This window comes from Dendrobates tinctorius, unplaced genomic scaffold, assembly GCF_039654945.1.
Source record: "Dendrobates tinctorius isolate UK_male_01 unplaced genomic scaffold, ASM3965494v1 ptg000300l, whole genome shotgun sequence".
NCBI classification, from domain to species: domain Eukaryota; kingdom Metazoa; phylum Chordata; class Amphibia; order Anura; family Dendrobatidae; genus Dendrobates; species Dendrobates tinctorius.
This window is the reverse complement of record NW_027361967.1, coordinates 720450-775621: the sequence shown is the minus strand read 5'-3', so window position 1 is coordinate 775621 and position 55172 is coordinate 720450. Positions and strand designations below refer to the sequence as shown.

The following is a 55172-nucleotide window of genomic DNA, read 5'->3' as shown; positions in this document are numbered from 1 at the left end:
TGTCAGAAGTGGGATTTGAACCCACATCTTCAGTGTAGACTGCGACCTGAACACAGCACCTTAGACCGCTCGGCCATCCTGACTTCGATATGCAATTGGAACTTAACTCCTTCCATGCTAGTCAGCAGAAATGTTACCATTTCTTGTGATTAAAAACTTGTCACACCACCCCAAAAAAGTCAATAAATAACATTTTTTATATGCGTTCTTTTCGTCTGCATTAATTTTTAAACCTCCATTTATTTTGTTTGGATATTAGAAATGTTAGATTTCTCACAAATGCGGTGATGCACCACATTTCTTCAGAAACTACTGTTTGGCCACACAGCAGGGCTTTGAAAGGAAGAGCCCTATTTGGGTTTTGCAATGCAGATTTTGCAGGAATACCTTGCAGATGAAATTTGCAGAGTACCAAAACAGCAGAAAACCTCCCAAAGTGACCACATTTTAGAAATTATTTTGCACAATAAGTTAATCAACACCTGCAATTACTATTGTCAGCCTATAGGTGTTTTCACTCTGAACCATCCAGCATTGCAAGTATGCCAGTTTAGTGCCCAGCTTTTGCTTGCAGAGACAAGCAACCCATACATTTTTAAGTGGGCTCTACTCACTGGAGCATTGTCAAATATGTAGATGCTTTGTCTCACCATTAAAGTAGAAACCTCCTATATTTCAAATTAAAGATGACGGACCTGTGTGGAGCTTGTGTTTTTTGCCTTTTTGACTTTGTCCACAGCATATTTTTTAAGGACATTTGTCTCAGTAATGCCTCAGTGTTTCAAAGTCAAACAAGCTGACTATAATCATTCAGCTAGTGTCTGATAAGTGCTGACTGTTTCAGCTATCAGGTTACCTTTTAATCCTCTTACAGCTAAGTCAATCTGAAATAAAACAAAATAGAGGAAAAATTACTAAAAAACATTCATGTGTTCAAAAGGAAAAAGTTACCGTTTCTCAAATTTTTAACATTTTGTTTTCTGTAGATAGTTAAGATTTTTAGGCCTTTTGATCATGATCAGTCCATGTGCTTTGTTTAATATCTCCTTAAAATGTAAACGGTGAAGAAAAAGCATTTTGCCGAAACCAGGGATCTTTAGATCTTCAGTCTAACGCTCTCCCAACTGAGCTATTTCGGCCATATCTATACATTTTCTGGTGGGTTTGACACTCTGCAAATGTCAAGTGTCACACCTGGAGGGATATATTATAATTTTTCATTTGACTGTTTTTTGAAGCATGATTTCTATTTGAAACGCCTTCCATTTTGCTGCACATATTTAATAACATTCATTAACTATTTGTGAATGAGTAGAAAAAGACAGCAATTTTGCCATTGAATTTTTACATTTTCAGTTTGTCTCCATGCACCAGTATAATTCTGAACCCGTGCTTCTAGAATAGGTCATGGTCCCACATAAAACACAATTTGCATGCATAATGTTACATCAAGTTTTATTTTTTATGAGATGCAAACAATTGGAGCAAAAAAGAGACAAAAATTTAGAGAAAATATTTTATTGATTGTTAATGTTAAAAGTGAGACCATTTGTCCCAAAATGTGCTGAAACATGTCAGAATGACATGGGCATTTCACATTTTTTAAACTATGATTAGCTACTTGTTACGTTTTTGTTTATTAAGTATCGTTATGGTCTATTGATGTATGAGGTGAAAACTATGAAAGTAGACTTACCAGCAAATCCGTTTCTAGATATATTTCATGACAGCACTGTAGAAGGTTGATTCCCTACCCTAATAGGGACAGAGAACACAAAGAGGTGAAATAGTCCCTCCTCATTGACTGTCCAAAGGATTTTTCTAGTGCCAAAAGAACAACAGACATACGCACAAAAAATCTGTTTGATGTTCATAGAGTTCTTTTTTGAGAGGATAAATTCAGATTCACTCCAAAGACTCTCAGGAAATTTTTCAAAACCACATTACTAAGTTTTGTTTGACCTCATCTAATCAATAAATGAAGAAAAAAGTTTCTTGAAATTAAAAGTTGATGTCAGAGGTGGGATTTGAACCACTTGTAAACGGTGAAGAAAAAGCATTTTGCCGAAACCCGGGATTGGACCAGGGACCTTTAGATCTTCAGTCTAACGCTCTCCCAACTGCGCTATTTCGGCCATATCTATACATTTTCTGGGGGGTTTGACACTCTGCAAATGTCAAGTGTCACACCTGGAGGGATATATTATAATTTTTCATTTGACTGTTTTTTGAAGCATGATTTCTATTTGAAACACCTTCCATTTTGCTGTACATATTTAATAACATTCATTAACTATTTGTGAATGAGTAGAAAAAGACAGCAATTTTGCCATTGAATTTTTACATTTTCAGTTTGTCTCCATGCACCAGTATAATTCTGACCCTGTGCTTCTAGAATAGGTCATGGTCGCACATAAAACACAATTTGCATGCATAATGTTACATCAAGTTTTATTTTTTATGAGATGCAAACAATTGGAGCAAAATAGAGACAAAAATTTAGAGAAAATATTTTATTGATTGTTAATGTTAAAAGTGAGACCATTTGTCCCAAAATGTGCTGAAACATGTCAGAATGACATGGGCATTTCACATTTTTTAAACTATGATTACCTACTTGTTAAGTTTTTGTTTATTAAGTATCGTTATGGTCTATTGATGTATGAGGTGAAAACTATGAAAGTAGACTTACCAGCAAATCCGTTTCTAGATATATTTCATGACAGCACTGTAGAAGGTTGATTCCCTACCCTAATAGGGACAGAGAACACAAAGAGGTGAAATAGTCCCTCCTCATTGACTGTCCAAAGGATTTTTCTAGTGCCAAAAGAACAACAGACATATGCACAAAAAATCTGTTTGATGTTCCTAGAGTTCTTTTTTGAGAGGACAAATTCAGATTCACTCCAAAGACTCTCAGGAAATTTTTCAAAACCACATTACTAAGTTTTGTTTGACCTCATCTAATCAATAAATGAAGAAAAAAGTTTCTTGAAATTAAAAGTTGATGTCAGAGGTGGGATTTGAACCACTTGTAAACGGTGAAGAAAAAGCATTTTGCCGAAACCCGGGATTGGACCAGGGACCTTTAGATCTTCAGTCTAACGCTCTCCCAACTGAGCTATTTCGTCCATATCTATACATTTTCTGGGGGGTTTGACACTCTGCAAATGTCAAGTGTCACACCTGGAGGGATATATTATAATTTTTCATTTGACTGTTTTTTGAAGCATGATTTCTATTTGAAACGCCTTCCATTTTGCTGTACATATTTAATAACATTCATTAACTATTTGTGAATTAGTAGAAAAAGACAGCAATTTTGCCATTGAAGTTTTACATTTTCAGTTTGTCTCCATGCACCAGTATAATTCTGACCATGTGCTTCTAGAATAGGTCATGGTCGTACATAAAACACAATTTGCATGCATAATGTTACATCAAGATTTATTTTTTATGAGATGCAAACAATTGGAGCAAAATAGAGACAAAAATTTAGAGAAAATATTTTATTGATTGTTAATGTTAAAAGTGAGACCATTTGTCCCAAAATGTGCTGAAACATGTCAGAATGACATGGGCATTTCACATTTTTTAAACTATGATTAACTACTTGTTAAGTTTTTGTTTATTAAGTATCGTTATGGTCTATTGATGTATGAGGTGAAAACTATGAAAGTAGACTTACCAGCAAATCCGTTTCTAGATATATTTCATGACAGCACTGTAGAAGGTTGATTCCCTACCCTAATAGGGACAGAGAACACAAAGAGGTGAAATAGTCTCTCCTCATTGACTGTCCAAAGGATTTTTCTAGTGCCAAAAGAACAACAGACATATGCACAAAAAATCTGTTTGATGTTCCTAGAGTTCTTTTTTGAGAGGACAAATTCAGATTCACTCCAAAGACTCTGAGGAAATTTTTCAAAACCACATTACTAAGTTTTGTTTGACCTCATCTAATCAATAAATGAAGATAAAGTTTCTTGAAATTAAATGTTGATGTCAGAAGTGGGAGAAGTAGGAGTCTGCGACATGAACGCAGCGCCTTAGACCGCTCGGCCATCCTGACTTAGATATGCAATTGGAACTTAACTCCTTCCATGCTAGTCAGCAGAAATGTTACCATTTCTTGTGATTAAAAACTTGTCACACCACCCCAAAAAAGTCAATAAATAACATTTTTTATATGCGTACTTTTCGTCTGCATTAATTTTTAAACCTCCATTTATTTTGTTTGGATATAGAAATGTTAGATTTCTCACAAATGCGGTGATGCACCACATTTCTTCAGAAACTACTGTTTGGCCACACAGCAGGGCTTTGAAAGGAAGAGCCCTATTTGGGTTTTGCAATGCAGATTTTGCAGGAATACCTTGCAGATGAAATTTGCAGAGTACCAAAACAGCAGAAAACCTCCCAAAGTGACCACATTTTAGAAATTATTTTGCACAATGAGTTAATCAACACCTGCAATTACTATTGTCAGCCTATAGGTGTTTTCACTCTGAACCATCCAGCATTGCAAGTATGCCAGTTTAGTGCCCAGCTTTTGCTTGCAGAGACAAGCAACCCATACATTTTTAAGTGGGCTCTACTCACTGGAGCAATGTCAAATATGTAGATGCTTTGTCTCACCATTAAAGTAGAAACCTCCTATATTTCAAATTAAAGATGACGGACCTTTGTGGAGCTTGTGTTTTTTGCCTTTTTGACTTTGTCCACAGCATATTTTTTAAGGACATTTGTCTCAGTAATGCCTCAGTGTTTCAAAGTCAAACAAGCTGACTATAATCATTCAGCTAGTGTTTGATAAGTGCTGACTGTTTCAACTATCAGGTTACCTTTTAATCCTCTTACAGCTAAGTCAATCTGAAATAAAACAAAATAGAGGAAAAATTACTAAAAAACATTCATGTGTTCAAAAGGAAAAAGTTACCGTTTCTCAAATTTTTAACATTTTGTTTTCTGTAGATAGTTAAGATTTTTAGGCCTTTTGATCATGATCAGTCCATGTGCTTTGTTTAATATCTCCTTAAAATGTAAACGGTGAAGAAAAAGCATTTTGCCGAAACCCGGGATTGGACCAGGGACCTTTAGATCTTCAGTCTAACGCTCTCACAACTGAGCTATTTCGGCCATATCTATACATTTTCTGGTGGGTTTGACACTCTGCAAATGTCAAGTGTCACACCTGGAGGGATATATTATAATTTTTCATTTGACTGTTTTTTGAAGCATGATTTCTATTTGAAACGCCTTCCATTTTGCTGCACATATTTAATAACATTCATTAACTATTTGTGAATGAGTAGAAAAAGACAGCAATTTTGCCATTGAATTTTTACATTTTCAGTTTGTCTCCATGCACCAGTATAATTCTGACCCCGTGCTTCTAGAATAGGTCATGGTCGCACATAAAACACAATTTGCATGCATAATGTTACATCAAGTTTTATTTTTTATGAGATGCAAACAATTGGAGCAAAAAAGAGACAAAAATTTAGAGAAAATATTTTATTGATTGTTAATGTTAAAAGTGAGACGATTTGTCCCAAAATGTGCTGAAACATGTCAGAATGACATGGGCATTTCACATTTTTTAAACTATGATTAGCTACTTGTTACGTTTTTGTTTATTAAGTATCGTTATGGTCTATTGATGTATGAGGTGAAAACTATGAAAGTAGACTTACCAGCAAATCCGTTTCTAGATATATTTCATGACAGCACTGTAGAAGGTTGATTTCCTACCCTAATAGGGACAGAGAACACAAAGAGGTGAAATAGTCCCTCCTCATTTACTGTCCAAAGGATTTTTCTAGTGCCAAAAGAACAACAGACATATGCACAAAAAATCTGTTTGATGTTCCTAGAGTTCTTTTTTGAGAGGACAAATTCAGATTCACTCCAAAGACTCTCAGGAAATTTTTCAAAACCACATTACTAAGTTTTGTTTGACCTCATCTAATCAATAAATGAAGATAAAGTTTCTTGAAATTAAATGTTGATGTCAGAAGTGGGATTTGAACCCACATCTTCAGGGGAGACTGCGACCTGAACGCAGCACCTTAGACCGCTCAGCCATCCTGACTTCGATATGCAATTGGAACTTAACTCCTTCCATGCTAGTCAGCAGAAATGTTACCATTCCTTGTGATTAAAAACTTGTCACACCACCCCAAAAAAGTCAATAAATAACATTTTTTATATGCGTACTTTTCGTCTGCATTAATTTTTAAACCTCCATTTATTTTGTTTGGATATTAGAAATGTTAGATTTCTCACAAATGCGGTGATGCACCACATTTCTTCAGAAACTACTGTTTGGCCACACAGCAGGGCTTTGAAAGGAAGAGCCCTATTTGGGTTTTGCAATGCAGATTTTGCAGGAATACCTTGCAGATGAAATTTGCAGAGTACCAAAACAGCAGAAAACCTCCCAAAGTGACCACATTTTAGAAATTATTTTGCACAATGAGTTAATCAACACCTGCAATTACTATTGTCAGCCTATAGGTGTTTTCACTCTGAACCATCCAGCATTGCAAGTATGCCAGTTTAGTGCCCAGCTTTTGCTTGCAGAGACAAGCAACCCATACATTTTTAAGTGGGCTCTACTCACTGGAGCAATGTCAAATATGTAGATGCTTTGTCTCACCATTAAAGTAGAAACCTCCTATATTTCAAATTAAAGATGACGGACCTGTGTGGAGCTTGTGTTTTTTGCCTTTTTGACTTTGTCCACAGCATATTTTTTAAGGACATTTGTCTCAGTAATGCCTCAGTGTTTCAAAGTCAAACAAGCTGACTATAATCATTCAGCTAGTGTCTGATAAGTGCTGTCTGTTTCAGCTATCAGGTTACCTTTTAATCCTCTTACAGCTAAGTCAATCTGAAATAAAACAAAATAGAGGAAAAATTACTAAAAAACATTCATGTGTTCAAAAGGAAAAAGTTACAGTTTCTCAAATTTTTAACATTTTGTTTTCTGTAGATAGTTAAGATTTTTAGGCCTTTTGATCATGATCAGTCCATGTGCTTTGTTTAATATCTCCTTAAAATGTAAACGGTGAAGAAAAAGCATTTTGCCGAAACCCGGGACCTTTAGATGTTCAGTCTAACGCTCTCCCAACTGAGCTATTTCAGCCATATCTATACATTTTCTGGGGGGTTTGACACTCTGCAAATGTCAAGTGTCACACCTGGAGGGATATATTATAATTTTTCATTTGACTGTTTTTTGAAGCATGATTTCTATTTGAAACGCCTTCCATTTTGTTGTACATATTTAATAACATTCATTAACTATTTGTGAATGAGTAGAAAAAGACAGCAATTTTGCCATTGAATTTTTACATTTTCAGTTTGTCTCCATGCACCAGTATAATTCTGACCCTGTGCTTCTAGAATAGGTCATGGTCGCACATAAAACACAATTTGCATGCATAATGTTACATCAAGTTTTATTTTTTATGAGATGCAAACAATTGGAGCAAAAAAGAGACAAAAATTTAGAGAAAATATTTTATTGATTGTTAAAAGTGAGACCATTTGTCCCAAAATGTGATGAAACATGTCAGAAGGACATGGGCATTTCACATTTTTTAAACTATGATTACCTACTTGTTAAGTTTTTGTTAATTAAGTATCGTTATGGTCTATTGATGTATGAGGTGAAAACTATGAAAGTAGACTTACCAGCAAATCCGTTTCTAGATATATTTCATGATAGCACTGTAGAAGGTTGATTCCCTACCCTAATAGGGACAGAGAACACAAAGAGGTGAAATAGTCCCTCCTCATTGACTGTCCAAAGGATTTTTCTAGTGCCAAAAGACATATGCACAAAAAATCTGTTTGATGTTCCTAGAGTTCTTTTTTGAGAGGACAAATTCAGATTCACTCCAAAGACTCTCAGGAAATTTTTCAAAACCACATTACTAAGTTTTGTTTGACCTCATCTAATCAATAAATGAAGATAAAGTTTCTTGAAATTAAATGTTGATGTCAGAAGTTGGATTTGAACCCACACCTCCAGGGGAGACTGCGACCTGAACGCAGCGCCTTAGACCGCTCGGCCACCCTGACTTGGATATGCAATTGGAACTTAACTCCTTCCATGCTAGTCAGCAGAAATGTTACCATTCCTTGTGATTAAAAACTTGTCACACCACCCCAAAAAAGTCAATAAATAACATTTTTTATATGCGTACTTTTCGTCTGCATTAATTTTTAAACCTCCATTTATTTTGTTTGGATATTAGAAATGTTAGATTTCTCACAAATGCAGTGATGCACCACATTTCTTCAGAAACTACTGTTTGGCCACACAGCAGGGCTTTGAAAGGAAGAGCCCTATTTGGGTTTTGCAATGCAGATTTTGCAGGAATACCTTGCAGATGAAATTTGCAGAGTACCAAAACAGCAGAAAACCTCCCAAAGTGACCACATTTTAGAAATTATTTTGCACAATGAGTTAATCAACACCTGCAATTACTATTGTCAGCCTATAGGTGTTTTCACTCTGAACCATCCAGCATTGCAAGTATGCCAGTTTAGTGCCCAGCTTTTGCTTGCAGAGACAAGCAACCCATACATTTTTAAGTGGGCTCTACTCACTGGAGCAATGTCAAATATGTAGATGCTTTGTCTCACCATTAAAGTAGAAACCTCCTATATTTCAAATTAAAGATGACGGACCTGTGTGGAGCTTGTGTTTTTTGCCTTTTTGACTTTGTCCACAGCATATTTTTTAAGGACATTTGTCTCAGTAATGCCTCAGTGTTTCAAAGTCAAACAAGCTGACTATAATCATTCAGCTAGTGTCTAATAAGTGCTGTCTGTTTCAGCTATCAGGTTACCTTTTAATCCTCTTACAGCTAAGTCAATCTGAAATAAAACAAAATAGAGGAAAAATTACTAAAAAACATTCATGTGTTCAAAAGGAAAAAGTTACCGTTTCTCAAATTTTTAACATTTTGTTTTCTGTAGATAGTTAAGATTTTTAGGCCTTTTGATCATGATCATTCCATGTGCTTTGTTTAATATCTCCTTAAAATGTAAACGGTGAAGAAAAAGCATTTTGCCGAAACCCGGGATTGGACCAGGGACCTTTAGATCTGTCAGTCTAACGCTCTCCCAACTGAGATATTTTGGCCATATCTATACATTTTCTGGGGGGTTTGACACTTTGCAAATGTCAAGTGTCACACCTGGAGGGATATATTATAATTTTTCATTTGACTGTTTTTTGAAGCATGATTTCTATTTGAAACGCCTTCCATTTTGCTGTACATATTTAATAACATTCATTAACTATTTGTGAATGAGTAGAAAAAGACAGCAATTTTGCCATTGAATTTTTACATTTTCAGTTTGTCTCCATGCACCAGTATAATTCTGACCCTGTGCTTCTAGAATAGGTCATGGTCGCACATAAAACACAATTTGCATGCATAATGTTACATCAAGTTTTATTTTTAATGAGATGCAAACAATTGGAGCAAAAAAGAGACAAAAATTTAGAGAAAATATTTTATTGATTGTTATAAGTGAGACCATTTGTCCCAAAATGTGCTGAAACATGTCAGAATGACATGGGCATTTCACATTTTTTAAACTATGATTACCTACTTGTTAAGTTTTTGTTTATTAAGTATCGTTATGGTCTATTGATGTATGAGGTGAAAACTATGAAAGTAGACTTACCAGCAAATCCGTTTCTAGATATATTTCATGACAGCACTGTAGAAGGTTGATTCCCTACCCTAATAGGGACAGAGAACACAAAGAGGTGAAATAGTCCCTCCTCATTGACTGTCCAAAGGATTTTTCTAGTGCCAAAAGACATATGCACAAAAAATCTGTTTGATGTTCCTAGAATTCTTTTTTGAGAGGACAAATTCAGATTCACTCCAAAGACTCTCAGGAAATTTTTCAAAACCACATTACTAAGTTTTGTTTGACCTCATCTAATCAATAAATTTCAAGATAAAGTTTCTTGAAATTAAATGTTGATGTCAGAAGTGGGATTTGAACCCACACCTCCAGGGGAGACTGCGACCTGAACGCAGCGCCTTAGACCGCTCGGCCATCCTGACTTGGATATGCAATTGGAACTTAACTCCTTCCATGCTAGTCAGCAGAAATGTTACCATTCCTTGTGATTAAAAACTTGTCACACCACCCCAAAAAAGTCAATAAATAACATTTTTTATATGCGTACTTTTCGTCTGCATTAATTTTTAAACCTCCATTTATTTTGTTTGGATATTAGAAATGTTAGATTTCTCACAAATGCAGTGATGCACCACATTTCTTCAGAAACTACTGTTTGGCCACACAGCAGGGCTTTGAAAGGAAGAGTCCTATTTGGGTTTTGCAATGCAGATTTTGCAGGAATACCTTGCAGATGAAATTTGCAGAGTACCAAAACAGCAGAAAACCTCCCAAAGTGACCACATTTTAGAAATTATTTTGCCCAATGAGTTAATCAACACCTGCAATTACTATTGTCAGCCTATAGGTGTTTTCACTCTGAACAATCCAGCATTGCAAGTATGCCAGTTTAGTGCCCAGCTTTTGCTTGCAGAGACAAGCAACCCATACATTTTTAAGTGGGCTCTATTCACTGGAGCAATGTCAAATATGTAGATGCTTTGTCTCACCATTAAAGTAGAAACCTCCTATATTTCAAATTAAAGATGACGGACCTGTGTGGAGCTTGTGTTTTTTGCCTTTTTGACTTTGTCCACAGCATATTTTTTAAGGACATTTGTCTCAGTAATGCCTCAGTGTTTCAAAGTCAAACAAGCTGACTATAATCATTCAGCTAGTGTCTAATAAGTGCTGTCTTTTTCAGCTATCAGGTTACCTTTTAATCCTCTTACAGCTAAGTCAATCTGAAATAAAACAAAATAGAGGAAAAATTACTAAAAAACATTCATGTGTTCAAAAGGAAAAAGTTACCGTTTCTCAAATTTTTAACATTTTGTTTTCTGTAGATAGTTAAGATTTTTAGGCCTTTTGATCATGATCAGTCCATGTGCTTTGTTTAATATCTCCTTAAAATGTAAACGGTGAAGAAAAAGCATTTTGCCGAAACCCGGGACCTTTAGATATTCAGTCTAACGCTCTCCCAACTGAGCTATTTCGGCCATATCTATACATTTTCTGGGGGGTTTGACAATCTGCAAATGTCAAGTGTCACACCTGGAGGGATATATTATAATTTTTCATTTGACTGTTTTTTGAAGCATGATTTCTATTTGAAACGCCTTCCATTTTGCTGTACATATTTAATAACATTCATTAACTATTTGTGAATGAGTAGAAAAAGACAGCAATTTTGCCATTGAATTTTTACATTTTCAGTTTGTCTCCATGCACCAGTATAATTCTGACCCTGTGCTTCTAGAATAGGTCATGGTCGCACATAAAACACAATTTGCATGCATAATGTTACATCAAGTTTTATTTTTTATGAGATGCAAACAATTGGAGCAAAAAAGAGACAAAAATTTAGAGAAAATATTATATTGATTGTTAATGTTAAAAGTGAGACCATTTGTCCCAAAATGTGCTGAAACATGTCAGAATGACATGGGCATTTCACATTTTTTAAACTATGATTACCTACTTGTTAAATTTTTGTTTATTAAGTATCGTTATGGTCTATTGATGTATGAGGTGAAAACTATGAAAGTAGACTTACCAGCAAATCCGTTTCTAGATATATTTTATGACAGCACTGTAGAAGGTTGATTCCCTACCCTAATAGGGACAGAGAACACAAAGAGGTGAAATAGTCCCTCCTCATTGACTGTCCAAAGGATTTTTCTAGTGCCAAAAGAACAACAGACATATGCACAAAAAATCTGTTTGATGTTCCTAGAGTTCTTTTTTGAGAGGACAAATTCAGATTCACTCCAAAGACTCTCAGGAAATTTTTCAAAACCACATTACTAAGTTTTGTTTGACCTCATCTAATCAATAAATGAAGATAAAGTTTCTTGAAATTAAATGTTGATGTCACCTCCAGGGGAGACTGCGACCTGAACGCAGCGCCTTAGACCGCTCGGCCATCCTGACTTGGATATGCAATTGGAACTTAACTCCTTCCATGCTAGTCAGCAGAAATGTTACCATTCCTTGTGATTAAAAACTTGTCACACCACCCCAAAAAAGTCAATAAATAACATTTTTTATATGCGTACTTTTCGTCTGCATTAATTTTTAAACCTCCATTTATTTTGTTTGGATATTAGAAATGTTATATTTCTCACAAATGCAGTGATGCACCACATTTCTTCAGAAACTACTGTTTGGCCACACAGCAGGGCTTTGAAAGGAAGAGCCCTATTTGGGTTTTGCAATGCAGATTTTGCAGGAATACCTTGCAGATGAAATTTGCAGAGTACCAAAACAGCAGAAAACCTCCCAAAGTGACCACATTTTAGAAATTATTTTGCCCAATGAGTTAATCAACACCTGCAATTACTATTGTCAGCCTATAGGTGTTTTCACTCTGAACCATCCAGCATTGCAAGTATGCCAGTTTAGTGCCCAGCTTTTGCTTGCAGAGACAAGCAACCCATACATTTTTAAGTGGGCTCTACTCACTGGAGCAATGTCAAATATGTAGATGCTTTGTCTCACCATTAAAGTAGAAACCTCCTATATTTCAAATTAAAGATGACGGACCTGTGTGGAGCTTGTGTTTTTTGCCTTTTTGACTTTGTCCACAGCATATTTTTTAAGGACATTTGTCTCAGTAATGCCTCAGTGTTTCAAAGTCAAACAAGCTGACTATAATCATTCAGCTAGTGTCTAATAAGTGCTGTCTGTTTCAGCTATCAGGTTACCTTTTAATCCTCTTACAGCTAAGTCAATCTGAAATAAAACAAAATAGAGGAAAAATTACTAAAAAACATTCATGTGTTCAAAAGGAAAAAGTTACCGTTTCTCAAATTTTTAACATTTTGTTTTCTGTAGATAGTTAAGATTTTTAGGCCTTTTGATCATGATCAGTCCATGTGCTTTGTTTAATATCTCCTTAAAATGTAAACGGTGAAGAAAAAGCATTTTGCCGAAACCCGGGACCTTTAGATATTCAGTCTAACGCTCTCCCAACTGAGCTATTTCGGCCATATCTATACATTTTCTGGGGGGTTTGACACTCTGCAAATGTCAAGTGTCACACCTGGAGGGATATATTATAATTTTTCATTTGACTGTTTTTTGAAGCATGATTTCTATTTGAAACGCCTTCCATTTTGCTGTACATATTTAATAACATTCATTAACTATTTGTGAATGAGTAGAAAAAGACAGCAATTTTGCCATTGAATTTTTACATTTTCAGTTTGTCTCCATGCACCAGTATAATTCTGACCCTGTGCTTCTAGAATAGGTCATGGTCGCACATAAAACACAATTTGCATGCATAATGTTACATCAAGTTTTATTTTTTATGAGATGCAAACAATTGGAGCAAAAAAGAGACAAAAATTTAGAGAAAATATTATATTGATTGTTAATGTTAAAAGTGAGACCATTTGTCCCAAAATGTGCTGAAACATGTCAGAATGACATGGGCATTTCACATTTTTTAAACTATGATTAGCTACTTGTTACGTTTTTGTTTATTAAGTATCGTTATGGTCTATTGATGTATGAGGTGAAAACTATGAAAGTAGACTTACCAGCAAATCCGTTTCTAGATATATTTCATGACAGCACCGTAGAAGGTTGATTCCCTACCCTAATAGGGACAGAGAACACAAAGAGGTGAAATAGTCCCTCCTCATTGACTGTCCAAAGGATTTTTCTAGTGCCAAAAGAACAACAGACATATGCACAAAAAATCTGTTTGATGTTCCTAGAGTTCTTTTTTGAGAGGACAAATTCAGATTCACTCCAAAGACTCTCAGGAAATTTTTCAAAACCACATTACTAAGTTTTGTTTGACCTCATCTAATCAATAAATGAAGAAAAAAGTTTCTTGAAATTAAAAGTTGATGTCAGAGGTGGGATTTGAACCACTTGTAAACGGTGAAGAAAAAGCATTTTGCCAAAACCCGGGATTGGACCAGGGACCTTTAGATCTTCAGTCTAACGCTCTCCCAACTGAGCTATTTCGGCCATATCCATACATTTTCTGGGGGGTTTGACACTCTGCAAATGTCAAGTGTCACACCTGGAGGGATATATTATAATTTTTCATTTGACTGTTTTTTGAAGCATGATTTCTATTTGAAACGCCTTCCATTTTGCTGTACATATTTAATAACATTCATTAACTATTTGTGAATGAGTAGAAAAAGACAGCAATTTTGCCATTGAATTTTTACATTTTCAGTTTGTCTCCATGCACCAGTATAATTCTGACCCTGTGCTTCTAGAATAGGTCATGGTCGCACATAAAACACAATTTGCATGCATAATGTTACATCAAGTTTTATTTTTTATGAGATGCAAACAATTGGAGCAAAAAAGAGACAAAAATTTAGAGAAAATATTATATTGATTGTTAATGTTAAAAGTGAGACCATTTGTCCCAAAATGTGCTGAAACATGTCAGAATGACATGGGCATTTCACATTTTTTAAACTATGATTACCTACTTGTTAAATTTTTGTTTATTAAGTATCGTTATGGTCTATTGATGTATGAGGTGAAAACTATGAAAGTAGACTTACCAGCAAATCCGTTTCTAGATATATTTCATGACAGCACTGTAGAAGGTTGATTCCCTACCCTAATAGGGACAGAGAACACAAAGAGGTGAAATAGTCCCTCCTCATTGACTGTCCAAAGGATTTTTCTAGTGCCAAAAGAACAACAGACATATGCACAAAAAATCTGTTTGATGTTCCTAGAGTTCTTTTTTGAGAGGACAAATTCAGATTCACTCCAAAGACTCTCAGGAAATTTTTCAAAACCAAATTACTAAGTTTTGTTTGACCTCATCTAATCAATAAATGAAGATAAAGTTTCTTGAAATTAAATGTTGATGTCAGAAGTGGGATTTGAGCCCACACCTCAAGGGAAGACTGCGACTTAAAGGCAGCGCCTAAAGGCCCTTTTACATTTAGCGATGCACCAGCGATCCGACCAGCGATCCGACCCGGTCAGGATCGCTGGTGCATCGCTAAATGATCGCTAGTGAGCTTTCATACAGAAAGATCTCACAGCGATGCAGCAGCGACGCAGCGCACGATACTTACCATTCACACACAGCGATCCTGCGTCCTCCCGCCCGCGTCCAGCGTCGCTCGTCGTCACAGCAGGAAGTCTCAGCAGGAAGCGCCCGACGAGAAATGGAGCCGGACATTCTCGCGCGATCAGCGATGGACAGCGGGGGAGCCGGTCGCTGGTAAGTATCACACATAGCGATATCACTAGCAATATCGCTATAACGTCACAAAACCAGTGACGTTTTAGCGATATTGCTAGCGATATCGCTTAGTGTAAAACCCCCTTTAGACCGCTCGGCCATCCTGACTTCGATATGCAAATGGAACTTAACTACTTCCATGGTAGTCAGCAGAAATGTTATCATTTCTTGTGATTAAAAACTTGTCACACCACCCTAAAAAAGTTAATAAACAACATTTTTTATATGCGTACTTTTCGTCTGCATTAATTTTTAAACCTCCATTTATTTTGTTTTGATATTAGAAATGTTAGATTTCTCACAAATGCGGTGATGCACCACATTTCTTCAGAAACTACTGTTTGGCCACACAGCAGGGCTTTGAAAGGAAGAGCCCTATTTGGGTTTTGCAATGCAGATTTTGCAGGAATACCTTGCAGATGAAATTTGCAGAGTACCAAAACAGCAGAAAACCTCCCAAAGTGACCACATTTTAGAAATTATTTTGCACAATGAGTTAATCAACACCTGCAATTACTATTGTCAGCCTATAGGTGTTTTCACTCTGAACCATCCAGCATTGCAAGTATGCCAGTTTAGTGCCCAGCTTTTGCTTGCAGAGACAAGCAACCTATACAGTTTTAAGTGGGCTCTACTCACTGGAGCAATGTCAAATATGTAGATGCTTTGTCTCACCATTAAAGTAGAAACCTCCTATATTTCAAATTAAAGATGACGGTCCTGCGTGGAGCTTGTGTTTTTTGCCTTTTTGACTTTGTCCACAGCATATTTTTTTAAGGACATTTGTCTCAGTAATGCCTCAGTGTTTCAAAGTCAAACAAGCTGACTATAATCATTCAGCTAGTGTCTGATAAGTGCTGTCTGTTTCAGCTATCAGGTTACCTTTTAATCCTCTTACAGCTAAGTCAATCTGAAATAAAACAAAATAGAGGAAAAATTACTAAAAAACATTCATGTGTTCAAAAGGAAAAAGTTACCGTTTCTCAAATTTTTAACATTTTGTTTTCTGTAGATAGTTAAGATTTTTAGGCCTTTTGATCATGATCAGTCCATGTGCTTTGTTTAATATCTCCTTAAAATGTAAACGGTGAAGAAAAAGCATTTTGCCGAAACCCGGGACCTTTAGATATTCAGTCTAACGCTCTCCCAACTGAGCTATTTCGGCCATATCTATACATTTTCTGGGGGGTTTGACACTCTGCAAATGTCAAGTGTCACACCTGGAGGGATATATTATAATTTTTCATTTGACTGTTTTTTGAAGCATGATTTCTATTTGAAACGCCTTCCATTTTGCTGTACATATTTAATAACATTCATTAACTATTTGTGAATGAGTAGAAAAAGACAGCAATTTTGCCATTGAATTTTTACATTTTCAGTTTGTCTCCATGCACCAGTATAATTCTGACCCTGTGCTTCTAGAATAGGTCATGGTCGCACATAAAACACAATTTGCATGCATAATGTTACATCAAGTTTTATTTTTTATGAGATGCAAACAATTGGAGCAAAAAAGAGACAAAAATTTAGAGAAAATATTATATTGATTGTTAATGTTAAAAGTGAGACCATTTGTCCCAAAATGTGCTGAAACATGTCAGAATGACATGGGCATTTCACATTTTTTAAACTATGATTAGCTACTTGTTACGTTTTTGTTTATTAAGTATCGTTATGGTCTATTGATGTATGAGGTGAAAACTATGAAAGTAGACTTACCAGCAAATCCGTTTCTAGATATATTTCATGACAGCACTGTAGAAGGTTGATTCCCTACCCTAATAGGGACAGAGAACACAAAGAGGTGAAATAGTCCCTCCTCATTGACTGTCCAAAGGATTTTTCTAGTGCCAAAAGAACAACAGACATATGCACAAAAAATCTGTTTGATGTTCCTAGAGTTCTTTTTTGAGAGGACAAATTCAGATTCACTCCAAAGACTCTCAGGAAATTTTTCAAAACCACATTACTAAGTTTTGTTTGACCTCATCTAATCAATAAATGAAGAAAAAAGTTTCTTGAAATTAAAAGTCGATGTCAGAGGTGGGATTTGAACCACTTGTAAACGGTGAAGAAAAAGCATTTTGCCAAAACCCGGGATTGGACCAGGGACCTTTAGATCTTCAGTCTAACGCTCTCCCAACTGAGCTATTTCGGCCATATCTATACATTTTCTGGGGGGTTTGACACTCTGCAAATGTCAAGTGTCACACCTGGAGGGATATATTATAATTTTTCATTTGACTGTTTTTTGAAGCATGATTTCTATTTGAAACGCCTTCCATTTTGCTGTACATATTTAATAACATTCATTAACTATTTGTGAATGAGTAGAAAAAGACAGCAATTTTGCCATTGAATTTTTACATTTTCAGTTTGTCTCCATGCACCAGTATAATTCTGACCCTGTGCTTCTAGAATAGGTCATGGTCGCACATAAAACACAATTTGCATGCATAATGTTACATCAAGTTTTATTTTTTATGAGATGCAAACAATTGGAGCAAAAAAGAGACAAAAATTTAGAGAAAATATTATATTGATTGTTAATGTTAAAAGTGAGACCATTTGTCCCAAAATGTGCTGAAACATGTCAGAATGACATGGGCATTTCACATTTTTTAAACTATGATTACCTACTTGTTAAATTTTTGTTTATTAAGTATCGTTATGGTCTATTGATGTATGAGGTGAAAACTATGAAAGTAGACTTACCAGCAAATCCGTTTCTAGATATATTTCATGACAGCACTGTAGAAGGTTGATTCCCTACCCTAATAGGGACAGAGAACACAAAGAGGTGAAATAGTCCCTCCTCATTGACTGTCCAAAGGATTTTTCTAGTGCCAAAAGAACAACAGACATATGCACAAAAAATCTGTTTGATGTTCCTAGAGTTCTTTTTTGAGAGGACAAATTCAGATTCACTCCAAAGACTCTCAGGAAATTTTTCAAAACCACATTACTAAGTTTTGTTTGACCTCATCTAATCAATAAATGAAGATAAAGTTTCTTGAAATTAAATGTTGATGTCACCTCCAGGGGAGACTGCGACCTGAACGCAGCGCCTTAGACCGCTCGGCCATCCTGACTTGGATATGCAATTGGAACTTAACTCCTTCCATGCTAGTCAGCAGAAATGTTACCATTCCTTGTGATTAAAAACTTGTCACACCACCCCAAAAAAGTCAATAAATAACATTTTTTATATGCGTACTTTTCGTCTGCATTAATTTTTAAACCTCCATTTATTTTGTTTGGATATTAGAAATGTTATATTTCTCACAAATGCAGTGATGCACCACATTTCTTCAGAAACTACTGTTTGGCCACACAGCAGGGCTTTGAAAGGAAGAGCCCTATTTGGGTTTTGCAATGCAGATTTTGCAGGAATACCTTGCAGATGAAATTTGCAGAGTACCAAAACAGCAGAAAACCTCCCAAAGTGACCACATTTTAGAAATTATTTTGCCCAATGAGTTAATCAACACCTGCAATTACTATTGTCAGCCTATAGGTGTTTTCACTCTGAACCATCCAGCATTGCAAGTATGCCAGTTTAGTGCCCAGCTTTTGCTTGCAGAGACAAGCAACCCATACATTTTTAAGTGGGCTCTACTCACTGGAGCAATGTCAAATATGTAGATGCTTTGTCTCACCATTAAAGTAGAAACCTCCTTTATTTCAAATTAAAGATGACGGACCTGTGTGGAGCTTGTGTTTTTTGCCTTTTTGACTTTGTCCACAGCATATTTTTTAAGGACATTTGTCTCAGTAATGCCTCAGTGTTTCAAAGTCAAACAAGCTGACTATAATCATTCAGCTAGTGTCTAATAAGTGCTGTCTGTTTCAGCTATCAGGTTACCTTTTAATCCTCTTACAGCTAAGTCAATCTGAAATAAAACAAAATAGAGGAAAAATTACTAAAAAACATTCATGTGTTCAAAAGGAAAAAGTTACCGTTTCTCAAATTTTTAACATTTTGTTTTCTGTAGATAGTTAAGATTTTTAGGCCTTTTGATCATGATCAGTCCATGTGCTTTGTTTAATATCTCCTTAAAATGTAAACGGTGAAGAAAAAGCATTTTGCCGAAACCCGGGACCTTTAGATATTCAGTCTAACGCTCTCCCAACTGAGCTATTTCGGCCATATCTATACATTTTCTGGGGGGTTTGACACTCTGCAAATGTCAAGTGTCACACCTGGAGGGATATATTATAATTTTTCATTTGACTGTTTTTTGAAGCATGATTTCTATTTGAAACGCCTTCCATTTTGCTGTACATATTTAATAACATTCATTAACTATTTGTGAATGAGTAGAAAAAGACAGCAATTTTGCCATTGAATTTTTACATTTTCAGTTTGTCTCCATGCACCAGTATAATTCTGACCCTGTGCTTCTAGAATAGGTCATGGTCGCACATAAAACACAATTTGCATGCATAATGTTACATCAAGTTTTATTTTTTATGAGATGCAAACAATTGGAGCAAAAAAGAGACAAAAATTTAGAGAAAATATTATATTGATTGTTAATGTTAAAAGTGAGACCATTTGTCCCAAAATGTGCTGAAACATGTCAGAATGACATGGGCATTTCACATTTTTTAAACTATGATTACCTACTTGTTAAATTTTTGTTTATTAAGTATCGTTATGGTCTATTGATGTATGAGGTGAAAACTATGAAAGTAGACTTACCAGCAAATCCGTTTCTAGATATATTTCATGACAGCAATGTAGAAGGTTGATTCCCTACCCTAATAGGGACAGAGAACACAAAGAGGTGAAATAGTCCCTCCTCATTGACTGTCCAAAGGATTTTTCTAGTGCCAAAAGAACAACAGACATATGCACAAAAAATCTGTTTGATGTTCCTAGAGTTCTTTTTTGAGAGGACAAATTCAGATTCACTCCAAAGACTCTCAGGAAATTTTTCAAAACCACATTACTAAGTTTTGTTTGACCTCATCTAATCAATAAATGAAGATAAAGTTTCTTGAAATTAAATGTTGATGTCAGAAGTGGGATTTGAGCCCACACCTCAAGGGAAGACTGCGACCTGAAGGCAGCACCTTAGACCACTCGGCCATCCTGACTTCGATATGCAAATGGAACTTAACTACTTCCATGGTAGTCAGCAGAAATGTTATCATTTCTTGTGATTAAAAACTTGTCACACCACCCTAAAAAAGTTAATAAACAACATTTTTTATATGCGTACTTTTCGTCTGCATTAATTTTTAAACCTCCATTTATTTTGTTTTGATATTAGAAATGTTAGATTTCTCACAAATGCGGTGATGCACCACATTTCTTCAGAAACTACTGTTTGGCCACACAGCAGGGCTTTGAAAGGAAGAGCCCTATTTGGGTTTTGCAATGCAGATTTTGCAGGAATACCTTGCAGATGAAATTTGCAGAGTACCAAAACAGCAGAAAACCTCCCAAAGTGACCACATTTTAGAAATTATTTTGCACAATGAGTTAATCAACACCTGCAATTACTATTGTCAGCCTATAGGTGTTTTCACTCTGAACCATCCAGCATTGCAAGTATGCCAGTTTAGTGCCCAGCTTTTGCTTGCAGAGACAAGCAACCCATACAGTTTTAAGTGGGCTCTACTCACTGGAGCAATGTCAAATATGTAGATGCTTTGTCTCACCATTAAAGTAGAAACCTCCTATATTTCAAATTAAAGATGACGGTCCTGCGTGGAGCTTGTGTTTTTTGCCTTTTTGACTTTGTCCACAGCATATTTTTTTAAGGACATTTGTCTCAGTAATGCCTCAGTGTTTCAAAGTCAAACAAGCTGACTATAATCATTCAGCTAGTGTCTGATAAGTGCTGTCTGTTTCAGCTATCAGGTTACCTTTTAATCCTCTTACAGCTAAGTCAATCTGAAATAAAACAAAATAGAGGAAAAATTACTAAAAAACATTCATGTGTTCAAAAGGAAAAAGTTACCGTTTCTCAAATTTTTAACATTTTGTTTTCTGTAGATAGTTAAGATTTTTAGGCCTTTTGATCATGATCAGTCCATGTGCTTTGTTTAATATCTCCTTAAAATGTAAACGGTGAAGAAAAAGCATTTTGCCGAAACCCGGGACCTTTAGATCTTCAGTCTAACGCTCTCACAACTGAGCTATTTCGGCCATATCTATACATTTTCTGGTGGGTTTGACACTCTGCAAATGTCAAGTGTCACACGTGGAGGGATATATTATAATTTTTCATTTGACTGTTTTTTGAAGCATGATTTCTATTTGAAACGCCTTCCATTTTGCTGTACATATTTAATAACATTCATTAACTATTTGTGAATGAGTAGAAAAAGACAGCAATTTTGCCATTGAATTTTTACATTTTCAGTTTGTCTCCATGCACCAGTATAATTCTGACCCTGTGCTTCTAGAATAGGTCATGGTCGCACATAAAACACAATTTGCATGCATAATGTTACATCAAGTTTTATTTTTTATGAGATGCAAACAATTGGAGCAAAAAAGAGACAAAAATTTAGAGAAAATATTATATTGATTGTTAATGTTAAAAGTGAGACCATTTGTCCCAAAATGTGCTGAAACATGTCAGAATGACATGGGCATTTCACATTTTTTAAACTATGATTAGCTACTTGTTACGTTTTTGTTTATTAAGTATCGTTATGGTCTATTGATGTATGAGGTGAAAACTATGAAAGTAGACTTACCAGCAAATCCGTTTCTAGATATATTTCATGACAGCACTGTAGAAGGTTGATTCCCTACCCTAATAGGGACAGAGAACACAAAGAGGTGAAATAGTCCCTCCTCATTGACTGTCCAAAGGATTTTTCTAGTGCCAAAAGAACAACAGACATATGCACAAAAAATCTGTTTGATGTTCCTAGAGTTCTTTTTTGAGAGGACAAATTCAGATTCACTCCAAAGACTCTCAGGAAATTTTTCAAAACCACATTACTAAGTTTTGTTTGACCTCATCTAATCAATAAATGAAGAAAAAAGTTTCTTGAAATTAAAAGTCGATGTCAGAGGTGGGATTTGAACCACTTGTAAACGGTGAAGAAAAAGCATTTTGCCAAAACCCGGGATTGGACCAGGGACCTTTAGATCTTCAGTCTAACGCTCTCCCAACTGAGCTATTTCGGCCATATCTATACATTTTCTGGGGGGTTTGACACTCTGCAAATGTCAAGTGTCACACCTGGAGGGATATATTATAATTTTTCATTTGACTGTTTTTTGAAGCATGATTTCTATTTGAAACGCCTTCCATTTTGCTGTACATATTTAATAACATTCATTAACTATTTGTGAATGAGTAGAAAAAGACAGCAATTTTGCCATTGAATTTTTACATTTTCAGTTTGTCTCCATGCACCAGTATAATTCTGACCCTGTGCTTCTAGAATAGGTCATGGTCGCACATAAAACACAATTTGCATGCATAATGTTACATCAAGTTTTATTTTTTATGAGATGCAAACAATTGGAGCAAAAAAGAGACAAAAATTTAGAGAAAATATTATATTGATTGTTAATGTTAAAAGTGAGACCATTTGTCCCAAAATGTGCTGAAACATGTCAGAATGACATGGGCATTTCACATTTTTTAAACTATGATTACCTACTTGTTAAATTTTTGTTTATTAAGTATCGTTATGGTCTATTGATGTATGAGGTGAAAACTATGAAAGTAGACTTACCAGCAAATCCGTTTCTAGATATATTTCATGACAGCACTGTAGAAGGTTGATTCCCTACCCTAATAGGGACAGAGAACACAAAGAGGTGAAATAGTCCCTCCTCATTGACTGTCCAAAGGATTTTTCTAGTGCCAAAAGAACAACAGACATATGCACAAAAAATCTGTTTGATGTTCCTAGAGTTCTTTTTTGAGAGGACAAATTCAGATTCACTCCAAAGACTCTCAGGAAATTTTTCAAAACCACATTACTAAGTTTTGTTTGACCTCATCTAATCAATAAATGAAGATAAAGTTTCTTGAAATTAAATGTTGATGTCACCTCCAGGGGAGACTGCGACCTGAACGCAGCGCCTTAGACCGCTCGGCCATCCTGACTTGGATATGCAATTGGAACTTAACTCCTTCCATGCTAGTCAGCAGAAATGTTACCATTCCTTGTGATTAAAAACTTGTCACACCACCCCAAAAAAGTCAATAAATAACATTTTTTATATGCGTACTTTTCGTCTGCATTAATTTTTAAACCTCCATTTATTTTGTTTGGATATTAGAAATGTTATATTTCTCACAAATGCAGTGATGCACCACATTTCTTCAGAAACTACTGTTTGGCCACACAGCAGGGCTTTGAAAGGAAGAGCCCTATTTGGGTTTTGCAATGCAGATTTTGCAGGAATACCTTGCAGATGAAATTTGCAGAGTACCAAAACAGCAGAAAACCTCCCAAAGTGACCACATTTTAGAAATTATTTTGCCCAATGAGTTAATCAACACCTGCAATTACTATTGTCAGCCTATAGGTGTTTTCACTCTGAACCATCCAGCATTGCAAGTATGCCAGTTTAGTGCCCAGCTTTTGCTTGCAGAGACAAGCAACCCATACATTTTTAAGTGGGCTCTACTCACTGGAGCAATGTCAAATATGTAGATGCTTTGTCTCACCATTAAAGTAGAAACCTCCTTTATTTCAAATTAAAGATGACGGACCTGTGTGGAGCTTGTGTTTTTTGCCTTTTTGACTTTGTCCACAGCATATTTTTTAAGGACATTTGTCTCAGTAATGCCTCAGTGTTTCAAAGTCAAACAAGCTGACTATAATCATTCAGCTAGTGTCTAATAAGTGCTGTCTGTTTCAGCTATCAGGTTACCTTTTAATCCTCTTACAGCTAAGTCAATCTGAAATAAAACAAAATAGAGGAAAAATTACTAAAAAACATTCATGTGTTCAAAAGGAAAAAGTTACCGTTTCTCAAATTTTTAACATTTTGTTTTCTGTAGATAGTTAAGATTTTTAGGCCTTTTGATCATGATCAGTCCATGTGCTTTGTTTAATATCTCCTTAAAATGTAAACGGTGAAGAAAAAGCATTTTGCCGAAACCCGGGACCTTTAGATATTCAGTCTAACGCTCTCCCAACTGAGCTATTTCGGCCATATCTATACATTTTCTGGGGGGTTTGACACTCTGCAAATGTCAAGTGTCACACCTGGAGGGATATATTATAATTTTTCATTTGACTGTTTTTTGAAGCATGATTTCTATTTGAAACGCCTTCCATTTTGCTGTACATATTTAATAACATTCATTAACTATTTGTGAATGAGTAGAAAAAGACAGCAATTTTGCCATTGAATTTTTACATTTTCAGTTTGTCTCCATGCACCAGTATAATTCTGACCCTGTGCTTCTAGAATAGGTCATGGTCGCACATAAAACACAATTTGCATGCATAATGTTACATCAAGTTTTATTTTTTATGAGATGCAAACAATTGGAGCAAAAAAGAGACAAAAATTTAGAGAAAATATTATATTGATTGTTAATGTTAAAAGTGAGACCATTTGTCCCAAAATGTGCTGAAACATGTCAGAATGACATGGGCATTTCACATTTTTTAAACTATGATTACCTACTTGTTAAATTTTTGTTTATTAAGTATCGTTATGGTCTATTGATGTATGAGGTGAAAACTATGAAAGTAGACTTACCAGCAAATCCGTTTCTAGATATATTTCATGACAGCAATGTAGAAGGTTGATTCCCTACCCTAATAGGGACAGAGAACACAAAGAGGTGAAATAGTCCCTCCTCATTGACTGTCCAAAGGATTTTTCTAGTGCCAAAAGAACAACAGACATATGCACAAAAAATCTGTTTGATGTTCCTAGAGTTCTTTTTTGAGAGGACAAATTCAGATTCACTCCAAAGACTCTCAGGAAATTTTTCAAAACCACATTACTAAGTTTTGTTTGACCTCATCTAATCAATAAATGAAGATAAAGTTTCTTGAAATTAAATGTTGATGTCAGAAGTGGGATTTGAGCCCACACCTCAAGGGAAGACTGCGACCTGAAGGCAGCACCTTAGACCACTCGGCCATCCTGACTTCGATATGCAAATGGAACTTAACTACTTCCATGGTAGTCAGCAGAAATGTTATCATTTCTTGTGATTAAAAACTTGTCACACCACCCTAAAAAAGTTAATAAACAACATTTTTTATATGCGTACTTTTCGTCTGCATTAATTTTTAAACCTCCATTTATTTTGTTTTGATATTAGAAATGTTAGATTTCTCACAAATGCGGTGATGCACCACATTTCTTCAGAAACTACTGTTTGGCCACACAGCAGGGCTTTGAAAGGAAGAGCCCTATTTGGGTTTTGCAATGCAGATTTTGCAGGAATACCTTGCAGATGAAATTTGCAGAGTACCAAAACAGCAGAAAACCTCCCAAAGTGACCACATTTTAGAAATTATTTTGCACAATGAGTTAATCAACACCTGCAATTACTATTGTCAGCCTATAGGTGTTTTCACTCTGAACCATCCAGCATTGCAAGTATGCCAGTTTAGTGCCCAGCTTTTGCTTGCAGAGACAAGCAACCCATACAGTTTTAAGTGGGCTCTACTCACTGGAGCAATGTCAAATATGTAGATGCTTTGTCTCACCATTAAAGTAGAAACCTCCTATATTTCAAATTAAAGATGACGGTCCTGCGTGGAGCTTGTGTTTTTTGCCTTTTTGACTTTGTCCACAGCATATTTTTTTAAGGACATTTGTCTCAGTAATGCCTCAGTGTTTCAAAGTCAAACAAGCTGACTATAATCATTCAGCTAGTGTCTGATAAGTGCTGTCTGTTTCAGCTATCAGGTTACCTTTTAATCCTCTTACAGCTAAGTCAATCTGAAATAAAACAAAATAGAGGAAAAATTACTAAAAAACATTCATGTGTTCAAAAGGAAAAAGTTACCGTTTCTCAAATTTTTAACATTTTGTTTTCTGTAGATAGTTAAGATTTTTAGGCCTTTTGATCATGATCAGTCCATGTGCTTTGTTTAATATCTCCTTAAAATGTAAACGGTGAAGAAAAAGCATTTTGCCGAAACCCGGGACCTTTAGATCTTCAGTCTAACGCTCTCACAACTGAGCTATTTCGGCCATATCTATACATTTTCTGGTGGGTTTGACACTCTGCAAATGTCAAGTGTCACACGTGGAGGGATATATTATAATTTTTCATTTGACTGTTTTTTGAAGCATGATTTCTATTTGAAACGCCTTCCATTTTGCTGCACATATTTAATAACATTCATTAACTATTTGTGAATGAGTAGAAAAAGACAGCAATTTTGCCATTGAATTTTTACATTTTCAGTTTGTCTCCATGCACCAGTATAATTCTGACCCCGTGCTTCTAGAATAGGTCATGGTCGCACATAAAACACAATTTGCATGCATAATGTTACATCAAGTTTTATTTTTTATGAGATGCAAACAATTGGAGCAAAAAAGAGACAAAAATTTAGAGAAAATATTTTATTGATTGTTAATGTTAAAAGTGAGACGATTTGTCCCAAAATGTGCTGAAACATGTCAGAATGACATGGGCATTTCACATTTTTTAAACTATGATTAGCTACTTGTTACGTTTTTGTTTATTAAGTATCGTTATGGTCTATTGATGTATGAGGTGAAAACTATGAAAGTAGACTTACCAGCAAATCCGTTTCTAGATATATTTCATGACAGCACTGTAGAAGGTTGATTCCCTACCCTAATAGGGACAGAGAACACAAAGAGGTGAAATAGTCCCTCCTCATTGACTGTCCAAAGGATTTTTCTAGTGCCAAAAGAACAACAGACATATGCACAAAAAATCTGTTTGATGTTCCTAGAGTTCTTTTTTGAGAGGACAAATTCAGATTCACTCCAAAGACTCTCAGGAAATTTTTCAAAACCACATTACTAAGTTTTGTTTGACCTCATCTAATCAATAAATGAAGAAAAAAGTTTCTTGAAATTAAAAGTTGATGTCAGAGGTGGGATTTGAACCACTTGTAAACGGTGAAGAAAAAGCATTTTGCCGAAACCCGGGATTGGACCAGGGACCTTTAGATCTTCAGTCTAACGCTCTCCCAACTGAGATATTTCGGCCATATCTATACATTTTCTGGTGGGTTTGACACTCTGCAAATGTCAAGTGTCACACCTGGAGGGATATATTATAATTTTTCATTTGACTGGTTTTTGAAGCATGATTTCTATTTGAAACACCTTCCATTTTGCTGTACATATTTAATAACATTCATTAACTATTTGTGAATGAGTAGAAAAAGACAGCAATTTTGCCATTGAATTTTTACATTTTCAGTTTGTCTCCATGCACCAGTATAATTCTGACCCTGTGCTTCTAGAATAGGTCATGGTCGCTCATAAAACAAAATTTGCATGCATAATGTTACATCAAGTTTTATTTTTTATGAGATGCAAACAATTGGAGCAAAAAAGAGACAAAAATTTAGAGAAAATATTTTATTGATTTTTAATGTTAAAAGTGAGACCATTTGTCCCAAAATGTGCTGAAACATGTCAGAATGACATGGGCATTTCACATTTTTTAAACTATGATTACCTACTTGTTACGTTTTTGTTTATTAAGTATCGTTATGGTCTATTGATGTATGAGGTGAAAACTATGAAAGTAGACTTACCAGCAAATCCGTTTCTAGATATATTTCATGACAGCACTGTAGAAGGTTGATTCCCTACCCTAATAGGGACAGAGAACACAAAGAGGTGAAATAGTCCTCATTGACTGTCCAAAGGATTTTTCTAGTGCCAAAAGAACAACAGACATATGCACAAAAAATCTGTTTGATGTTCCTAGAGTTCTTTTTTGAGAGGACAAATTCAGATTCACTCCAAAGACTCTCAGGAAATTTTTCAAAACCACATTACTAAGTTTTGTTTGACCTCATCTAATCAATAAATGAAAATAAAGTTTGTTTAAATTAAATATTGATGTCAGAAGTGGGATTTGAACCCACGTCTCCAGGGGAGACTGCGACCTGTACGCAGCGCCTTAGACTGCTCCGCCATCCTGACTTCGACATGCAATTGGAACTTAACTCCTTCCATGCTAGTCAGCAGAAATGTTACCATTCCTTGTGATTAAAAACTTGTCACACCACCCCAAAAAAGTCAACAAATAACATTTTTTATATGCGTACTTTTCGTCTGCATTAATTTTTAAACCTCCATTTATTTTGTTTGGATATTAGAAATGTTAGATTTCTCACAAATGCGGTGATGCACCACATTTCTTAAGAAACTACTGTTTGGCCACACAGAAGGGCTTTGAAAGGAAGAGCCCTATTTGGGTTTTGCAATGCAGATTTTGCAGGAATACCTTGCAGATGAAATTTGCAGAGTACCAAAACAGCAGAAAACCTCCCAAAGTGACCACATTTTAGAAATTATTTTGCACAATGAGTTAATCAACACCTGCAATTACTATTGTCAGCCTATAGGTGTTTTCACTCTGAACCATCCAGCATTGCAAGTATGCCAGTTTAGTGCCCAGCTTTTGCTTGCAGAGACAAGCAACCCATACATTTTTAAGTGGGCTCTACTTGTGACATCGGCGGTTAAGCCCGCCGATGCCCCTTTCGCTGCGGCGGCCGCTGCGGCATCCCCTCACCTGCGCGCTCCCGCTCGGTCACGTGCCCGCCGTCAGTTCCTCTTCTCCTCGGCTCCTCCTTCCCGCCCCCTGGTTCGCGCTCGCCGCCGTCTTTCCTCTCTCTCCCATGATGGGCGGCGCTGAGGGGCGGGCCTGGTCTCCCCTGCGATGGGCGGTGCCGAGGGGCGGGTTTGGGTGACGAGCATCCGGGGGCTGCTGTACTTCAGGCGTCCTCGCAGTTAGGAGGACGCCTGACGATCGTGTAGTTTTCCTGCACTCTCTGGCCTCTACAGTTCTACTGTAGCTTTCCGCGTTCCGCCTGACACTCCCTGTCGCTCTCTGTCTCCTGCGTCCTTCCCTCCCAGCCTGCCTGTGCACTGTCTCCCATCTCCGGTGCCGTCCTCCTCCTTCTGCCCGTCTAGGTCCTCCCACGTACCATTGCCTTCCCTCTCCTTCTGTCCGTGGAGCCGTCCCTCTTGGTTCCGGCTGTCGCGCCTCCGTCCTCTGTGGTCCTGCCCCAAACGATCCCTGTATAGGGGTCGGTCTTCACCTGGCGTGCTCGACCCTGGGGCTCCGGATCCGCGATCCAGAGGGTCCACTCTCTATCTTAGGTACCCCTAGCGTTACAGTATCGTCAGGCCATGGACCCCGCCGGTGCCGCGGCTGCCACTCAAAAGGAACTGCTCTTCCTTAGAGAAAATCAGAACCGTATCATGTCATTCATGAAGTCCATGGACACCCGGCTCTCCGCTCTTCAGACCGCAGACCCAGCACACGCACCCCTATTAGTCAGTCTCCAGCAGGAGCTCGCACAACAGCACGATGCTCAGTCTCACATTTTGGGGTATATGGCCTCCGTGGATGATAGGCTGCTTTCTTTGCAGTCCTCTACGGCCGCTTCCACCCTAGCCCGGGACACCGTCTCTACTCCCCCTCCCCGTCTCGGTAAACCACCCAGGTACTGTGGGGACCCAAAATTGTGTAGGGGATTTTTAAATCAGTGCAGGTTGCACTTTGATCTTTCGCCCCAACAGTATCCTACGGACCGTGCTAAAGTGGCCTTTATAATCTCCCACCTTGAGGGGGAGGCGTTGGCTTGGGTGAATCCATTATGGGAGAGGGATGACCCGGTGGTGACCAACATCCAGTGTTTTTTGGAGACATTTCGCAAGGTTTTCGATGAACCTGGACGCCTTGCTTCCTCCACTGAGGCCCTTTTTAACCTCTGCCAGGGGTCCCTTACGGTAGGGCAATACGCCATCCATTTTCGGACCTTGTCCTCGGAGCTGGGGTGGAATAATGAAGCCCTGGTTGGTGCGTTTTGGAGAGGACTTTCTGGTAAAATCAAAGACGAGTTGGCAGGGCGTGACCTCCCTACCACCCTGGAGGATCTCATCTCCTTGGCTACTCGTATTGATCTGCGTTTTCAGGAGCGCGCCCGAGAGTCGGCTAGGGAGAAGAGGTCCTTTAGGTTATACCAAGCTCCTATTCCGCGCACCGTTGCCCCTCCTAGTAACACCGCTCCTGAGCCCATGCAAGTTGATCGTATCAAGTTGTCTGAACAACGGCGTAGGGAGAGAATGTCCAAGGGACTCTGTCTCTATTGTGGAGGGGCCAACCACTTCATACGCACTTGTCCTGAGAGACCGGGAAACGCATCCGCCTAGGCCAGGTAGGAGAGGGCCCCCTAGGTGATTCTACCCCCTCTCTACCACTTACTGTTTCAGCTCTGCTTATTTCAGGACGGGGGCGTAGCTCTGTGGAGGCGTATGTGGACTCGGGTGCGGCAGGCAACTTCATCCACCAGGAGGAGGTGGACAGGCTCCAGATTCCCGTGGTCGTCCTAAGTAATCCTCGAGCAATCACCTCCGTTGACGGCAAACCTCTTCCTGGGCTCGTCACCTCGGTAACCACTGAAGTAAACCTGCAAGTTGGCGCCCTCCACTCTGAAAGGATTGCCTTTTATGTCTTGCCTCAGTTGTCCCACGCCATTCTTTTGGGGCTACCTTGGCTCAGGCGGCATGAGCCTGTTATCGATTGGCGCTCCGGAGAGATCCTGCGCTGGGGGCACGCCTGCCATGCAAGCTGTTTACGTAACCTGGTTCGTCCCCAGCCTCAGCGCAAGCCTACAGACCTCCCTGGTCTTCCTGTGCCATATCACGCTTATGCTGATGTTTTCTGCAAAAGAGAGGCGGATTCCCTGCCACCGCACCGGTCTTATGACTGCCCCATCGACCTGATGCCTGGAGCGATTCCTCCCAGAGGTAGAACATACCCTCTCTCTCCAGCCGAGACCACTGCCATGACGGAATACATCCACGAAAACCTCTCCAAGGGGTTTATCCGAAAGTCTTCCTCTCCTGCAGGCGCAGGTTTTTTCTTCGTCCGGAAGAAAGATGGATCACTGCGGCCTTGCATTGATTACCGGGGCCTGAACAAAATCACCATCAAGAATCGTTACCCTCTTCCGCTGATTCCGGAGCTTTTTGACCGGTTGAGAGGAGCCCGGATCTTCACGAAGTTAGACCTGCGGGGAGCCTACAATTTGGTCCGTATCCGTGCTGGGGACGAGTGGAAAACGGCCTTCAATACTCGTGACGGGCATTATGAATATCTAGTCATGCCATTTGGCCTTTGCAATGCCCCCGCTGTGTTCCAAGAATTTATCAATGAGGTATTCCGGGATCTACTCTATTCTTGTGTTGTCATCTACCTGGACGACATCCTCGTTTTCTCCCCCGATCTGCCTTCTCATCGCAGGAGTGTACGCTTGGTCTTGCATCGTCTCCGAGAGAACCAACTCTACGCCAAGATCGAGAAATGCCTTTTTGAGCAGTCGTCACTACCCTTCTTGGGATATGTCGTTTCCGACTCCGGTCTAAGCATGGATCCCGAAAAACTCGATGCGGTTCTCAAGTGGCCTCGTCCTGTGGGGATTAAGGCCATCCAGCGGTTTCTTGGGTTCGCAAACTATTACCGCCAGTTTGTGCCTCACTTTTCCACGGTTACCAAACCCATCACGAACCTGACCCGTAAAGGAACGAAGACCAACAGCTGGTCCCCTGAAGCGGAGGAAGCTTTCCAAACTCTGAAACGTTCTTTTGCCTCAGCACCCATTTTGCATCGGCCTGTGGCCAGCAGACCCTTTGTCCTGGAAGTGGATGCCTCCTCCACTGGAGCTGGGGCGGTCTTGTCCCAGCAGGCTTCGTCCGGACGGCTGGTTCCATGCGGTTTTTTCTCTAAAATCTTTTCACCGGCGGAGTGCAACTACTCCATTGGAGACCGTGAATTACTGGCCATTAAGATGGCCTTAACTGAATGGCGGTATTTACTCGAGGGAGCTGTACATCCCTTTACCATCCTCACAGACCACAAAAACCTGGCCTATCTGCAATCCGCCCAAAGGCTCAATGCCCGACAAGCCAGGTGGGCCTTGTTTTTTTCCCGCTTTGACTTCCAACTTCACTTCCGACCGGGTAATAGGAACATCAAGGCCGATGCCCTTTCCAGGTCGTTGCAGTCTTCAGAGAGGGACGAAATCCCATCCTGTATCATCGAGCCTTCCAGGATGATCACCGTGGCTCCTGTGAATTTTGCTACCCCTCCGCCCGGTAAGACCTTCGTCCCTCCAGGCAAACGTATAGAGGTGTTGTGCTGGGGACATTCCTCCAAAATTGCTGGACACGTGGGGACCAAGAAGACTCTCTTACTGCTTTCCCGGTATTATTGGTGGCCCACGCTTCGCCAGGATGTGATGGACTACGTGGCCTCTTGCACAATCTGTGCCCAGAACAAGGTGGCTAGGACCTTGCCCGCCGGTCTTCTTCATCCGTTGCCAGTTCCTGAAGCCCCCTGGCAACAGATCGCCATGGACTTTGTGACCGATTTGCCCCGCTCGGCCGGATGTACCACCATCTTAGTCGTGGCAGATCGCTTTTCTAAGATGGCCCATTTTATTCCCTTATCGGGACTACCGTCCGCCCCAAAGTTGGCTGAGATCTTCATCCACCAGGTCTTCAGGCTGCATGGTCTTCCTCAGCGGATTCTGTCGGATCGGGGGGTCCAGTTCACCTCCCGCTTCTGGAGGGCACTTTGCCGGCTTATGGGTACATCTCTCGACTTTTCCTCCGCATATCATCCTCAGACCAACGGGCAAGTGGAACGAATTAATCAGGGGTTAACCACCTTCCTACGTCACTTTACCAACGCTCATCAAGACGACTGGGTGGCGCTCTTACCTTGGGCTGAATTCTCACACAATAATCATCCCAGTGAATCTACCACCAGGTCACCTTTTTTTGTGGTAACCGGTCAGAACCCAAATATTCCATTGCCTTTTTCTACCTCTACCGAGGTACCCGCAGCTGATTCTCTTGCTAAAAAATTCTCGCAGATTTGGAGAGAGACCCGGGATGCGCTCAAAAGTGCCAACGACCGAATCAAGAAGCATGCAGACAAGAGACGGAAGGACGTACCCCCGTACCATCCTGGTGACAAGGTCTGGCTTTCAACTCGACATATCCGTCTGAGAGTTCCCTCTTACAAGCTGAGTCCTCGGTACATTGGACCGTTTGAGGTGATTGGACGTATTAATGCCGTGGCTTACAAACTAAGGTTGCCTGCTTCGCTCCGGGTGCCCAACGCCTTCCATGTCTCGCTCCTGAAACCCGTAGTCCTGAACCGGTTCCAACCGGTTTCCATCATTCCTCCTCCTGCCATCTCTGATAACGTCTTCGAGGTCAAGGACATCTTGGCTATGAAAAAAGCCCGGGGTAAGACCCTTTTTCTTATCGATTGGGTGGGTTTTGGTCCCGAGGAGAGGTCCTGGGAGCCCCGGGAGAATATCAACGCCCCTCGCATTCTAAAAAAGTTTTTGGCCAATCTCGCTAAGGGAAGCCGTAAGGGGGGAGGTACTGTGACATCGGTGGTTAAGCCCGCCGATGCCCCTTTCGCTGCGGCGGCCGCTGCGGCATCCCCTCACCTGCGCGCTCCCGCTCGGTCACGTGCCCGCCGTCAGTTCCTCTTCTCCTCGGCTCCTCCTTCCCGCCCCCTGGTTCGCGCTCGCCGCCGTCTTTCCTCTCTCTCCCATGATGGGCGGCGCTGAGGGGCGGGCCTGGTCTCCCCTGCGATGGGCGGCGCCGAGGGGCGGGTTTGGGTGACGAGCATCCGGGGGCTGCTGTACTTCAGGCGTCCTCGCAGTTAGGAGGACGCCTGACGATCGTGTAGTTTTCCTGCACTCTCTGGCCTCTACAGTTCTACTGTAGCTTTCCGCGTTCCGCCTGACACTCCCTGTCGCTCTCTGTCTCCTGCGTCCTTCCCTCCCAGCCTGCCTGTGCACTGTCTCCCATCTCCGGTGCCGTCCTCCTCCTTCTGCCCGTCTAGGTCCTCCCACGTACCATTACCTTCCCTCTCCTTCTGTCCGTGGAGCCGTCCCATTTGGTTCCGGCTGTCGCGCCTCCGTCCTCTGTGGTCCTGCCCCAAACGATCCCTGTATAGGGGTCGGTCTTCACCTGGCGTGCTCGACCCTGGGGCTCCGGATCCGCGATCCAGAGGGTCCACTCTCTATCTTAGGTACCCCTAGCGTTACACTACTCACTGGAGCAATGTCAAATATGTAGATGCTTTGTCTCACCATTAAAGTAGAAACCTCCTATATTTCAAATTAAAGATGACGGACCTGTGTGGAGCTTGTGTTTTTTGCCTTTTTGACTTTGTCCACAGCATATTTTTTAAGGACATTTGTCTCAGTAATGCCTCAGTGTTTCAAAGTCAAACAAGCTGACTATAATCATTCAGCTAGTGTCTGATAAGTGCTGACTGTTTCAGCTATCAGGTTACCTTTTAATCCTCTTACAGCTAAGTCAATCTGAAATAAAACAAAATAGAGGAAAAATTACTAAAAAACATTCATGTGTTCAAAAGGAAAAAGTTACCGTTTCTCAAATTTTTAACATTTTGTTTTCTGTAGATAGTTAAGATTTTTAGGCCTTTTGATCATGATCAGTCCATGTGCTTTGTTTAATATCTCCTTAAAATGTAAACGGTGAAGAAAAAGCATTTTGCAGAAACCCGGGATCTTTAGATCTTCAGTCTAACGCTCTCCCAACTGAGCTATTTCGGCCATATCTATACATTTTCTGGTGGGTTTGACACTCTGCAAATGTCAAGTGTCACACCTGGAGGGATATATTATAATTTTTCATTTGACTGTTTTTTGAAGCATGATTTCTATTTGAAACGCCTTCCATTTTGCTGCACATATTTAATAACATTCATTAACTATTTGTGAATGAGTAGAAAAAGACAGCAATTTTGCCATTGAATTTTTACATTTTCAGTTTGTCTCCATGCACCAGTATAATTCTGACCCCCTGCTTCTAGAATAGGTCATGGTCGCACATAAAACACAATTTGCATGCATAATGTTACATCAAGTTTTATTTTTTATGAGCTGCAAACAATTGGAGCAAAAAAGAGACAAAAATTTAGAGAAAATATTTTATTGATTGTTAATGTTAAAAGTGAGACCATTTGTCCCAAAATGTGCTGAAACATGTCAGAATGACATGGGCATTTCACATTTTTTAAACTATGATTAGCTACTTGTTACGTTTTTGTTTATTAAGTATCGTTATGGTCTATTGATGTATGAGGTGAAAACTATGAAAGTAGACTTACCAGCAAATCCGTTTCTAGATATATTTCATGACAGCACTGTAGAAGGTTGATTCCCTACCCTAATAGGGACAGAGAACACAAAGAGGTGAAATAGTCCCTCCTCATTGACTGTCCAAAGGATTTTTCTAGTGCCAAAAGAACAACAGACATATGCACAAAAAATCTGTTTGATGTTCCTAGAGTTCTTTTTTGAGAGGACAAATTCAGATTCACTCCAAAGACTCTCAGGAAATTTTTCAAAACCACATTACTAAGTTTTGTTTGACCTCATCTAATCAATAAATGAAGAAAAAAGTTTCTTGAAATTAAAAGTTGATGTCAGAGGTGGGATTTGAACCACTTGTAAACGGTGAAGAAAAAGCATTTTGCCGAAACCCGGGATTGGACCAGGGACCTTTAGATCTTCAGTCTAACGCTCTCGCAACTGAGATATTTCGGCCATAACTATACATTTTCTGGGGGGTTTGACACTCTGCAAATGTCAAGTGTCACACCTGGAGGGATATATTATAATTTTTCATTTGACTGTTTTTTGAAGCATGATTTCTATTTGAAACACCTTCCATTTTGCTGTACATATTTAATAACATTCATTAACTATTTGTGAATGAGTAGAAAAAGACAGCAATTTTGCCATTGAATTTTTACATTTTCAGTTTGTCTCCATGCACCAGTATAATTCTGACCCTGTGCTTCTAGAATAGGTCATGGTCGCTCATAAAACAAAATTTGCATGCATAATGTTACATCAAGTTTTATTTTTTATGAGATGCAAACAATTGGAGCAAAAAAGAGACAAAAATTTAGAGAAAATATTTTATTGATTTTTAATGTTAAAAGTGAGACCATTTGTCCCAAAATGTGCTGAAACATGTCAGAATGACATGGGCATTTCACATTTTTTAAACTATGATTACCTACTTGTTACGTTTTTGTTTATTAAGTATCGTTATGGTCTATTGATGTATGAGGTGAAAACTATGAAAGTAGACTTACCAGCAAATCCGTTTCTAGATATATTTCATGACAGCACTGTAGAAGGTTGATTCCCTACCCTAATAGGGACAGAGAACACAAAGAGGTGAAATAGTCCCTCCTCATTGACTGTCCAAAGGATTTTTCTAGTGCCAAAAGAACAACAGACATATGCACAAAAAATCTGTTTGATGTTCCTAGAGTTCTTTTTTGAGAGGACAAATTCAGATTCACTCCAAAGACTCTCAGGAAATTTTTCAAAACCACATTACTAAGTTTTGTTTGACCTCATCTAATCAATAAATGAAGATAAAGTTTCTTGAAATTAAATGTTGATGTCAGAAGTGGGATTTGAGCCCACACCTCAAGGGAAGACTGCGACTTAAAGGCAGCGCCTTAGACCGCTCGGCCATCCTGACTTCAATATGCAAATGGAACTTAACTACTTCCATGGTAGTCAGCAGAAATGTTATCATTTCTTGTGATTAAAAACTTGTCACACCACCCTAAAAAAGTTAATAAACAACATTTTTTATATGCGTACTTTTCGTCTGCATTAATTTTTAAACCTCCATTTATTTTGTTTTGATATTAGAAATGTTAGATTTCTCACAAATGCGGTGATGCACCACATTTCTTCAGAAACTACTGTTTGGCCACACAGCAGGGCTTTGAAAGGAAGAGCCCTATTTGGGTTTTGCAATGCAGATTTTGCAGGAATACCTTGCAGATGAAATTTGCAGAGTACCAAAACAGCAGAAAACCTCCCAAAGTGACCACATTTTAGAAATTATTTTGCACAATGAGTTAATCAACACCTGCAATTACTATTGTCAGCCTATAGGTGTTTTCACTCTGAACCATCCAGCATTGCAAGTATGCCAGTTTAGTGCCCAGCTTTTGCTTGCAGAGACAAGCAACCCATACAGTTTTAAGTGGGCTCTACTCACTGGAGCAATGTCAAATATGTAGATGCTTTGTCTCACCATTAAAGTAGAAACCTCCTATATTTCAAATTAAAGATGACGGTCCTGCGTGGAGCTTGTGTTTTTTGCCTTTTTGACTTTGTCCACAGCATATTTTTTTAAGGACATTTGTCTCAGTAATGCCTCAGTGTTTCAAAGTCAAACAAGCTGACTATAATCATTCAGCTAGTGTCTGATAAGTGCTGTCTGTTTCAGCTATCAGGTTACCTTTTAATTCTCTTACAGCTAAGTCAATCTGAAATAAAACAAAATAGAGGAAAAATTACTAAAAAACATTCATGTGTTCAAAAGGAAAAAGTTACCGTTTCTCAAATTTTTAACATTTTGTTTTCTGTAGATAGTTAAGATTTTTAGGCCTTTTGATCATGATCAGTCCATGTGCTTTGTTTAATATCTCCTTAAAATGTAAACGGTGAAGAAAAAGCATTTTGCCGAAACCCGGGATTGGACCAAGGACCTTTAGATCTTCAGTCTAACGCTCTCCCAACTGAGCTATTTCGGCCATATCTATACATTTTCTGGTGGGTTTGACACTCTGCAAATGTCAAGTGTCACACCTGGAGGGATATATTATAATTTTTCATTTGACTGTTTTTTGAAGCATGATTTCTATTTGAAACGCCTTCCATTTTGCTGCACATATTTAATAACATTCATTAACTATTTGTGAATGAGTAGAAAAAGACAGCAATTTTGCCATTGAATTTTTACATTTTCAGTTTGTCTCCATGCACCAGTATAATTCTGACCCCCTGCTTCTAGAATAGGTCATGGTCGCACATAAAACACAATTTGCATGCATAATGTTACATCAAGTTTTATTTTTTATGAGATGCAAACAATTGGAGCAAAAAAGAGACAAAAATTTAGAGAAAATATTTTATTGATTGTTAATGTTAAAAGTGAGACCATTTGTCCCAAAATGTGCTGAAACATGTCACAATGACATGGGCATTTCACATTTTTTAAACTATGATTAGCTACTTGTTACGTTTTTGTTTATTAAGTATCGTTATGGTCTATTGATGTATGAGGTGAAAACTATGAAAGTAGACTTACCAGCAAATCCGTTTCTAGATATATTTCATGACAGCACTGTAGAAGGTTGATTCCCTACCCTAGTAGGGACAGAGAACACAAAGAGGTGAAATAGTCCCTCCTCATTGACTGTCCAAAGGATTTTTCTAGTGCCAAAAGAACAACAGACATATGCACAAAAAATCTGTTTGATGTTCCTAGAGTTCTTTTTTGAGAGGACAAATTCAGATTCACTCCAAAGACTCTCAGGAAATTTTTCAAAACCACATTACTAAGTTTTGTTTGACCTCATCTAATCAATAAATGAAGAAAAAAGTTTCTTGAAATTAAAAGTTGATGTCAGAGGTGGGATTTGAACCACTTGTAAACGGTGAAGAAAAAGCATTTTGCCAAAACCCGGGATTGGACCAGGGACCTTTAGATCTTCAGTCTAACGCTCTCCCAACTGAGCTATTTCGGCCATATCTATACATTTTCTGGGGGGTTTGACACTCTGCAAATGTCAAGTGTCACACCTGGAGGGATATATTATAATTTTTCATTTGACTGTTTTTTGAAGCATGATTTCTATTTGAAACGCCTTCCATTTTGCTGTACATATTTAATAACATTCATTAACTATTTGTGAATGAGTAGAAAAAGACAGCAATTTTGCCATTGAATTTTTACATTTTCAGTTTGTCTCCATGCACCAGTATAATTCTGACCCTGTGCTTCTAGAATAGGTCATGGTCGCACATAAAACACAATTTGCATGCATAATGTTACATCAAGTTTTATTTTTTATGAGATGCAAACAATTGGAGCAAAAAAGAGACAAAAATTTAGAGAAAATATTATATTGATTGTTAATGTTAAAAGTGAGACCATTTGTCCCAAAATGTGCTGAAACATGTCAGAATGACATGGGCATTTCACATTTTTTAAACTATGATTACCTACTTGTTAAATTTTTGTTTATTAAGTATCGTTATGGTCTATTGATGTATGAGGTGAAAACTATGAAAGTAGACTTACCAGCAAATCCGTTTCTAGATATATTTCATGACAGCACTGTAGAAGGTTGATTCCCTACCCTAATAGGGACAGAGAACACAAAGAGGTGAAATAGTCCCTCCTCATTGACTGTCCAAAGGATTTTTCTAGTGCCAAAAGAACAACAGACATATGCACAAAAAATCTGTTTGATGTTCCTAGAGTTCTTTTTTGAGAGGACAAATTCAGATTCACTCCAAAGACTCTCAGGAAATTTTTCAAAACCACATTACTAAGTTTTGTTTGACCTCATCTAATCAATAAATGAAGATAAAGTTTCTAGAAATTATATGTTGATGTCACCTCCAGGGGAGACTGCGACCTGAACGCAGCGCCTTAGACCGCTCGGCCATCCTGACTTGGATATGCAATTGGAACTTAACTCCTTCCATGCTAGTCAGCAGAAATGTTACCATTCCTTGTGATTAAAAACTTGTCACACCACCCCAAAAAAGTCAATAAATAACATTTTTTATATGCGTACTTTTCGTCTGCATTAATTTTTAAACCTCCATTTATTTTGTTTGGATATTAGAAATGTTATATTTCTCACAAATGCAGTGATGCACCACATTTCTTCAGAAACTACTGTTTGGCCACACAGCAGGGCTTTGAAAGGAAGAGCCCTATTTGGGTTTTGCAATGCAGATTTTGCAGGAATACCTTGCAGATGAAATTTGCAGAGTACCAAAACAGCAGAAAACCTCCCAAAGTGACCACATTTTAGAAATTATTTTGCCCAATGAGTTAATCAACACCTGCAATTACTATTGTCAGCCTATAGGTGTTTTCACTCTGAACCATCCAGCATTGCAAGTATGCCAGTTTAGTGCCCAGCTTTTGCTTGCAGAGACAAGCAACCCATACATTTTTAAGTGGGCTCTACTCACTGGAGCAATGTCAAATATGTAGATGCTTTGTCTCACCATTAAAGTAGAAACCTCCTATATTTCAAATTAAAGATGACGGACCTGTGTGGAGCTTGTGTTTTTTGCCTTTTTGACTTTGTCCACAGCATATTTTTTAAGGACATTTGTCTCAGTAATGCCTCAGTGTTTCAAAGTCAAACAAGCTGACTATAATCATTCAGCTAGTGTCTAATAAGTGCTGTCTGTTTCAGCTATCAGGTTACCTTTTAATCCTCTTACAGCTAAGTCAATCTGAAATAAAACAAAATAGAGGAAAAATTACTAAAAAACATTCATGTGTTCAAAAGGAAAAAGTTACCGTTTCTCAAATTTTTAACATTTTGTTTTCTGTAGATAGTTAAGATTTTTAGGCCTTTTGATCATGATCAGTCCATGTGCTTTGTTTAATATCTCCTTAAAATGTAAACGGTGAAGAAAAAGCATTTTGCCGAAACCTGGGACCTTTAGATATTCAGTCTAACGCTCTCCCAACTGAGCTATTTCGGCCATATCTATACATTTTCTGGGGGGTTTGACACTCTGCAAATGTCAAGTGTCACACCTGGAGGGATATATTATAATTTTTCATTTGACTGTTTTTTGAAGCATGATTTCTATTTGAAACGCCTTCCATTTTGCTGTACATATTTAATAACATTCATTAACTATTTGTGAATGAGTAGAAAAAGACAGCAATTTTGCCATTGAATTTTTACATTTTCAGTTTGTCTCCATGCACCAGTATAATTCTGACCCTGTGCTTCTAGAATAGGTCATGGTCGCACATAAAACACAATTTGCATGCATAATGTTACATCAAGTTTTATTTTTTATGAGATGCAAACAATTGGAGCAAAAAAGAGACAAAAATTTAGAGAAAATATTATATTGATTGTTAATGTTAAAAGTGAGACCATTTGTCCCAAAATGTGCTGAAACATGTCAGAATGACATGGGCATTTCACATTTTTTAAACTATGATTAGCTACTTGTTACATTTTTGTTTATTAAGTATCGTTATGGTCTATTGATGTATGAGGTGAAAACTATGAAAGTAGACTTACCAGCAAATCCGTTTCTAGATATATTTCATGACAGCACTGTAGAAGGTTGATTCCCTACCCTAATAGGGACAGAGAACACAAAGAGGTGAAATAGTCCCTCCTCATTGACTGTCCAAAGGATTTTTCTAGTGCCAAAAGAACAACAGACATATGCACAAAAAATCTGTTTGATGTTCCTAGAGTTCTTTTTTGAGAGGACAAATTCAGATTCACTCCAAAGACTCTCAGGAAATTTTTCAAAACCACATTACTAAGTTTTGTTTGACCTCATCTAATCAATAAATGAAGAAAAAAGTTTCTTGAAATTAAAAGTTGATGTCAGAGGTGGGATTTGAACCACTTGTAAACGGTGAAGAAAAAGCATTTTGCCAAAACCCGGGATTTGACCAGGGACCTTTAGATGTTCAGTCTAACGCTCTCCCAACTGAGCTATTTCGGCCATATCTATACATTTTCTGGGGGGTTTGACACTCTGCAAATGTCAAGTGTCACACCTGGAGGGATATATTATAATTTTTCATTTGACTGTTTTTTGAAGCATGATTTCTATTTGAAACGCCTTCCATTTTGCTGTACATATTTAATAACATTCATTAACTATTTGTGAATGAGTAGAAAAAGACAGCAATTTTGCCATTGAATTTTTACATTTTTAATTTGTCTCCATGCACAAGTATAATTCTGACCCTGTGCTTCTAGAATAGGTCATGGTTGCACATAAAACACAATTTGCATGCATAATGTTACATCAAGTTTTATTTTTTATGAGATGCAAACAATTGGAGCAAAAAAGAGACAAAAATTTAGAGAAAATATTTTATTGATTGTTAAAAGTGAGACCATTTGTCCCAAAATGTGCTGAAACATGTCAGAATGACATGGGCATTTCACATTTTTTAAACTATGATTACCTACTTGTTAAGTTTTTGTTTATTAAGTATCGTTATGGTCTATTGATGTATGAGGTGAAAACTATGAAAGTAGACTTACCAGCAAATCCGTTTCTAGATATATTTCATGACAGCACTGTAGAAGGTTGATTCCCTACCCTAATAGGGACAGAGAACACAAAGAGGTGAAATAGTCCCTCCTCATTGACTGTCCAAAGGATTTTTCTAGTGCCAAAAGAACAACAGACATATGCACAAAAAATCTGTTTGATGTTCCTAGAGTTCTTTTTTGAGAGGACAAATTCAGATTCACTCCAAAGACTCTCAGGAAATTTTTCAAAACCACATTACTAAGTTTTGTTTGACCTCATCTAATCAATAAACGAAGATAAAGTATCTTGAAATTAAATGTTGATGTCAGAAGTGGGATTTGAACCCACGCCTCCAGGGGAGACTGCGACCTGAACGCAGCACCTTAGACCGCTCGGCCATCCTACCTTCGATATGCAATTGGAACTTAACTCTTTCCATGCTAGTCAGCAGAAATGTTACCATTCCTTGTGATTAAAAACTTGTCACACCACCCCAAAAAAGTCAATAAATAACATTTTTTATATGCGTACTTTTCGTCTGCATTAATTTTTAAACCTCCATTTATTTTGTTTGGATATTAGAAATGTTAGATTTCTCACAAATGCGGTGATGCACCACATTTCTTCAGAAACTACTGTTTGGCCACACAGCAGGGCTTTGAAAGGAAGAGCCCTATTTGGGTTTTGCAATGCAGATTTTGCAGGAATACCTTGCAGATGAAATTTGCAGAGTACCAAACAAGCAGAAAACCTCCCAAAGTGACCACATTTTAGAAATTATTTTGCACAATGAGTTAATCAACACCTGCAATTACTATTGTCAGCCTATAGGTGTTTTCACTCTGAACCATCCAGCATTGCAAGTATGCCAGTTTAGTGCCCAGCTTTTGCTTGCAGAGACAAGCAACCCATACATTTTTAAGTGGGCTCTACTCACTGGAGCAATGTCAAATATGTAGATGCTTTGTCTCACCATTAAAGTAGAAACCTCCTATATTTCAAATTAAAGATGACGGACCTGTGTGGAGCTTGTGTTTTTTGCCTTTTTGACTTTGTCCACAGCATATTTTTTAAGGACATTTGTCTCAGTAATGCCTCAGTGTTTCAAAGTCAAACAAGCTGACTATAATCATTCAGCTAGTGTCTGATAAGTGCTGTCTGTTTCAGCTATCAGGTTACCTTTTAATCCTCTTACAGCTAAGTCAATCTGAAATAAAACAAAATAGAGGAAAAATTACTAAAAAACATTCATGTGTTCAAAAGGAAAAAGTTACCGTTTCTCAAATTTTTAACATTTTGTTTTCTGTAGATAGTTAAGATTTTTAGGCCTTTAGATCATGATCAGTCCATGTGCTTTGTTTAATATCTCCTTAAAATGTAAACGGTGAAGAAAAAGCATTTTGCTGAAACCCGGGATCTTTAGATCTTCAGTCTAACGCTCTCCCAACTGAGCTATTTCTGCCATATCTATACATTTTCTGGGGGGTTTGACACTCTGCAAATGTCAAGTGTCACACCTGGAGGGATATATTATAATTTTTCATTTGACTGTTTTTTGAAGCATGATTTCTATTTGAAACGCCTTCCATTTTGCTGTACATATTTAATAACATTCATTAACTATTTGTGAATGAGTAGAAAAAGACAGCAATTTTGCCATTGAATTTTTACATTTTCAGTTTGTCTCCATGCACCAGTATAATTCTGACCCTGTGCTTCTAGAATAGGTCATGGTCGCACATAAAACACAATTTGCATGCATAATGTTACATCAAGTTTTATTTTTTATGAGCTGCAAACAATTGGAGCAAAAAAGAGACAAAAATTTAGAGAAAATATTTTATTGATTGTTAAAAGTGAGACCATTTGTCCCAAAATGTGCTGAAACATGTCAGAAGGACATGGGCATTTCACATTTTTTAAACTATGATTACCTACTTGTTAAGTTTTTGTTAATTAAGTATCGTTATGGTCTATTGATGTATGAGGTGAAAACTATGAAAGTAGACTTACCAGCAAATCCGTTTCTAGATATATTTCATGACAGCACTGTAGAAGGTTGATTCCCTACCCTAATAGGGACAGAGAACACAAAGAGGTGAAATAGTCCCTCCTCATTGACTGTCCAAAGGATTTTTCTAGTGCCAAAAGAACAACAGACATATGCACAAAAAATCTGTTTGATGTTCCTAGAGTTCTTTTTTGAGAGGACAAATTCAGATTCACTCCAAAGACTCTCAGGAAATTTTTCAAAACCACATTACTAAGTTTTGTTTGACCTCATCTAATCAATAAATGAAGATAAAGTTTCTTGAAATTAAATGTTGATGTCAGAAGTGGGATTTGAACCCACGCCTCCAGGGGAGACTGCGACCTGCGACTGCGACAAAATAGAGGAAAAATTACTAAAAAACATTCATGTGTTCAAAAGGAAAAAGTTACCGTTTCTCAAATTTTTAACAGAGACTGCCACCTGAACGCAGCGCCTTAGACCACTTGGCCATCCTGACTTCGATATGCAATTGGAACTTAACTCCTTCCATGCTAGTCAGCAGAAATGTTACCATTCCTTGTGATTAAAAACTTGTCACACCACCCCAAAAAAGTCAATAAATAACATTTTTTATATGCGTACTTTTCTTCGTCTGCATTAATTTTTAAACCTCCATTTATTTTGTTTGGATATTAGAAATGTTAGATTTCTCACAAATGTGGTGATGCACCACATTTCTTCAGAAACTACTGTTTGGCCACACAGCAGGGCTTTGAAAGGAAGAGCCCTATTTGGGTTTTGCAATGCAGATTTTGCAGGAATACCTTGCAGATGAAATTTGCAGAGTACCAAAACAGCAGAAAACCTCCCAAAGTGACCACATTTTAGAAATTATTTTGCACAATGAGTTAATCAACACCTGCAATTACTATTGTCAGCCTATAGGTGTTTTCACTCTGAACCATCCAGCATTGCAAGTATGCCAGTTTAGTGCCCAGCTTTTGCTTGCAGAGACAAGCAACCCATACATTTTTAAGTGGGCTCTACTCACTGGAGCAATGTCAAATATGTAGATGCTTTGTCTCACCATTAAAGTAGAAACCTCCTATATTTCAAATTAAAGATGACGGACCTGTGTGGAGCTTGTGTTTTTTGCCTTTTTGACTTTGTCCACAGCATATTTTTTAAGGACATTTGTCTCAGTAATGCCTCAGTGTTTCAAAGTCAAACAAGCTGACTATAATCATTCAGCTAGTGTCTGATAAGTGCTGTCTGTTTCAGCTATCAGGTTACCTTTTAATCCTCTTACAGCTAAGTCAATCTGAAATAAAACAAAATAGAGGAAAAATTACTAAAAAACATTCATGTGTTCAAAAGGAAAAAGTTACCGTTTCTCAAATTTTTAACATTTTGTTTTCTGTAGATAGTTAAAATATTTAGGCCTTTTGATCATGATCAGTCCATGTGCTTTGTTTAATATCTCCTTAAAATGTAAACGGTGAAGAAAAAGCATTTTGCCGAAACCCGGGATTGGACCAGGGACCTTTAGATCTTCAGTCTAACGCTCTCCCAACTGAGCTATTTCGGCCTTATCCATACATTTTCTGGGGGGTTTGACACTCTGCAAATGTCAAGTGTCACACCTGGAGGGATATATTATAATTTTTAATTTGACTGTTTTTTGAAGCATGATTTCTATTTGAAACGCCTTCCATTTTGCTGTACATATTTAATAACATTCATTAACTATTTGTGAATGAGTAGAAAAAGACAGCAATTTTGCCATTGAATTTTTACATTTTCAGTTTGTCTCCATGCACCAGTATAATTCTGACCCTGTGCTTCTAGAATAGGTCATGGTCGCACATAAAACACAATTTGCATGCATAATGTTACATCAAGTTTTATTTTTTATGAGATGCAAACAATTGGAGCAAAAAAGAGACAAAAATTTAGAGAAAATATTTTATTGATTGTTAAAAGTGAGACCATTTGTCCCAAAATGTGCTGAAACATGTCAGAAGGACATGGGCATTTCACATTTTTTAAACTATGATTACCTACTTGTTAAGTTTTTGTTTATTAAGTATCGTTATGGTCTATTGATGTATGAGGTGAAAACTATGAAAGTAGACTTACCAGCAAATCTGTTTCTAGATATATTTCATGACAGCACTGTAGAAGGTTGATTCCCTACCCTAATAGGGACAGAGAACACAAAGAGGTGAAATAGTCCCTCCTCATTGACTGTCCAAAGGATTTTTCTAGTGCCAAAAGAACAACAGACATATGCACAAAAAATCTGTTTGAAGTTCCTAGAGTTATTTTTTGAGAGGACAAATTCAGATTCACTCCAAAGACTCTCAGGAAATTTTTCAAAACCACATTACTAAGTTTTGTTTGACCTCATCTAATCAATAAATGAAGATAAAGTTTCTTGAAATTAAATGTTGATGTCAGAAGTGGGATTTGAACCCACGCCTCCAGGGGAGACTGCGACCTGCGACTGCGACAAAATAGAGGAAAAATTACTAAAAAACATTCATGTGTTCAAAAGGAAAAAGTTACCGTTTCTCAAATTTTTAACAGAGACTGCCACCTGAACGCAGCGCCTTAGACCGCTCGGCCATCCTGACTTCGATATCCAATTGGAACTTAACTCCTTCCATGCTAGTCAGCAGAAATGTTACCATCCCTTGTGATTAAAAACTTGTCACACCACCCCAAAAAAGTCAATAAATAACATTTTTTATATGCGTACTTTTCGTCTGCATTAATTTTTAAACCTCCATTTATTTTGTTTGGATATTAGAAATGTTAGATTTCTCACAAATGCGGTGATGCACCACATTTCTTCAGAAACTACTGTTTGGCCACACAGCAGGGCTTTGAAAGGAAGAGCCCTATTTGGGTTTTGCAATGCAGATTTTGCAGGAATACCTTGCAGATGAAATTTGCAGAGTACCAAAACAGCAGAAAACCTCCCAAAGTGACCACATTTTAGAAATTATTTTGCACAATGAGTTAATCAACACCTGCAATTACTATTGTCAGCCTATAGGTGTTTTCACTCTGAACCATCCAGCATTGCAAGTATGCCAGTTTAGTGCCCAGCTTTTGCTTGCAGAGACAAGCAACCCATACATTTTTAAGTGGGCTCTACTCACTGGAGCAATGTCAAATATGTAGATGCTTTGTCTCACCATTAAAGTAGAAACCTCCTATATTTCAAATTAAAGATGACGGACCTGTGTGGAGCTTGTGTTTTTTGCCTTTTTGACTTTGTCCACAGCATATTTTTTAAGGACATTTGTCTCAGTAATGCCTCAGTGTTTCAAAGTCAAACAAGCTGACTATAATCATTCAGCTAGTGTCTGATAAGTGCTGTCTGTTTCAGCTATCAGGTTACCTTTTAATCCTCTTACAGCTAAGTCAATCTGAAATAAAACAAAATAGAGGAAAAATTACTAAAAAACATTCATGTGTTCAAAAGGAAAAAGTTACCGTTTCTCAAATTTTTAACATTTTGTTTTCTGTAGATAGTTAAGATTTTTAGGCCTTTTGATCATGATCAGTCCATGTGCTTTGTTTAATATCTCCTTAAAATGTAAACGGTGAAGAAAAAGCATTTTGCCGAAACCCGGGATTGGACCAGGGACCTTTAGATCTTCAGTCTAACGCTCTCCCAACTGAGCTATTTCGGCCATATCTATACATTTTCTGGGGGGTTTGACACTCTGCAAATGTCAAGTGTCACACCTGGAGGGATATATTATAATTTTTCATTTGACTGTTTTTTGAAGCATGATTTCTATTTGAAACGCCTTCCATTTTGCTGTACATATTTAATAACATTCATTAACTATTTGTGAATGAGTAGAAAAAGACAGCAATTTTGCCATTGAATTTTTACATTTTCAGTTTGTCTCCATGCACCAGTATAATTCTGACCCTGTGCTTCTAGAATAGGTCATGGTCGCACATAAAACACAATTTGCATGCATAATGTTACATCAAGTTTTATTTTTTATGAGCTGCCAACAATTGGAGCAAAAAAGAGACAAAAATTTAGAGAAAATATTTTATTGATTGTTAAAAGTGAGACCATTTGTCCCAAAATGTGCTGAAACATGTCAGAAGGACATGGGCATTTCACATTTTTTAAACTATGATTACCTACTTGTTAAGTTTTTGTTAATTAAGTATCGTTATGGTCTATTGATGTATGAGGTGAAAACTATGAAAGTAGACTTACCAGCAAATCCGTTTCTAGATATATTTCATGACAGCACTGTAGAAGGTTGATTCCCTACCCTAATAGGGACAGAGAACACAAAGAGGTGAAATAGTCCCTCCTCATTGACTGTCCAAAGGATTTTTCTAGTGCCAAAAGAACAACAGACATATGCACAAAAAAACCTGTTTGATGTTCCTAGAGTTCTTTTTTGAGAGGACAAATTCAGATTCACTCCAAAGACTCTCAGGAAATTTTTCAAAACCACATTACTAAGTTTTGTTTGACCTCATCTAATCAATAAATGAAGATAAAGTTTCTTGAAATTAAATGTTGATGTCAGAAGTGGGATTTGAACCCACGCCTCCAGGGAAGACTGCGACCTGAACGCAGCGCCTTAGACCGCTCGGCCATCCTGACTTCGACATGCAATTGGAACTTAACTCCTTCCATGCTAGTCAGCAGAAATGTTACCATCCCTTGTGATTAAAAACTTGTCACACCACCCCAAAAAAGTCAATAAATAACATTTTTTATATGCGTACTTTTCGTCTGCATTAATTTTTAAACCTCCATTTATTTTGTTTGGATATTAGAAATGTTAGATTTCTCACAAATGCGGTGATGCACCACATTTCTTCAGAAACTACTGTTTGGCCACACAGCAGGGCTTTGAAAGGAAGAGCCCTATTTGGGTTTTGCAATGCAGATTTTGCAGGAATACCTTGCAGATGAAATTTGCAGAGTACCAAAACAGCAGAAAACCTCCCAAAGTGACCACATTTTAGAAATTATTTTGCACAATGAGTTAATCAACACCTGCAATTACTATTGTCAGCCTATAGGTGTTTTCACTCTGAACCATCCAGCATTGCAAGTATGCCAGTTTAGTGCCCAGCTTTTGCTTGCAGAGACAAGCAACCCATACATTTTTAAGTGGGCTCTACTCACTGGAGCAATGTCAAATATGTAGATGCTTTGTCTCACCATTAAAGTAGAAACCTCCTATATTTCAAATTAAAGATGACGGACCTGTGTGGAGCTTGTGTTTTTTGCCTTTTTGACTTTGTCCACAGCATATTTTTTAAGGACATTTGTCTCAGTAATGCCTCAGTGTTTCAAAGTCAAACAAGCTGACTATAATCATTCAGCTAGTGTCTGATAAGTGCTGTCTGTTTCAGCTATCAGGTTACCTTTTAATCCTCTTACAGCTAAGTCAATCTGAAATAAAACAAAAGAGAGGAAAAATTACTAAAAAACATTCATGTGTTCAAAAGGAAAAAGTTACCGTTTCTCAAATTTTTAACATTTTGTTTTCTGTAGATAGTTAAGATTTTTAGGCCTTTAGATCATGATCAGTCCATGTGCTTTGTTTAATATCTCCTTAAAATGTAAACGGTGAAGAAAAAGCATTTTGCCGAAACCTGGGATTGGACCAGGGACCTTTAGATCTTCTGTCTAACGCTCTCCCAAATGAGCTATTTCAGCCATATCTATACATTTTCTGGGGGGTTTGACACTCTGCAAATGTCAAGTGTCACACCTGGAGGGATATATTATAATTTTTCATTTGACTGTTTTTTGAAGCATGATTTCTATTTGAAACGCCTTCCATTTTGCTGTACATATTTAATAACATTCATTAACTATTTGTGAATGAGTAGAAAAAGACAGCAATTTTGCCATTGAATTTTTACATTTTCAGTTTGTCTCCATGCACAAGTATAATTCTGACCCTGTGCTTCTAGAATAGGTCATGGTTGCACATAAAACACAATTTGCATGCATAATGTTACATCAAGTTTTATTTTTTATGAGATGCAAACAATTGGAGCAAAAAAGAGACAAAAATTTAGAGAAAATATTTTATTGATTGTTAAAAGTGAGACCATTTGTCCCAAAATGTGCTGAAACATGTCAGAATGACATGGGCATTTCACATTTTTTAAACTATGATTACCTACTTGTTAAGTTTTTGTTTATTAAGTATCGTTATGGTCTATTGATGTATGAGGTGAAAACTATGAAAGTAGACTTACCAGCAAATCCGTTTCTAGATATATTTCATGACAGCACTGTAGAAGGTTGATTCCCTACCCTAATAGGGACAGAGAACACAAAGAGGTGAAATAGTCCCTCCTCATTGACTGTCCAAAGGATTTTTCTAGTGCCAAAAGAACAACAGACATATGCACAAAAAATCTGTTTGATGTTCCTAGAGTTCTTTTTTGAGAGGACAAATTCAGATTCACTCCAAAGACTCTCAGGAAATTTTTCAAAACCACATTACTAAGTTTTGTTTGACCTCATCTAATCAATAAATGAAGATAAAGTTTCTTGAAATTAAATGTTGATGTCAGAAGTGGGATTTGAACCCACGCCTCCAGGGGAGACTGCAACCTGCGACTGCGACAAAATAGAGGAAAAATTACTAAAAAACATTCATGTGTTCAAAAGGAAAAAGTTACCGTTTCTCAAATTTTTAACAGAGACTGCCACCTGAACGCAGCGCCTTAGACCACTTGGCCATCCTGACTTCGATATGCAATTGGAACTTAACTCCTTCCATGCTAGTCAGCAGAAATGTTACCATTCCTTGTGATTAAAAACTTGTCACACCACCCCAAAAAAGTCAATAAATAACATTTTTTATATGCGTACTTTTCGTCTGCATTAATTTTTAAACCTCCATTTATTTTGTTTGGATATTAGAAATGTTAGATTTCTCACAAATGCGGTGATGCACCACATTTCTTCAGAAACTACTGTTTGGCCACACAGCAGGGCTTTGAAAGGAAGAGCCCTATTTGGGTTTTGCAATGCAGATTTTGCAGGAATACCTTGCAGATGAAATTTGCAGAGTACCAAAACAGCAGAAAACCTCCCAAAGTGACCACATTTTAGAAATTATTTTGCACAATGAGTTAATCAACACCTGCAATTACTATTGCCAGCCTATAGGTGTTTTCACTCTGAACCATCCAGCATTGCAAGTATGCCAGTTTAGTGCCCAGCTTTTGCTTGCAGAGACAAGCAACCCATACATTTTTAAGTGGGCTCTACTCACTGGAGCAATGTCAAATATGTAGATGCTTTGTCTCACCATTAAAGTAGAAACCTCCTATATTTCAAATTAAAGATGACGGACCTGTGTGGAGCTTGTGTTTTTTGCCTTTTTGACTTTGTCCACAGCATATTTTTTAAGGACATTTGTCTCAGTAATGCCTCAGTGTTTCAAAGTCAAACAAGCTGACTATAATCATTCAGCTAGTGTCTGATAAGTGCTGTCTGTTTCAGCTATCAGGTTACCTTTTAATCCTCTTACAGCTAAGTCAATCTGAAATAAAACAAAATAGAGGAAAAATTACTAAAAAACATTCATGTGTTCAAAAGGAAAAAGTTACCGTTTCTCAAATTTTTAACATTTTGTTTTCTGTAGATAGTTAAGATTTTTAGGCCTTTTGATCATGATCAGTCCATGTGCTTTGTTTAATATCTCCTTAAAATGTAAACGGTGAAGAAAAAGCATTTTGCCGAAACCCCGGGATTGGACCAGGGACCTTTAGATCTTCTGTCTAACGCTCTCCCAAATGAGCTATTTCGGCCATATCTATACATTTTCTGGGGGGTTTGACACTCTGCAAATGTCAAGTGTCACACCTGGAGGGATATATTATAATTTTTCATTTGACTGTTTTTTGAAGCATGATTTCTATTTGAAACGCCTTCCATTTTGCTGTACATATTTAATAACATTCATTAACTATTTGTGAATGAGTAGAAAAAGACAGCAATTTTGCCATTGAATTTTTACATTTTCAGTTTGTCTCCATGCACAAGTATAATTCTGACCCTGTGCTTCTAGAATAGGTCATGGTTGCACATAAAACACAATTTGCATGCATAATGTTACATCAAGTTTTATTTTTTATGAGATGCAAACAATTGGAGCAAAAAAGAGACAAAAATTTAGAGAAAATATTTTATTGATTGTTAAAAGTGAGACCATTTGTCCCAAAATGTGCTGAAACATGTCAGAATGACATGGGCATTTCACATTTTTTAAACTATGATTACCTACTTGTTAAGTTTTTGTTTATTAAGTATCGTTATGGTCTATTGATGTATGAGGTGAAAACTATGAAAGTAGACTTACCAGCAAATCCGTTTCTAGATATATTTCATGACAGCACTGTAGAAGGTTGATTCCCTACCCTAATAGGGACAGAGAACACAAAGAGGAGAAATAGTCCCTCCTCATTGACTGTCCAAAGGATTTTTCTAGTGCCAAAAGAACAACAGACATATGCACAAAAAATCTGTTTGATGTTCTTTTTTGAGAGGACAAATTCAGATTCACTCCAAAGACTCTCAGGAAATTTTTCAAAACCACATTACTAAGTTTTGTTTGACCTCATCTAATCAATAAACGAAGATAAAGTATCTTGAAATTAAATGTTGATGTCAGAAGTGGGATTTGAACCCACGCCTCCAGGGGAGACTGCGACCTGAACGCAGCGCCTTAGACCGCTCGGCCTTCCTACCTTAGATATGCAATTGGAACTTAACTCCTTCCATGCTAGTCAGCAGAAATGTTACCATTCCTTGTGATTAAAAACTTGTCACACCACCCCAAAAAAGTCAATAAATAACATTTTTTATATGCGTACTTTTCGTCTGCATTAATTTTTAAACCTCCATTTATTTTGTTTGGATATTAGAAATGTTAGATTTCTCACAAATGCGGTGATGCACCACATTTCTTCAGAAACTACTGTTTGGCCACACAGCAGGGCTTTGAAAGGAAGAGCCCTATTTGGGTTTTGCAATGCAGATTTTGCAGGAATACCTTGCAGATGAAATTTGCAGAGTACCAAAACAGCAGAAAACCTCCCAAAGTGATCACATTTTAGAAATTATTTTGCACAATGAGTTAATCAACACCTGCAATTACTATTGTCAGCCTATAGGTGTTTTCACTCTGAACCATCCAGCATTGCAAGTATGCCAGTTTAGTGCCCAGCTTTTGCTTGCAGAGACAAGCAACCCATACATTTTTAAGTGGGCTCTACTCACTGGAGCAATGTCAAATATGTAGATGCTTTGTCTCACCATTAAAGTAGAAACCTCCTATATTTCAAATTAAAGATGACGGACCTGTGTGGAGCTTGTGTTTTTTGCCTTTTTGACTTTGTCCACAGCATATTTTTTAAGGACATTTGTCTCAGTAATGCCTCAGTGTTTCAAAGTCAAACAAGCTGACTATAATCATTCAGCTAGTGTCTGATAAGTGCTGTCTGTTTCAGCTATCAGGTTACCTTTTAATCCTCTTACAGCTAAGTCAATCTGAAATAAAACAAAATAGAGGAAAAATTACTAAAAAATATTCATGTGTTCAAAAGGAAACAGTTACCGTTTCTCAAATGTTTAACATTTTGTTTTCTGTAGATAGTTAAGATTTTTAGGCCTTTTGATCATGATCTGTCCATGTGCTTTGTTTAATATCTCCTTAAAATGTAAACGGTGAAGAAAAAGCATTTTGCCGAAACCCGGGATTGGACCAGGGACCTTTAGATCTTCAGTCTAACGCTCTCCCAACTGAGCTATTTCGGCCATATCTATACATTTTCTGGGGGGTTTGACACTCTGCAAATGTCAAGTGTCACACCTGGAGGGATATGTTATAATTTTTCATTTGACTGTTTTTTGAAGCATGATTTCTATTTGAAACGCCTTCCATTTTGCTGTACATATTTAATAACATTCATTAACTATTTGTGAATGAGTAGAAAAAGACAGCAATTTTGCCATTGAATTTTTACATTTTCAGTTTGTCTCCATGCACCAGTATAATTCTGACCCTGTGCTTCTAGAATAGGTCATGGTCGCACATAAAACACAATTTGCATGCATAATGTTACATCAAGTTTTATTTTTTATGAGATGCAAACAATTGGAGCAAAAAGGAGACAAAAATTTAGAGAAAATATTTTATTGATTGTTAATGTTAAAAGTGAGACCATTTGTCCCAAAATGTGCTGAAACATGTCAGAAGGACATGGGCATTTCACATTTTTTAAACTATGATTACCTACTTGTTAAGTTTTTGTTTATTAAGTATCGTTATGGTCTATTGATGTATGAGGTGAAAACTATGAAAGTAGACTTACCAGCAAATCCGTTTCTAGATATATTTC

At 37.6% G+C, this 55172-nt stretch overlaps 11 non-coding genes across 11 annotated transcripts; all 11 read right to left on the bottom strand.

The window, feature by feature from the left end:
• Window positions 1–9086: 9086 nt before the first annotated feature.
• TRNAV-GAC (transfer RNA valine (anticodon GAC)) lies at window positions 9087–9160 on the bottom strand. The gene has a single exon. It is a non-coding gene; the product is annotated as a tRNA-Val (tRNA).
• An 860-nt stretch (window positions 9161–10020) lies between these two features.
• On the bottom strand, window positions 10021–10103 carry TRNAL-CAG (transfer RNA leucine (anticodon CAG)). Its single transcript has one exon. It is a non-coding gene; the product is annotated as a tRNA-Leu (tRNA).
• A 3969-nt stretch (window positions 10104–14072) lies between these two features.
• On the bottom strand, window positions 14073–14145 carry TRNAF-GAA (transfer RNA phenylalanine (anticodon GAA)). The gene has a single exon. It is a non-coding gene; the product is annotated as a tRNA-Phe (tRNA).
• Window positions 14146–17488: 3343 nt separating this feature from the next.
• On the bottom strand, window positions 17489–17561 carry TRNAF-GAA (transfer RNA phenylalanine (anticodon GAA)). The gene has a single exon. It is a non-coding gene; the product is annotated as a tRNA-Phe (tRNA).
• A 4925-nt stretch (window positions 17562–22486) lies between these two features.
• On the bottom strand, window positions 22487–22559 carry TRNAF-GAA (transfer RNA phenylalanine (anticodon GAA)). Its single transcript has one exon. It is a non-coding gene; the product is annotated as a tRNA-Phe (tRNA).
• A 15591-nt stretch (window positions 22560–38150) lies between these two features.
• TRNAF-GAA (transfer RNA phenylalanine (anticodon GAA)) lies at window positions 38151–38223 on the bottom strand. Its single transcript has one exon. It is a non-coding gene; the product is annotated as a tRNA-Phe (tRNA).
• A 923-nt stretch (window positions 38224–39146) lies between these two features.
• Window positions 39147–39219, bottom strand: TRNAF-GAA (transfer RNA phenylalanine (anticodon GAA)). Its single transcript has one exon. It is a non-coding gene; the product is annotated as a tRNA-Phe (tRNA).
• A 7037-nt stretch (window positions 39220–46256) lies between these two features.
• Window positions 46257–46329, bottom strand: TRNAF-GAA (transfer RNA phenylalanine (anticodon GAA)). The gene has a single exon. It is a non-coding gene; the product is annotated as a tRNA-Phe (tRNA).
• A 2043-nt stretch (window positions 46330–48372) lies between these two features.
• Window positions 48373–48445, bottom strand: TRNAF-GAA (transfer RNA phenylalanine (anticodon GAA)). The gene has a single exon. It is a non-coding gene; the product is annotated as a tRNA-Phe (tRNA).
• Window positions 48446–49312: 867 nt separating this feature from the next.
• Window positions 49313–49395, bottom strand: TRNAL-CAG (transfer RNA leucine (anticodon CAG)). The gene has a single exon. It is a non-coding gene; the product is annotated as a tRNA-Leu (tRNA).
• Window positions 49396–54515: 5120 nt separating this feature from the next.
• TRNAF-GAA (transfer RNA phenylalanine (anticodon GAA)) lies at window positions 54516–54588 on the bottom strand. The gene has a single exon. It is a non-coding gene; the product is annotated as a tRNA-Phe (tRNA).
• Between the last annotated feature and the right edge of the window lie 584 nt (window positions 54589–55172).